The sequence below is a fragment of the Cryptomeria japonica genome, chromosome 5, assembly GCF_030272615.1.
Source record: "Cryptomeria japonica chromosome 5, Sugi_1.0, whole genome shotgun sequence".
Lineage (NCBI taxonomy): Eukaryota > Viridiplantae > Streptophyta > Pinopsida > Cupressales > Cupressaceae > Cryptomeria > Cryptomeria japonica.
The window spans coordinates 592,138,139-592,210,227 of record NC_081409.1 but is presented as its reverse complement, the minus strand read 5'-3'; the positions used below and the strand labels follow the sequence as shown (position 1 = coordinate 592,210,227).

Here is a 72,089-nt window from a genome sequence, read left to right as displayed (position 1 = left end):
ATGTATTATAAGATCCGGATCTAATCCTGGAATATTTGCATATGACAATCTTTTGATTTGCCTCCTTTTGAAGAGTTCCAAATTTTTTTTCTTTTCTAGTTATGATAGAAAAGTTGTTAGATATAGATCAGTTGTGCCAGTGTTAACTGCCTCTGTCGGTTCTATCAGGATAGATGACCTCTCTTGATAAAATTCAGGTAAGGTGTCAAATATCCCATCTTCTGGTGCCTCGAGGAGGTTTTCATCATTAGATGTGTCCTTTCTTTTTACTTTTTTGCGGTCTAATATTGTCAATAAATGGTTATCAGTATTAGACCTGATATTGTTTTCTTTATTTTCACTTTTGCGACTAGGAGATTTGGCACCCACTTGACTCAAAGATACATCAACGAAATTCCTGGTGGAAGTTGTTGTGGGTTCGATTGTATTAAGATATAAGGATATGGCATGGTCATTAGGAAAAGTATCAATGGTAGTATGTCTTTCATTTTCCCAATCCATAAGTTCAAGATGGATCCTCCTGTGGAATTGTTTCAAAGGTATTAGGGGTCATGATAAGATGTCGGAGCTTTCAATATGCATTTCAATGTCTAGAACGATACTCTCGTCAGAATGACCTTGCTTAAGTAGCTCCTGATTGTCCCTGATTAAGTCCAAGTCAACCGAATGTGATTCTGATTCAAGCAGGCTAGTTCCTATTGTTTGTCTTGGATACGCATGAACTACATCAACACCTACATCTGCTTCTTCCCTTTCACTTTCAAGTTGCTCTTGTTTGTTTTTCCATGATAATGAACATTCTCCATTCCCTCTATCTCTCAACTGCATTTGTTTTTTCGTGCTTGACAGAATTGAGGTAAATGATTGTTCCTTGGATTGTGTGCTTGAAGATGATGTCTCTCTGTTATGAGGAACAATGACCTCTTGAGCTGGTTTCAGATTATTATAGCATTGTAATGGATTTGAGTCTATTGACATTGTGATTTCTTGCCCATTGTATGGAAACATCAGGCACTGATGATATGTTGATGGAATAGCCTGTATGTCATGTATCTATGGTCTTCCCAAGAGTATGTTGTATGATAAACCCAATTCTAGGACTTGGCATGTTGTGTCTTTCTACAAAGGTCCCACTCTGATGGGTAATATCATAATTCCTTTAGAGGAATGTTCTTCTTCATCATATGCTTTGAATGTGATCTTTTTCTTGGGATCAACTGCATCTGCAGAATAACCTAGAGCATGGACAAGACTCAATGAGCAAATGTTTAAGCAGCTCCCCCATCTATTAGGACACGTTTAATGAGAGTTCTATGAATGAGAACTTCAATTTGTAGGGGAGCATTATGGGGATGTTGTAAGGAATCAATGCTTAGATATGAAGGAGATGGGCTTTGAATAGGATCCTCTGAAATAGGTTTGATGGCCATTATGGATATCCCTTGGAGAACTTCATCCTTGGGTGTATTGTTTGGTGAGGATGTTATGGAAGGTTCTTGCAAGATTTCAAGAGGTGTAGGAATAGATGCCTTTAGAGAGTCAATTTGCCTATGGGGGAATGAGCCATTGTTAAACATAGGTGCGTGGTTTTGATCTTCCTCAACAAAATCCTTTAGGGATCTCTTTAAGAGTTGCATAAAAGAGCCACCTTTCTTTGGAGATGCATTTGATTCCTTGTGAGGTTTTGACATAGTTGGCTTTTGATTTTGGACTTGTTTGATTTCTCTGATATGTTGACCTGTTATGTCTTCTTCTTGTATTTTGCTTTGGTATTCCATGTGTCTATGATCTTCAGCTATTTCGAATGTTTTTATTTATGTTTCTTTGATCTTTCGTCTCTGCACTCTAGTTAAAATGGTCATACACATGTTTTGAATATTGTGCAAGGATCTTATTGTCTTAAAGGTGTTTCAATAAATGACCAACTGTCAATGTAGGTATGATAGAGTGATACAACATGAAAAGATCATTCAAGTATTTGTAGATTTGTAAGTTTTTCAATCTTAGTTTGGAGTGCAACGATGATGATTTTGACAAAACCAAGTCCAATAGGAACGATATATCCTACGATGTGGGACAAGGTTATCTGTATCAAACGGTGCAGTTTCGTGATAGAGGATGATAGATCCTAATGAGAAACTATGTTTTGAGTGATCATTTTATCAAAGAAGGTGTGATGTTGCACTTTGAGATATTAGATCTTAAACTTTTTGGAGATGAATACTTGAGAACCTTTAGCGTGTCTAGTCTTGAATTTGTTTTGATAGAAGATAAATTGATTGAGTGACCTGAGAAGATGACCTAGTTGCTATGTTTGACTGTTTGAGAAATGGGTTGCTTTCGTTTTTTGATTTCGGTGCAGTTTACCAGAAACGCTGACAAAATGACTAGGAACGTTGCTATACTGACCAGAAACGCTAACAAAATGACTAGAAACGCTACTATACTGACCAAAAACGTTGAGGAACATACTAGAAATGTTGCTATACTAACAAGAAACGTTGCTATACTGACCAGAAACGTTGACAAACTAACCAAAAACGTTGCTATATTAACCAGAAACGTTGCTATACTGACCAGAAACGCTGCTATACTAACCAAAAATGATGACAAACTGACTGAGAATGCTGCTATACTGACTAGAAATGCTACTATACTGACCAAAAATGCTGACAAAATGACCAGGAACACTGAGGAACATACCAAAAATGCTATTATGTAGTGCAGTGACTCTAAAGTTCAAAACAATGATGTTTAGACTTAGCAAATTGGGTGTTTGAACTTAGGAGATTGTTAATTTGACCTAACTTTTTGATTTTCAGACTCATATAACTGAAATTTAGACCTAGCAAGTGCAAACTAGGAGATCTAGTGTTGAAACATGATCAATTTGACATTCAACCCAAAAGAGTTATTGTTTAGACCAAGAGAGCTGACATTTAGACCAGAAGAGATGATGTTTAGACCAAGAGAGCTGACGTTTAGACCAGAAGAGCTAACGTTTAGACCAAGAGAGCTAACATTTAGACCAAGAGAGCTGACGTTGAGACCAGAAGAGCTGATGTTTAGACCAAGAGAGCTGACGTTTAGACCAAGAGTGTCGACATTTAGACCAAGAAATCTGAAGCTTAAACTAGAGATGTTAGAACTTAGACAATGGTTATTTTGACCCCAAGAGTTAATGTGTAAAATGAGAAAATTGATGTTTATACCTAGCAAGCTCAACCTTGGAGAGTTCATGTTGAAATATGGGAAAGCTGACATTCATACCAAGAGAGCTGACGTTTAGACCAGAAGAGCTAACATTTAGACCAAGAGAGCTGACGTTTGGACCGAAAGTGCGACTGTTTGGACCGTAAGAGCTACTATTTGGACTAAAAGTGCGATTGTTTGGACTAAAAGAGCCACTGTTTGGACTAAAAGAGCTACTGTTTGGACCGTATGTGTGACTATTTGGAGTGAAAGTGCAACTGTTTGGACTGTAAGTGCGACTGTTTGAACTGAAAGTGCGACTGTTTGGACCGTATGTGCGATTGTTTGGACTGAAAGAGCTAATCTATTGTGAAACTTGTAAATTTGACAATTTGAAGTTTGAGTTTGCAATTCTTGTTGTATTTCAATGGATGATATCTTGACTTTGACTTACAAACACAGAATTCTGATTGTATTTTTGTCCCAAATGACACATAAAGTGTATGTTCAAGAAGCTTTAAAGAAAGCCCAAGTTTTCACGGGTTTTGAACAATTGAAAACACATCATTCAATCTATCCTAAGGAGATTGACTTCATTATTAGTTCTTAGCCCACACTTGCTACCTTGTCAGCTCACACAGCCTTGTCACCCCCTAAAGGGCGCCCGTGTTTTTGCCTTTGCGAGAGCTAGTGGAGTCTCGTTATGAGCCTAGCAATAAGGTATCAAAAGGGGAGTTCGCACATACGCTCAAGAGGGACATATGGTGAGTATCTTAAGGAGAGATTCTTCCCCCTCCATGCACTAAGAATTTAATAATGTTCAAAGTTAAATCAGGTAGCTTCTAATTTTAATTAGAACTAGTAAGGGATCTGTTCAGCGCGTCGAGGTATAAACTCAATTAAGAAGTCTCCCAGCCTTGAAAACCAAGGTTTGATATACCCGAAGGTACGGAGGAGATCTATTCCTGAGCACTGTTGTTGACTTGATTTTTATCAAATCACGTTTATTTTATAGTGGGTTGGAGTAATTGGCATTAGTCGTTACCCTCTCACCAGCCTTAATGGCTTTGACCTTATAGGCTCCTCGGGAGGGCAGGTCCGCTAAAGTTATGCACTATTGAAAGAAAAAGATGAGTCTAGCTTTCTGATCACCTAAGAAAGGTGAGAGCATACTCGCCTATCATCAAAACACATAAGACATGTTTGTTCATTTCCATTGTAATTAGTCTATGTGCCTAACTTAACAAAAATAAGTTCAAAATCTCACGGTTGCAAACAAAGTTTGTAGTTTATATTGCATTCTTTGACGGCGAAATGGTTTATGACTCCGGTCTTTCACAGCGAAATAAGTACCTACAAAACCAATAACCTACAAATTAGGTTCAGGAAAATGACAGTCCAGAAGCAGAAATAAGGAATGCAACATACAATATTTGCCAAATCAATAAAAAAAATTGAAAACACCATCAAATGGACCAAGAACACTATCATATGTGCTAAGAACGTTGCCAAATGAACCAAAAACGTTATTTTGCACACCAAAAATGCTATTATGCACACCAAAAACGTTGTTAAACAGACTGAAAATGTTGTCAAATATACCAGAAACGCTACAAAACATACCAAAAATGCTAAGGTATAGACTAAAAATGCTAAAACAGAGAAAAACATAAAAACAGAGTTGAGGAATCTCCCATAAATGCCATTTTAGGTGTCAGAACGCTACAATAGAGACCAAGAACGCAATTTGGGAGCCCAAGAGAGCTAATCAATTTGTCAATAAAATTTCCTGCAATCAAACTTGTTAAAGATCAAAGTGACTAGGCCCTACAGTGGGCGCCAATTATGTCGTGCGTGTGAAGTATGATACCTGCAACTGCAACACAAACACTCAATAGATCATTACAAGCATGGTTAGCAATTTGAAATCAAATGAAAGATAAACCATGACAAAGCGACCTATCGCCTCCTAAGAGATGCGAGTGTGGATTTGCTCTCAAATCTGGATAAGCAATCCTAGTGACTTGATTACACCTAAACGAAGGATTTGAAATGATGATGATATGCAAACTAGATGATATTGATTATGATAGATTGATCCAAGAGTCTAATTAAGCTAATGATATGCATGATTAAGCTATGATGATGATACAATTAAGCTAGAAAAGAGATTGATTAAGCTACATGATTCAACAATTATGCTAGAAAATGATCAAATTAAACTAGATCTAAGATACAATTGCCTATAATAACAATGCTCAAATGATATTCTAGAACGGATATGCCTATAGTAACAAAGCCTAAATTGATATGAGATGAGATCCTTTGTGCTCCAAAATGGGGGATATTTATAGGATATCCAAGGCCAAGGGTGAGGTGGCAGGAATCAACGGTCAAGATTAAGTCTGATGATATCAAGGGTGAAATTGGAGGAGGTTGGAGAAGAGGTTGGAGGGAGGGACACTTGTCATCTCTATGGTGACAAGTGTAAAGGAGTCTTGCTCTTAAGAGGGCAAGTGTCCAAGGGAGGAGACATGTGGCATAAGTGCCATGTGTCTCAAGGGGAGGATATCCAACCCATAGGCGATTAGGATAAGGAGGTTAGGATGTGCAAGATAGGATAGGGTTAGTTAAACCCAGGGTTCGATGGAATGGTTAGATTAGGTGGTTAGAAGTTAGGAGGCATGTGGGTAATTTGAATTTAAAAATTCAAATAACAGGAAAAGGCTAATTAACTTTCAATAACTCATAAATTGATTTGTTTTAATTAATTAGGGGATTAGAAGAAATGAATTAGATGGGGAAAGATTAATTATTATAGATTAATTAATCAAAGGAGACTATTGAAATGAACCTATTAAATAAATCCTTAGATTTATTAATAAGTAGATGAATGGGAGAATTTAATAAAATTGCTAATGAATTCAATTAAATTGGGAAGGGGGATTAATTAAATAATTGCTTATTTAATTAATTATCTTCAGACCATTTTTAGGTGTATACAGTATGGAATGATTAGTAGATGCTCATGAAGACTAAAGAGACTTGGAGAGGCTAAGACATCTCTTGTTTATGGGATTGTGTATTGAGATGGATACTCTTTGGTGAGGATTTCAACAGAAATATTGAGGAACTTACACTCGGTTATGGATGTGAATCCATTATGGACTTGAAGAGAAGGTTGCCCTTTATTATAAGCTTTTAATGCTTGGTGTTGTGTGCATAGGACAATATTGAATCCCACTCTTGGTCTACTCGACAAGTCAATGATCTGAGAGGTATTACTAATTTTAATATTAAATGGATTCTTATTTGATATATTATCTTCTCATATGAGTTAAGTCTTAAGTATAAAAATTCTCAAGACTTGTTAAGAAGAAGATGCGTGGTTTTATGGATTTTTGTTGTGCTTCTTATTCTTGGTCTTGAAATGTGGATCTAGTTCTGAAGACTTATTTGGAGAGTTATAGGAAATAGTATGTGGCTTTGGGCATATTCTCTATGTTGTGCGAATGATTGATTTGTTTGATCTACCTTCAACATTTGAGGTTTACATCTGTTGCTATCATGTTTTCATTATAATTTGAATGTTAGATGTTGATATCGTTTCCAATTTGGAATGGTGAAGGAGATCTTACTTTACATAGCTTGATACATGTTAGTATGGAACAAGGATATGGTTTGATTTATAGTTCTCTATTTGGTCTTGTTCTTCTTGAATTAGTGAAGAACTTGGTATAGCTATAAAGACCAGTGGTTGAAGAGGTACTGCAACATATTTTTTGTAGGATTTTCATATTAGTGTATGTTACCTTAACACTATGTGATAGTGGAAATAGTTGCATCCTCTATGTGAAGTACTATAGATAGACTTAATACACTTTGATCTATTTTTTAGATTTGGCATTGCTCATGCAGTGAGAGTTCCTAGATATATGTTTAGTTATCCTATTTGATATCTTGGTTTGTTAATTACTAATATAATGATGCATTTTCTTTCTTCATTTGATTTAGATCTATGAGTTATGCAATCGTGTGGGTTCATCACCTATTTGGCTACAATAAGATGACTCAAATGTGGGTTGTATATATTCATGTGATTGATTTAATGTTGATGTAGACTTTGTTAGTTGGCATTGCTTGTGGTCATTTGTACATTGGCATGTTGCATTGAGATAGGAGGATGGATATGCAAAGACTTAATTGTAAACTAAAGTTGATATGTTGATGACATGAGGTTTTATCTATGTTGATATACCCTAGTTCAAGGTATGGTTACCTTGGATGAATTGCACTTTGTTGTGGTTGTTATTCTAGGTGATATGAGTAAGGTACTCAGAGCCTTAGTAATCAATTGAATGTGATGCTTATGTTCAAGTAAAGATTGGTGCAAGTCTCAATGACAGTTGATATGGTTCACCTTGGCATATTCCTTTTTTCTTCCATGTGTGGCATGTTGGAGGATGTGAGGAGTTGTGTGTAATGGTTTTTATCATGGTCACTTTTGTAGGTATCTTGTTGGAGTGTGAAAGCATGGTGAAGATTCAAATGGCACGTGGATGGCTAAGTGATGGTTTTCCCTTGTTTATGATTCCTATGGGTGTATCTACAATGTATAATGTCAAATGGAAGAATATTAGGATTAAGGTGTTGTCAACCTTGTAAATCCTATGTAATTAATTACTCCTAATTTTGTTTGTAAATTATTCATAAGGGGTAGGAGTTTCACCATTGACATTAAAAATATTTTATTGGATCAATAAGTATTTACTTACTAGCAAGAATAAGTTGATTATTTATGACAATGGTTACTGTTCACATTTATCATGAGGTTGACCATAGGTAAATATGAGGTGCCTAGAATCTATCATTAATGTATGACAGGTTTATGAACATTTATGATTCTTGGTGTCTTACAACTGTAAGAGAAAATGCTAGCATTAGATGGTGCATATTATGATAGTTTATGACAACATGTAAGAGGTGTAAGTGCAATAATATTGTTATTTTTGAACGTGTAAGAGGGAATCCCAATGGTGGGTCATATGGATTTTTATCATAGTTTTTTGAAACCTTTATTTGACCCATAGTAATGTTCTATAGTGGTATTGTGGGCCTCCTTAACTCTATATATGGAGGGCTTGACATGGAGACATTATGGGAGTTCGCTTTTATACATAGGTGTTGTTGGATTGAAGGTTGAAAAGAAGAATGAAGGAAGGATTATACACTAACTTTGTTTCATGAAGATAATACAAGCATAGGCCTCTTTTCTTGGTGGAGTTTTTTTTCCAAAAGGGTTTCTCCACACAAATTTATGTTGTAAGGTGTTTTTCTTGTGTTGCTGATATATACTCCCTTATTGTTGTTGTTTTATGATGAAGTAATGTTCATTTATAAAGAAGATGAATATTTCCATGGTTTTTTGTATTGTCAACATAATTTTCAGACTTGCATACAATCACATATTTTCATTGGGTATAGTCTAAGCATTGAATCTCATCAATACTTTTGTTATATTGGAGATTTCCAACAATTTTTAGCAAGTTCTCAACAAAGAAAAGCAACTCTCTTTCCAACATATATATAGATAAGAAAGTAATTGCACTTTGAACATTTGAATAACATACAACCACTCAAAACACAAAGCTTCTTTATAAAACCAGAGAAATATCAAGAAAGATTACAACTTGACATAAGAAAACCTGTAATAAAAAAAGAAACAAAATAGATACAAAGTTAACTAATATCCCTTTAGTTCTTCAATAAAGTAAGAGCTCAAAGTCTCCCCCTATACAATAGTTGTGTTGGAAAGATGACCATCGCCACTACAAACCAATAGATGACTATCATATTACTTTGCACATTGAATTTGGAAAAATGTCCATATAAATATCCTTTACTGTGAGTGTGATATGTCTCCTGTGCAAAAGCATGTACTATTTTATGGCATTCAATCCAATTACATCTTAGAAACTTTTTAATTCCTTAATCCTTCATCTATTTCCTTAGCACCTGAACTTAACCCCTTCTCAACTATTATCAGCAATTGGAGAACAGATCTTTTAGTACAAAGAGATTTTGTTGTGCAGAAAAATGACCATTAATATGAATGTAGTTTCAAACTGCCATGTCATCCTTTGTTGGATAGCCATTACTAATGCCATATACCAACAATCAGTCATAGATGAAAAGCATGAGGTAGAATTCCCTTGGAATTTTCAACAATCCGTTCGTGCAATTTTGTCCGAGCTTTTATGTTTTTGATTAGGGGAAAAATAGGTTTTGAGGGGACCCAAAACCCCATACAACAGGTTTTGGAGGGACCCTAAACCCAAAAGATTTTACTGGGATCTAGAACCCAACAAAGCAAGCTACCAAAAGAAATACACAATAAAAAACCGCAGCCAAAATCCAGCAAAGATGACTAACACCAGCAACATCCAGCATAGTCACGCCACACCAAACAAAGCTACAGCTCCAAACTATAAGCACGAAAGAGTAATTATCGAGGGTATAACAAGCACCCTCAGCCAACTTTCAGGGTTTTGAAAGGTACCCCTAACCTTCATTAACAACACCAGATTACAACAGATATTCATACAATTTGAATCTAGCCAGTAGGGGTTTTGAGAGGCTCCCTCAACCTTCAAACTAGGTTTTAAAATGGAACCCAAAACCAACAATCAAGGGTTTTGCTAGGCACCCTCAACCTTAAATGAAGAGCTTAGAACACCAAACACAAGATTTTTCCCAAACCAAAGACAACAGAAAGACAAACTGGGCCCTTTAAAACTAATAGCAATCGGCCTGCCTGTGGGATAAACCAGGAACCCACAACTAGAAAAAGGGGGAACAAAGACCCAAAAAAACAGAAGGAAGAAGGCCAAACCAAGAAACAACAAAAAGGAAACAGTCCAGGAGACAAGATGGGAGTCTGGGAAAAAGAACTTCCAGACCCACCCAAGGAGACACCTTTGAGAGAAGAAACAAGCAGCCATAGCCAGCAGCAAGAGGAGCACCAAAAGTCTAAAATCCCCAACATTCCATCTCTCCACCTCAATAGGAAAGAACTCCACCTCTATACCAGCACTCTCCAGTAGCAAGCAGAAACCAGTCCTTTCCCCTCCACCAAATGTCCACCTCCATAGAAAATATGGTCACCTCTAACAGACAAGGAGGGGAAAAGAACAAGAGCCAAGAAACCCCTCTCAAAGGTTCCCACCAAAGACACCTCTCCACCTCAATAGGAGAGTAGCCCAACAAAGAAGAACCAACACAAGAAGCTCCTTCAAAAAACCAGAGCACCAAAGGCCAGAACTGCAAAAAATCCTCAGCACAGAGGAAAGGAGAGAACACAAAACAACAAAAGAACCTCTCCACAAGAGATCCGTCGGGGTCCCAGATCTTCCCAGACACCCAAAATGCCTCCATCGCTGCCGCAGCCTCCACTCCTTCCTCTACACCAAACTCCTCCACCCACCATTCCAACAAAGAAGAGCCACGAAGAGCCCCATCAAACAGAGTTTGCGGCATGGAGGTGAAAGGAGGAGAGGGAGGAAATCATCCTCATCCGCAGCACCGTCTTCCCCATCTTCTGCAACTCCTTCACACGAAACCCCTCCCGCTCCCGCTCTCCATTCCCAATGTTGAAATTTTGTTTAACATTTTGACATCTGAGCTTTTATGTTAACAGTTCGTTTAATTTGCTTTTATATCTACAAATTACATTTTCTTGAAAGCTTCTAAATGTTTTTAATGAATCAATTTGATGCATATCCAACGATCATTGCATTCTATGGGGCGACTTCCCTTTGAGGCATTCTGTCAACAATTTGTTTAATCTGAACTACTAGTGAAGTGTATGACATGCAAACTTGCCACAATGAACAAAAATCATAAATGTCCCTGTAAAATCTTACACCAGATCACACAGATCTTCAAGATTAATTGTTTCCATGAATTTGCAAATTAAACTACTCAACTACACCCAAAGGTCTGGTCTGAGAAGGACTAGGTAATTCATCTTGGATTTTCAAAGTTGATATGGAGGTTTGAAATGAAGTCACATGATTAATAAGCATCAAAAAGTTTAAAATAGGCAACAATTTTTTAACCAACAAAACTATGCCAATGATGTGCATGTGATTTTTTGGGAAATTTGTTGCCACTTCATGAGTTGTAAAGCACAATAAGGTTAAAGCAACACCATCTTCCTTGGGGGTTTGAAGGAACTTCCAAGAGGTTTTGTTCCCTTCTCATTGTCACTATCTCTTGTTTTCATTTGAAAATTTTCAAGTGCAATTATAGTGTACTTGTTATTTCCTATATCATAGTTAATCACATCTTAAGTTTTAAGCATTTGCATTTTAATATTTTCGATATTATCAAAATATTGGCAAACCCCTCAAATAACCACCCAAAAACATTTTCCCTCGTATGGAAGAAATTGTTTATTGGTGATATCTTTTTTACTACTTATGTTCATTTCAATCTTTTTCATTGTCATATTCATTATTTTAAAATTTCTTTCATTATGTACATACATGAATCTTTTTTAGACTTGACTATACTTCCCATCGCATGTCTCGACTAAACAACAATGCAATGCGAAGATGTCGCATGACGCATTGGTGTTCGAGACAAAGGCTTCAAAAAAGAGATTGCATGTCTCTTGTGATAATTATTTTGCAATTCTATTGAAATAAGTTTGTAATTCATCTTTTGATATGAGATATTTTCACTACTTCATTGTAGTTGAACATTCTATATTGTAAATTTGTAATTTCCTGTTTAATCACAAATCCTATGTAAAAAGGATAATTGAAACATTTTTAGTAGTATTAAAGTTGTTTCATCCTAATGTAATAGGTGTAATTGCTTTCAAACAAACTTGATTTTTTTTTATTTACACAAGGAAAAGTGTTTTGCTAGGTGGACAAGAATGACCAAAGAAGCCTACAATTAACCAAGTTAGCACTTACATATACTAAGGCTAAGTAAAATGGTCACAGACAAAATGGTTTATCCCAATTTTCAAGAATAGTTCCTTCAAAGATAGAAAAAAATCTTAATGATTTCTTGAAGAAATTTATAAATACTAACAAAGCTAATGCATATCTGACCTTCTTAACAATATGATGGAGTAGTAAATAAACGACGCCACTATTTAAAACAAGCATTTGAATAAGCCACTAAGCCTTTGCATGAATTTTCAAGAACTTTGTAAAGATGGATGAATTTCACTCAAACGTCTAATGATTGGACAATAAACATCTAAAAAATAAATTGAGATGAAAACAATGAAGATATTTCACATCACAAAGATCAACAAAATCACGTAATTCTTCAAAGTTTTATGACAAATTCATAGGATTCTCCTCGTCAACAACACCACCAACCATTGGGGAACTTATTTGTTCAACATTCTCACCCATTTCTAAGAGTCTCGTTGAATAATTTATCAATTAACTCAAAGGATATGTTAGGTCTACATATTTTTATGATTAACCTCTATGATCAAAATAGCTAAATAGACAAGCCCAACAATGAGATAAATGTCATCTCTCCTACCCTTTGAGCTCTATAAGATTCGCAAGGGTATTCTTACAGGATCCCATCATGTATGAAAATATTATTTAAAATGTTATATAATCAAGATAAGTGATCACTGTCCTTTGAGAAGAAACCATGAATCAAAATCAAGAAACTATCAACTAAGGTTATTTAACTCTTTTAAAAACATCTACCAATCTAGACCTTTAAAGACAAAAAGTAGACCCAATTATATTGTCTCCAATCGCCATTGTGTTAGCTCGCCATAAAATTTAGCCAAATCCTAAAATATGCATATTGTGAAGTGTCCATGTAAATAAAAGTATAGTTATTTGAGATAAGACATTTATATATGTTTTCCATATATCCTTGTGTAAATCATTGACAAAAAGAAAAATAAATTATGGTCAAAGGATATTTCATTTATAAAATGTGTGTGATTAAAAAAGATTGCGATAAGTGACTATATCCTATGCAACAAATTAAAATAAATAAATTCATCAAGATAATTTCTTATACCACTTGATTGAATAGGCTTGATTTTGCAAAGTTCAAGCTCTTGAATGCATTTCAACTTATCATAATGTAAGTCATGCTCAGGAGTATCATAATATAAATCAGGCTTCACAATCCACATTTGCACAATAAAAATGAAAATAAGTCTTAAATTGATTTATTGAAGGGAGAAGACATGACGGCTACTTGCTAGGATAATATGGTGGATTCTCAAACCAAAATTGGTATACAACACTTATAAATTTGTATTGCATAAAGTGTCATTTTAGTTCATGAGATGGGTTAGTGCTACTATAAATACTCCTCACAGGGAACTCATCAACCCTCATTATAAAAAATTTAAACAACAATGACGGAAACAAATTGCCAAAAAAATACTTTAAGAGCCTAGTAATTCATTGTTAACCAAAAACCCTTCCCTAAAGAAGAACATCTCTCAACATGAAGGATGTGAGTTTTGAAATGAACCCCTCCTTAAAAGTATCTTTGACCAAGTCTTCAACATCTTTCCTACCACTTGTCCCCAATGTTTTTCTTTCCTTTTTTAAACTATCCAATAGGATTGTCAATTTATTCACATCTCCCTATCAAAGTGTCAACATTATGGGATGTACTGGGAGGAGATATAGTAAATCTTGAGGTCAATCCTCTCAATCAAGTGATTCCATTTTTGCCCCTCTTGTCATCTTATTCAAATTAATGTTAATCCTACAAGAATTGATAATTAATCATTCTACAACATTTTGGCGGTTGCTTTGTTGAATTATGTTGAATGTATGCCCAATGAGTCTGCCTCAAATGCAAGAGTATCACTCACCCTTTTGACAATTAGTTGTCCTATTAATCTATGAGAAACGGCATTTTCCTAGGGCTTATCCCGCTCCAACGTAATTCTCCACTTTGTTCGTGTTTCATGATTTGGACAAAACATTCCTAGCTTATATAAAATCTTTTTCCCTGTCGTGCTTTGGAACACATCACCCGCGACACTATTTTTTCTTATTGTATCAAAGGCAAATGTAGAAGCAATACCCCATCCTAGAAGTAGTCGATAACCACTCTCTTATATCAATCTCCTAGTTTGATTTGGTGTCATATTATCAATATTTACTCACAACTTGAAGCACTTTCTAACATATCTAAATCATTCCCCATTACCTTTGCAATTTAAAAACAAACATTTTAAATTACTTTCCTAATAAAGTTATTGGGCATGGACTTTTCAAAGGCATTATTTCTCACATCATTAACAATATCACCACCATCAAAAGACCCTAGTGGATTCAATAACTCTAGGAGTTGTGGCTTATTCTATAGCAATTAGGTGATGATATCACATCCCCAATAGGATCACTTGGTGGCACAAACTCATCATTATATCCCTCTATATCATCATTAAAAGAAAATGGGACATCCCTCTTAAGATGAGTATGTGCATCCAATATCTATTGTTTCTTCACAAACAAATGACAATATGCCAATACAAACACATACTACCATGCCATAAAGCGAAATCAGACAGTTTATTTCCCAAGATTAAAAGAGGAAAGTGATTGCAATTTTAGATCTTGCCAAATGCATACATTCAAATTTAACATTATAGATTCAAAAAATAAAAAGAAATAAGATAGAAGATAAAACACACAAATTTATGTGGGGAAAACCCTTTCGGATAAAAAACCCCACTCCCCTAAAACAGAGATCCATATTGGATTATTCAGCAACAGATAAAGGTCACAATACAATTACAAGCTCTAGGCCTTTACATGGAGAGTTACATCCTACTCCATCTTGGAGAAAATCCAGCAACATAACCCTTGCAAAAATTAACTCCTCTATCCTACAGCGCCTCTAGCAACACTTGTATTTATAGAGATTACAAGGCAAACAATAGTAGCTTCTCAAATGCATCCACATCCAATATATCTTCAACATGTAATTAGAAACTCTTTTTTCCTAAATCTTGCATAAATATTAATTTCCAAACTTAAATCTCTAAGTGGATGCCAACTTCCTACCAAATAGTGAACAAGCCATAGATATCTCGCAATTGCCTTGACACATGTCACCATTGTGCAACTCCACGAATTTTTCACAAACTTCTTTCTCCAAAAGAGCACCCAAGTGACAAGTGGCACTATCGCGTGCTCTCCTCATTGTACTTGTAGGAATAACTTCCCCAACAGGGCTCACAAAGTAATATGACTTCCTATTAAAGTTAACGCTTATGATATTATTAAATATGAACCATATTAATTGAATAACATCTAAATAATAAATGCTAGGACTCAAAGGTTGAGACACCTTAATCCCAACAATCATAAGCTAACAAGGGGATATGTGAAATTTGGGAGTTCCCCTATCATGGTAAATTATTAAGGTTGCACAGAATAGCCTTCAATCAAGAAAGGTTAACCTTAAGTTGTAATGTTGCCTTCTATGCTAATGAGGGGCCATCACACTTGGAGTAGCAACTTCCATAAATTTTAGCTTTCATGATATGACCCCTTGTAGTTTAGGTCATCGTCTTTCTCCTTTGCTCAACCAATTCTACCATTTTTTTGCATCTCTTCTCATATCCTTTTCCACCATGTCCCCATAGTTCCTAATAAGATCCCCATCTTCTACATATTTATGCTCATAGCTAGCTTTTCCAACCTATTTTAATAAGATTATGGATGATATTGCATCACCATTTCTGTTCCATATCGTACTTGTTAATGAGATCGTCCTATCACATCCATACTTTACCCAAGGTGCTAAAATCAAATAATTTGGCTCGAGCAAGGAAACCTTTTCATTTTTGAATCCTTAAATGTTCATGGCTTTACAAATTTGCCACCCACGATCAAGTTACATTACAAAAGAAAAGGACTATGTGTTAGTAAATCAAGGAGTTGAATCGTCATACAACTTCTATAATTTAGCATAATATTGCATTGCAATATAGACATGGATCCCCATGTTCCAATTATAATAGAACAATCTGTTCAACATTGACGCTGCCATATTGTTCACATGCATCAAAATATATATTTCACCCGTTCAAGTAAAGTTATCGTATGAGCAAGCAGGACTCTATATGGTGAAAAATAGATAACCCCAGGAAATAAGTATTGGCCTTTAGTAAAGAGAATTTACAAATGTTTTCGCATGCCACTTCAAATTATGTAATTTATAAAAGAGGCAGACCTAACGTGAAGATTAGTGCAAAAAATCTACGGGCATAGTTGGCCTTAATGCACAACCCCTATCCAAAATATTCATGTGGCAGAATGTTAAGTTTACGTTGTTTGCTTAGTATGAACTTTATGTTAAGTGTTGCACCTCGCCATTCCTTGAGGTACCCTGGCTATGGAATGTGAGTTGTCCTTGTCGTACCCTGGCTATGGAATGTGAGTTGTCCTTGTCGTACCCTGACTATGGAATATGAGGAATTGTGTGGGAAGTGTGGAACATTATGAGTCACGTGGGCAAGAGATATCTAGTGATATCAAAGGAGCCCTAGTCATTCCTTGAATTTATTTTCTGGAATATTTAAAATAAAAATATAAAAACTGTATCATATGCAAAGGAAAAAAAAGGACATGGAAAGCAAGTGTTTACAGCTATTGAATCTGTTTCTAATGTGCTGCAAATTCCTTCTCTAGACTTCAATTTTCCTTCCAAGTCTTTCTCCTATGTTTCAATGTATTTTGGTCTGTCATCTAAATGGTACCTAAATCTATTAGCTTCTTCATTCTTTGTAACAGTTCTTTACTTGGGGTGGATGAGTCTCATACTATCACCCACACCTTTTAGGCCACCTAAAGGCAGGCTTATAGCAACAAGAAGACTCTTAAATGCCCCATCACATTAAGAATCAGCACCCCACTCAGCAGCGGTTCAGAGGAAACCAACCAACTGACGCAAAGTGCTCTTTCTTTAATAAGCGAAAGCGCTCCCAAAAAAGATGCCTGGCAGTGTTGAAGGAAGGGCCCTACTCTTAATCCAGATGCATTCGGTGAGCACTTTAAGTTAACCGATAGTGATGCTTGTAGATAGGCTACCGTAGCCTCTGCTTGCCTTGGGGGCTAGCCCCCCTCTTGCTAAAATAGTTCTAGAATCGAGCTGCCCTACAATTCTATGGGGTGATTGGAGCAGGGATAGGTGATAGGTTTGAATGAGCCAGGGTGGGAGGGACTTGCTAGGGTTGGGTGGGAATGAAGTACCAAAATGACAGATTACCTGAGAGCATAAGATTTACATGACAATGCATGGAAGAGTCCTTTGATTACTTCACCTACCACCCTCTTTACTTCTTAAGGTTTGCCTTTTTTATATGTTGGGCGACGAGACATCAAGAACATCTAGGCATTCCCAGGATGCTCAAGAGACGTCCCACTCTAATTTAGAGGGTCCCAGAAGCTCTTGATGTCCCCCCAACAGGTCTGAAGGCATTCTGGAGCTTCAACAACGGAATTCCAAATGACATACGACATAAAAGGTAGGTTTCATCTGCATCGCCAAGACAATAAGAAAGAACAGTGATACTTAACTTTCTATTTTGTTGACCAAGAAAAAAATTTGAATACATTTTCTCTCTTTTGGCAATTCAATGCACTAACTTTGTCCATTCTCTATATGCTCTAGGTATAGTTCTTCAAAAGGACAGCTAAGTCTGTTAAGAATTTATGACTAAAAACTGTTCTTTGGTAACTCCCATCTGGAACCAGACTAACTCCTGAGCAAAGACAATCACTAGACACTGCCCTAAGAAGACGCTCTTCCAAAAGTGGCATTAGCAATCAAGAAAATTGAATATCCTACAAGTGTCTTGTTCAACTATAAAGAAACCTAATCACAATCATGAACTAACCTACTTCTGTAATGAAGAGCCTGAATCGCAATTTCTGCTCTAGGGGGTATTGAGTTCTGTAAAGACGCAACATCAAAGGAAAGATGCCATTGAACTAAAATGGAACATATTGATCATCAGAACATATCTATGTCACCAATGATCAAATGCAGTCGCAGAAGATATTTATGATCAAACCAAAGAACCATTATGTAAGTTGTAGGAAGAGATGTCTTTCAACACCGATTTTCCTACCATGAAACCAGTAATGAAACAACTTCAAAGCATTATTTACATTAAATGATCATACCCTTAGAGGGCGAGAAAATAAGTAAACAAAAGACGTGTATCCCAAAGTTGATGAGATATTTTGTGACAAAATCTGCAATGCATAGCCTGATGCTAAAGTTTTATGGTTTCAACTTTTAACCAAGGTCAGATGTATACATTTGAAAGGAGATGTTAGCAACCTGTATCTTCGAATCAGAAGATAAATACATCATTCTAATATACCATATCTTCCACTTGAAAAATATACATAGTCCATGATTTTATACAAGTTGATTGATACAATAGAGCTGCTCAATCCAATCAAAGGTCAACTTCAGATTCTAAAGCTGCTCAGGATTATCATTTGCAATCCAATCCCAATGATTCAGCATAGACACTTGCGCTAAAATAGCACCTCCACAAACATTAGTCATTGTGAAGAAAAACAAAACCAAATTAATATTTCTAGATATCTTACAAACTTCATGTCGGCATTAGTACTGGAATAAACAACATTATGCATTTTCCATGGGATGAAAAAAAAAAAGTTGGACAAAACTTGCTTACTTGGTTATACAACTAATTTTGTAACCATCTTGAAATGTTCTATTGACTGCTCTTTATGGAAAACCAAAGCCTTCTGCAATGTCTCCTTCGGTAATAGCATGGAGACGATCGTACATCATCTTGAAACAAGAGTAGGGTGGAATAACAAGCTGATAAAAGCAAGTATGTGCAGTGGGAAGCCAACTCAAGTCAGTATAGGCTCTGTGAATATGAAATTTTGAAGACAGACCAGAAAACCCCTCAGCAGGAAGATGGGCCAAGGATGTTGAGAAGAAAAGAAGCTTTCTTCGTTCCTCCATTTTCATATCCTCAACCACCTGTATAATTTAGAACAATTTTGCATTGGAAGAAAGAAAAAATCAAAAACAAAGAAAAATAATTGAGATGCCTACAACACAAATTTTGGCAAGTGATGCAGAAACCCCAGAAATAACCACTATATGGATCATCCAGAGCAGATGTTAGAAAAACTGCATTCAAAACAAACCCTGCTGATAGAATCAGCTATTAATTTTTTGTTTCCATTGTGTAACAAGAATTCTGCACCATCAGAGAATAACTGTCCTCAATGCTTCCTGTGGGATTTTTCAATTAAATAATTAAATAACTACTATTATATTTTCAATTTCCTCTTCTGTCCCACTACAGACGATTTATAATCAATATGCAAATGTGACATTCATAATTATCAGGCAACCCTCAAAGGAATCTCTAAATGTGACAATTAAATCAAAGAGAACTACTCCAAATACCCAGATTCAATAAATACGCTAATAAATTGTCACCCCAAGATTTGAGGTTGTACACAGAAAAAAACTGACATGAGTTTACTGATAGGCAGAGAGCCACAATTCCAGGGAACAATTATGGTTAGTACATGGCCACCCCACAAAAAGCGCACAGAAAAAAAATTCATAAAACCAGGGAAATATTGATATAAGCAACACTGTATGCCACAATTTACAGTAAATAAATCACAATTTACATATTAGAAGAACAGGGTAAAAAATACAGTTCTATATCTATGATTTCTAGTTAATAAGATTAACAACTGACAAAAAGATTATTAGTCATGACACAATGAGAATAATTAAACATGTCAAGGCATCATTGAGCAAGCCAGTAATCTAGCTTATTATAATGAGCAGATCGTAATTTTATTGGAGAGGGGAACCATTGCAGTGCCTACCAATGCCTGCATGTATATTCATAGATCATTAATTATTGAAGGCCCAAAATGTATGGATAATGCAATGAAACATAATTAAGGTCCAAATGACATATCATGGCATTTTCACCATTTGCAAAAACAAAATAAAATTACAACCAATGGCCCAAAGCAAAAGGGTTCTAATCAAAGTTTACTTTTTTTTGCCTATCTTTAATTGTCTCAAGGTTAAACTAATTGTAGATGTGAAAAGTGCATGCCTTAACACTTCCCCTCCTGTTTTACCCCAGTTTTGATTATTATCTTAAAATGATCATATATTCATAGATCATTAATTCTTGAAGGCCCAAAATGTATGGATAATGCAATGAAACATAATTAAGGTCCAAATGACATTTCATGGCATTTTCACCATTTGCAAAAAAAAAAAAAAATTACAACCAATGGCACAAAGCAAAAGGGTTCTAATCAAAGTTTACTTTTTTTTTGCCTATCTTTAATTGTCTCAAGGTTAAACTAATTGTAGATGTGAAAAGTGCATGCCTTAACACTTCCCCTCCTGTTTTACCCCAATTTTGATTATTATCTCAAAATGATCCTTCTAGAGTAACCCAATTCAGGCACATGTTTATGTTATTAATGGGATCATTCTAGAATTGGCTAATGTGCACACATGTTTATGTTAAAGTGTCTTGTTGTGACGTTTTCACACACCGTCCCATTGCAAATGGGGACCCCCTACGTTTTAGGCCCTTCTGGTCTTTTGGCTTTGTTTTTTTTGGTCTTTTCGCAGCGGTCTCCTCAATCTCTCTGCTTTGCAAGTGATTGGGGGTCTTTTTGATCAAGTCTGCTTTTCGTTTGAGCGAATTTGGTTAAGTCTAGGCCTCGTTTTGTCAATTTTAGGGTTTCTCCCTTCGGTCCTCAATTTTAGGGATTTCTTTTAGGGTTTTGGAAAAACTAAACGTAGAAATGGAGTCAGGATGCTTCAAGGAACCTCCCAGTAAAATTCAAGTGAATTCTGAGCACTTACTATTTTTAGTAAGTTTCACTTCCAGATTGGTCCAATTTTGCCAAAAATCAAACTTACTATTTTCGTAATTTCTATTTTTAGTTTCTATTTTTTGTAAGTGTTTTCCTGGCCTATTTTGTCCAAACCCTAACATTTTGAAACACTTACTATTTGGGAAAATCTATTTTGACAGGTTCATCCCTGAAAACGCTAAAGACTGAATGTTCCTGAAGATCATTTCTAAATCCGGAAGAGTCAAAAGGCAGACAAGTTGGATCAAAAAAAGATGGTTAAGTATGGAATTCCTATTCCAGAAATGGAAAGCTCGAAAAATCATCTCTGTCTAGAAATTCACATCAATCCACAAATGTCATCCTGATCCGGAAATGGCCTAAAATTTGACTGTCTGAGAATTTAAAAGGTCTTCAAAAACCTAGAATTTGCATTATAATTCCTAGAGATCTGAAACCACTCTCAAACATCTTGCCAATATATATGAAATATAACTTAAAGTATATGTCTTTTTCCTTTCTTATACTTAAATGTTATATTTCATATATATATGTTTTGATGAAGAGAATGAGACTGACTTGCTAGAAATCATCAAATTCCTCCACAAGCATGGAAATCTGCCCAGGCAAGGATGAAAGCACCAAAGTGGAGTAGTCAAGGAAGGATGAAAAAAACTGTGAATTCCTCCACCTATGCAAAAATCCGCCCTAGACTAGAGGAGGGCGCTAAAATGAACTATTCATGGAAAGATTGAAAAAGGAGAAATTCCTCCTTCCTTGAGAAATAGCGCCCAAAGGTGATGAAAGACGCCAAAGGTAAAAGGTCTTGGAAAACATGAAATTCCCTCCTCAAGCCAAAATTCCGCCCATGTACATGAAAGGGCGCCAAAATGCCTAGGCTTTGGAAAATGTGCAAAGGATGAATTCCTTCATCAAGCCAGTTCAGCGCCCAAGTCCAAAGGCAGGAAAGGAAGGTTTAAATGATGATGAAATTTCTCCTCCAAGATGATTCCACGCCTAAGTTGGAAAACTGAAAATTTGTCTAAGGCATGAAAATCCAAGGGGTCAACGATGAATGAAATGCAGAAATCCCCTCAAGGAAATTTTTGGAAATTCCCATTTCTAGACACTGAATCTTATCAAAATCCGGAAATTTTTTTAGATTTGGAATCATGAGAGATTTCTCTCTCTAATGGACCCAGGTCCTAATTTTAGGGAGATCCCTAAAAAATAGGAGATGGTCAAAAGGCATGGAAAATTCCCTCCAAGGTAGGAAAAGTCAAGTCGAGTGGATAAATCAATTGAATCTTGAAGAATCTTCTAATTTCCCTCCAAATTTTGAAAAAATGGGAAGTTGACTTAGTGGCGGCCCGGTCTATGCATGTTGAATGCATGAAGAATATTTTTGCATGCAGCCGCCATATTAATGATTTTATGACAGATTCCTACCGCATGTAGTCCTCGCATGGAGAATGATAGGCATTTATGTCTACGTGGGGAATATTCATGGTATTTTGGGCAAACTTGATGTAATGGAGTGCATTTAATGCACGAATGGATGCCATTTTGGGATTGTTTGAATTCATTGTATATGGGCTTAGTGGGCATTAATAGTTGATTCCCACCTTGTTGCATCTTGAGTGGGGAATCTTTTAGGGAAAACCCTAATTAGGGTTTTGCATGTAATCATGGCCTGAGGCCTATATAAGGGGTGACCCCCCTCATTTGTAAAAAGGGGAGACTTGCATGAAATTGTTGCGATAAGTTTTGAGATAATAACAGTGAAACATTGTTCTTTGATGGTGTCCACTTAAGATATTTTTTCAAAGCTTGCATGGTTTCACCTTCCTCACTTAGAGTAGAATTTTATCTTCTTGGTTGTTAGATAAGGTGCTTTCATTGAAGAATGTGATGGTGTTTGATAAATTTCCTTGGTTCATACTTTTTGCATCTTGCTAATTGTAAGTTGCAGTGTAAAGTTAGCATGAACCCCCAAATTTGTGCTAAGTTCGATTGTGAATAGTCATTTGGATTGCGTCGTGTTGGGTATTCAGATGCACTGTTCTCAATGTGAAAATCTTCCAACATCCTCAGAAGATTGCACCGGTTCCTGCGGAGTTGTAGTTAAACTTGGCGAAGCAAAGCTTGGTTTATCTAGAATTTGTCCACCAAAGCACTATTCATTGATATCATTGCCCTTGGAGTAGATTTAGATTCTTCTAACCCTTTCCCCTTTATTTTCAGTTAGTTCCAGTCATAAAATTGCCATATCCGATGATGAAGTTCCAGCCACAGTGAAGAAGTGAAAGAACGATCCAAACATAAGGCCCCTTGGATTACCAGCAATCACATCCACCAATTGAGTCACGTCCATGTATGAAGGAACCTTGGAGTTAGCCGTTTGATCTCATTGCAATCTTAGCATACGGTTTAACTTTGTTCAAGAGAGAGTAAGGTGACCGTTGGTAACTTTATTCTGTGTTAGGTGTAGTCATAAAAAAAACGTCAACGGGTCCTAAAAGGCCTTACCTCTTCATGGCATGTATTTAAAAGAGTAAACCCTAGGTCATTTTAGAAATCAACATATCATGTAACATTCCATACATTGTGACAACATATCGGTATATTTGTCTCTTAACATTTTGCAAGTTCGCAGCAACCTCCCTCAAGCTACATCAACACTCAGCATCCAACTCCATAGTATATTTTATACTCACTATTAACTCATTTATGGGTCTTGACCAAAGCATGAGGGGGAAGTTGGTGCACTTGCACAGTCTAGCTTAGCAAGCTACATGATGCTTATTAGCACCACCACTTTTCCTTACTTCAGATATTGACAGATGATTATTAATTGTAGTTAATAACATCAGGAACAACATATTTCTTAAAGTGGTACTGTAATTTGTATCCAAGAAGCAATTCTGTGATGGTGTGCTTAATTGCAAGAATATAATGTGTTCTAGGAACAAAGCAGTTTGTAATACCATCTATACACCACAATCAAGGTGCACTGACACAGAATATAACCAAAAAAATCCTATATATGTAGAGAAATAACACAATTCAACACTTGTCCTTGGCCTGTCTCACAGCTACCATTAATATGAATGAGCTTTAGATCCAAGGCTGCCCTATATTAAACTTAAATGAATTAATAAAAGTCACTATCGCTTGCAGGTGTAAAAGGATCCATCAACAAGGTTTCACCAATGCTTTCCATCATGTCAATATTTCTCATTACTACAAAAACAAGACGATATGTTGGCTGCTTTGCTTGCAAATCAAGGGATGTAAATTCAACAGCATCAAAGGAATTTCAAATCAGGCAAGTGTGTGGATGAACCAGGATGGTTCATGGAAATTTTAGCCCATGAAAATAACAATTGAAATACCAGGCGGCATTGTGATGGAATTGGTCAGAAGTGTTTCAGTATTTCAAGTTAACCTTTTTCAGTTGTTCTTGTGGATGACTTAAACATTAATATATGCAGAGAATGTACCTTACAGAAAGCAGGGGGCACACAAATTTTTGTCAGCTTTTGTTGTGTTAACTTTCTAGAAATACTGTAGCACACAGAAGGTACACAAACTGTTTTGACAAGAGGCACACATATGACTATTTAAATTTGCATCAGATGGGCATGCTGAGAAAAGTTTCGGTCAAGACAAGAACAGAGCAACTTCTGGTGGCATCCTCCCAGCCTCTGACTGACAAAAATAATTTTGAACAGGACATCTTTTGAAGACAACAGAGCTCAACCACAGTAACAACCTAAGTCACCAGGTTCGAATTCAAAATCGAAGTTCGACAGCTTTGAAATTCGAATGAAGTTCGATGAGGAAAAAATTCGAAATGTATAAAATTCGTCATTAAATTCTCTTTATATAAATTTAAGTTTTTAAAAATATAAATAATATATCTTCAAAATATCAGAATAAATAATATTTAATTTAAATATTTTCATTTAAATTTGTCAAATTTTATATATGAATAATATTTGAATTAAATATTTTAAAATATTTAATTTTTAATATATTAAATGTTAAATCTGACAACTTTTATACTAAACGTTAATATATTAACAACATTATTAGTTAACGTTTATATTAAGTTTTAATATTATTTAACATTTTATCAGGCAACACCATTACATCCGGCAACAACTTATATTAGACGTTTAATATTATTAAATTTTAATAAAGGTTCACATTTATCGGACAACTTTATGAAGTTTCTTTAATTTTAACATTTACCTATATCCTCTTTCTCCCAATGCGGCCGTCTAAAAACCCTACCGGCGGCAAGCATTGCGTTGACCATTGACCCGCAGCCCTCGTACCTCCTGACGGCAATAGCGAACTGGTTATCTGCCGACAGCAAAAAAACACCTGTGCCTGTTTCCTGCGAATTTTAAACGAATTTTGGCGAATTTCATACATTTTTTATACGTTTGCCGAATTTCGAACCTGAACACGAAAATTTGGCGAACGTGGTGACTTAGCTCACAACTATTTCAACAGAAAAAAAAAATCACTTTTTTGACCAATCGAACTTCAATGAATTTCAACGATTTTTATTGTATGTTTTAAAGTTCGGCGAATTTCGAACTTCAAGGATGAAATTCGGCCGAACCTGGTGACTTAGGTAACAACAATACAAATCGGTGAAAGGACCTTGCTTGCAGCAATTAGATAATTTAATTAAGATTCTAGGGTTGAACTGTGTTGAGGAAGAACTTGTCCTCAGAGATGTAGGTGCTTTAAGAAACTTCATCTCAGAGCCGTGAAAAAATTAAAAAATTCTACCTTCTCTTCCAGTTGTCAATAATATTTTTATTCTCCTGTAAATTCTACTTATGTCCTATGCCATTAGTAACATTCTAATCAAACCAAAGAGCAGCTTGACTTTGTGTATATAGACAAAATCAGAAACCTTTGCCAGCATACTACCAGTGTGATATACTATGGGAGTTGTAAAACAGGGTATCAAAACCTATCAAATTAATCAAATAATAGCAGATTTAGTCAGAATTGTTGTTAACCTGCAATCATATATGCAGTATTTACTAAATAAGGAGGATTCTAAATAGGGTAAGGAGATCCATTAAGTAAATGGAAAGCAGATTTCTGTCAGATGTTGATAGACATGCATTAAAAATGTGAAAGCATAGATGGCACAATATACCTCAAGGATATATCATCTCGTGAAATGTGATGGTAGCTAAACATGTTCATAATAGGCTTGTTGAAAAAACCTTGGAGATCTTCAAGCAAGTCCAATAAGCAGGTGTGCAGCCAAACTCATCATCCTTTTCTAGTATATGTGAAGCATGTGCCAAATGTTAAAACAGTAACTTTATAAATTTAAAATAGAGTAAGCAAAGCCATCAGTAGATTTGAAAGCAGACCTTCTGTGTCTTAGTTGTGGTTGCTCTGTTATTTGATGTATGGGGGATTGTGAACGTACACAGGAGGCACATGAATTGTTTGACAAAGCTTGCACCATACTCTCATGAATATGCACAAAATAGGTTTGTTGAAACTGCATTAATTACTTTTAAACAATTGGAGTTGGCAAGTGTGACAACTTACCAGCAAACTCCCTGATAATGTCTAAGGTTTGGTGCTCCAAATTGATTGACAGCAGATTTTTCAGATGCTGTCACTGCAGATGACCTGATTGACAAGTATGCAAATGTCAAGGCATCAAATGGCACACAAATTAGAGCACATTTGATATGTTGCCCCAAGCTGTCCATTAGCATGATACTTCTTAGATATATGCATAATCTCATAGACTGTTTGTGTATGTGTTTAAAAACTAAAATTATAACAGATATATAGATACCATAGCATGTCTTGTGAGGTACTCTAGTGCTCCTGAACCCTTTTATTAGTTTTTGGCATGCAATTTATAGCAGATAGCTACAATGTTCAATCTCCACTCTGCCTTACAAAGTGATTCTAAACAAAAGCTTTAAAAATGGACTAACCAATTAGTTCATCTATAGTACTTTCTTCTGCACAAGAAAATTCAAGAACTCAACAAACATGACAACTGGTGTCACTAGAGAAAACTCACATTATGGTTGTGGATGCAACTCTTACCATCCATTCTTAAAGGTTATAATTATGCAAGATTCATTCATGGGACATTCCTATCCTAGAGATTGTGCATACTAGACATCCATTGCAGGTTTTGCCTCTAAAAGTCAACCATCATCATTAAATTAGAAAAATGTTCTCTTTTAGCCCTTGGTTATCAAATATTTTACAAGTCTATTTTAAATGCAAAAGGCTTGACATCGAGGTCTCTAATAATAATTTTATGGTTAGGAGTTTGATTATTATACTTTTATTGTATGAACAATGTGAATAATATGCAAAAAAGGACCATTGATGATGCTGGACATCTCATATGCAGTCCTGAAGGTTGGAGCTCCTCAATATGTTGGGCTCTCTAACCTCTCTCCGGATGGGTACGTACTTCTGACATACTTCAGGATGGTCTGCATTATCATATACAATTTGGCCATTTCTTGGTACTATCGCATAGTGATCCATCTGTGGCAACAAACATAATAGTTTTCTCTGCTTTAATGCACATCTCTGAACTATGTGGTCATCTAAAATTCTCTTGCATCATTTCCTACAGCCAAGTGCTCTGCTATGGTAAAATATGACAATAAGCTAAAAATAGATTTACTGAAGTTATTTAGGAAAAACATGTTTGCCTTGGAACATCTGCTGAAATAAATTGATATTTGCATCCACGTCCCTATAATATCATTTGGAATAGTAAAGGTGTCTACTGAAATAAACCTGGGAACTATGTAGGCTTTATGCACTTCTTGCAAAGATATGCTACATTCACTTGTGGGCATCCCTATTTTTTACCTTGGCCCAACATCCTTATCAAAATATTATTTACTCAAACACCTTTATAATTAATCTTGTCTTTAACATTTAAAATCATGCACATTCCCTTTCTTAAACATGCAAAACATGCACAAGCTTAAGCTTTCAAAGTAACTTCTCTTACTCTGACCATTTCTCTCGTTAAGAGTTGTGCCCTTATCTTATCCTAGAAGCTTCATAATTGACTATTACATGCCGCCACTTTATGCCCATATTCATTCCTATCTGTTTAATGTCAAGTTCAACAATCTCCATTTAATATCAGTGTCAACAAGTTTATGGTATTATCGAAGAAACGCAAATGCTAATTGATAGCAACTTGCAGCTGAAATTAGCCACACTTCTTTGAATGCCGGGAATCTCAAAAGCTTTTCAAATATAGTGTAAGTAAATCTGCATCTGATATTTATCCAAGTTCAATTTCAAATCAATTCTTATTTTTTGCTTAGGTCATCTTTACGTATATGTGAGAGTTGAGAAATACAACCCCACATGAGCTTGAAGATCTTCTGCAAGCTGAATACTCTGTTACAAGGAGAAGCAAGGAAGCAAAATAATCTGAAAAACAAGAACACATGAAAATATGCTCAAAAGATGAGAGCTCAATATTCACCAAAAATGTATTGTGATAATAATACAATGAAATGCAAATTAACCTCTAATACGTCAAGAAACCCTAAAAAGGGAAACCCTAGGCTTGCACATAATAATTAATAAAAGAATTAATTATTATGCACCTAATGTTAGCTTAAGTGTAAAAAGATAATAGGGAGCTTAAAGAATTAAACAAATATTGTTTAATTAATCAAGTAAAGACCCAATTACTCTAACACCCTCCCTTAAGCTAGACTTAGGGAGAAGCTAAAACCTAGAACAGCTACTAAAAGCAGGAAAGATGGGTCCCGACAACAAGGCCTGATCAGGTACCCAAATACAATGAAATCTCTATGAAACGGAGAAAAAGGATAAAACCCAATGGGAAAAAACTCCTCTCCGAAAAGAGATAAAAGAACATGCTAAAAGAAGAAGAAGGAAGGAAGGCCTCATAAAGAGCCCCCAAGGACAACTTCCTTCACCCCAAGCATAGAGCGCAACTGAAGATAGCACGGCGATGCAAAACGTTTCGTGAAGATGTCTGCAACTTGCTCTGCAGTGGGAATGTACTCCAAAATGAGAGAACCATCCTGAATCAACTGGCGGATAAAATGCATGTGAAGCTCAATGTGCTTCGTCCGCTGATGCTCTACCGAGTTGCGGGAAATATGAATAGCACTCTGATTGTCACACCAAAGAACAGTGGGACTATCAGGAGGAAAACCAAACTCAGTCATCAACTGTCAAAGCCATAAGATCTCCTGACTGGCGAGCACAGCAACTCAGTACTCAGCCTCTGTAGATGATAATGCATGAGCAGTCTGCTTCTTGCAAGACCATGTGATAGGACCAGAGCCAAGACATAAAACAAAGCCAGAAGTAGACTTCCGATCAGTGACATTACCAGCCCAATCTGCGTCAGTGTAGCCAACAATGTGAGGGCCCCCTAATGTGTAGTGAATGCCATGAGAACTAGAGTCTTGAATGTACCGCAAAATACGTTTGGCAGCTTGCCAATGACTCTCATGAGGATCATGGGAGAATTGAGAGACAAGGCCAACCGCAAAGGAAATATCAGGACGAGTGTGAGTCGAGTACAACAAACTGCCAACCAATTGCCTATAAAGTGTAGAATCTACTTAAGGAGTGGGACAAGCAGTAATCAAAACAACCCCTGACTGAAAAGGAGTGGGAGCAGGCTTGCAATCAAGCATGTAAAGAGCATACTTCTACTGGTAAATGTAGATCCCATCAGAAGACTGAATCACCTGAAGACCAAGGAAATAGTGCAGAAGACCGAGATTTGTCATCTCAAACTAGTCCATCAAGGCTCGCTGAATATGCTGAATCATAGAGGATGAGCTACCTATGATGAGGAGATCATCAACATATAGGACAAGAATCAGGATGTCACCCTCAAGAAGCTGAATATACACAGTGTGATCAGAATAACTGCGGGTGAAACCAATGGAGAGCAAGAAAGAATCCATCTTCCCATACCAAGCCCGAGGGGCCTGTTTGAGACCATACAATGAACGCCGAAGTCTACAAACCAAAGAATTGTCCTGCACAAATCCCTGAGGCTACTCCATATAGATTTCCTCCTGTAGGTCCCCATGCAAGAAGGCACTCTTCACATCCATCTGAAAAACAGGCCATCCCCGAGAAGCTGCCAGAAATAGTACAAAGCGAATGGAGTTCATCTTGGCGACAGGGGCAAATGTCTCGAAGTAATCAATACCCTCAACCTGTGAAAAACCCTTCGCAACAAGACGTGCTTTGTACTTATCAATGGAACCATCAGCAGCATACTTAGTGCGATACAAACAGCAACACCTAACCATCTTTCTGCCCTTAGGAAGAGGACAGAGATCCCAAGTATGATTCCTCATCAAAGAAGAATACTCCTCCTCTATAGCACAATCCCACTCAGGGTGTCCTGTAGCCTCTGAAAACTTCTGAGGATCATATGAAATAGCATGACTCAAAAGACTAGAACCCACAGTATGAGAACGGGTGCGACGAGTATCTGAAGGATCACCGGCCATAGAACCTGCCGCCTCAACAATAAAGCGAGCCCACTTGGGCATCTGAGGTGGAACAGGTGGAGGGGGGGATGGTGGATCATCAGCACCATCATCAGAATCATCCTCAAAAAGATCCTGAAGAGATGCAGTGGTCGGAGTAGACACTGGAGTCGAGGTATCCACTGTGGGAAGGCGCTCATCAAACTGAACATCCCGTCGAAACAGGACCTCTCTAGAATCAGGATCAAACAACCTGTACGCCTTAACATCCTCACAGTAGCCAACAAAAATGAGTGGTCGGCTCTTCTGCTTCATGGCTTTCTGTTGGGCATCAGGAATGAAAGCTCATGCCTCACTACCAAACACTCGGAAAAAAGAAACATCAGGCTTGTCATGAGACCAAGCCTCCACAGGAGTCATATGTCGAATCGCCTTGTGAGGCATCCGATTCTGAATATAGTTGGCACAATTGACTGCCTCAACCCAAAAAGACGAATCCATGGACCTGGACTAAATCATACAATTCGCCATCTCCCGTAAAGTTTTGTTCTTACGCTCAGCGACACCATTCTGTTGAGGGGTGTAGGGAACAGTAAACTAATGTTGCAAACCATGCTCAGTGCAAAAATCTCTGAAAGCCTGATTCACATACTCCCCCCCATTATCTGTACGTATCCGCCGAATAGAACAGCCAGACTGCTTCTCTACAAATGTCTTGAAGATTCGAAATGAATCAAAGACATCAAACTTGTACTTAAGAAAGTACACCCATGTGTGTCTGGAGAAGTCATCAATAAAAGTGAGTACATACTTGGCCCCAGAAAAAGGAGTGGAAAATGACATGAGATCACTATGAATCAACTTCAAGGGTGCCAAAGCACGAGAGGCTCTTCCCTTCGGAAAGGGATCTTTGTGATGCTTGCCAAGCACACAACCATGACAAACACCATCAGTGCAGGAAATCTGTGAGAGCCCAAGAACAAGTGCCTGTGTGCTCATCTGCTAAAGATATTTGTAATTGACATGGCCCATGCGCTCATGCCAAAGCTTATTCACGGAATCTGCATGTGCTATAAGAGAGGAACCTGCACCCTCAGAGGGCTCAAATCCATCAAATCTGTATAGACAAGATGCAGTATCAACACTCCCAGTAGCGACAACTAAATCAGAGTCATGGAGGTCCCGAATAACCACATCATGTGGTGAGAACTCAACTGTCTTACCAGAGCCAAAGTGGCAAATCTGATAAATGGACAAGAGGTTCGTCGAGATGTCAGGGACAACCAGAACATCCTGTAGAGTACCCCGATCCAATGAGACAGAACCTGAACCCAAGACTGAAAGTTGAACCGAGTAACCCACTGCAATCTGTGAAGTACCACAAGAGGCAAGAGAAGTAACCAACTGCTGAGTGTGAGTCATATGGTGAGAAGCACCATAATCTAGTATCCATGTGGACCCATAAGTCGAAGATCGAGCAGTGAGAGCATGACCTTTCCCTGTGGAAGGAGAAGACGCCTGAGGTGAGGAGATGTGATGCTGCTGCATGGCTTCCTCTAAAGCCTCTAATCGTTTCCAACACCTGGAAACTAGATGTCCTTCCTTGCCACAAAAACTACAAGTGTCTCCTGATTTCTTCTTAGTCTTGGAGGAAGACTCACCAAACTGTGAAGATTTCCCTTGTTTTGGAGGAAATGGAGGTTTAGAATCAGACTTAGAAAGTGGCTTGGAGGAAGACTCACTGCCTGCAGAATTCTTCTTGGGCTTCAGTTTCTGCTTTTGCTTCTCCTTAGAGGACTGAGCAACCAATGCTTTGTTCTTGAAGCCTGAGAGCTTATCCAGTTGAGAAAGATGAGACTGCTAACGAGACAAACGCTCACAAAAGACATCAAAGGTAGGCATGTTGAAACGAGCACCCAAGCCATCCATGGTGGAGTAGAAAGCAGAGGCAAAAAACTGAAAATGACCCCGAAGCTTTGAAAGAATCAAGTGAATACACTCTGTGTCTATCTTGATCTTGCCACATCCCTAAAGAACAAATCTGGTAGTCTTGAACTTGTTCAAAAAATCCTCAATGGTGGGAAAGGAATCAAGTGACAAGGAAACCAAATATGCCTCAATCTGTAATGCCTGAATCTCATTAACCCTCCCGAAGAGAGACTCAAACTTCAACCACATAGCCCGAGGAGTGAGCAACTCATCAAGGTGAAACAGAAGACTGTCAGAGACATGCAAGGAGAACAAACCCATGGCCTCATCCATCTTGTTCTTGTGCTGAAGAAGCTCATAAGGACACTGCAATACAGGCTGAACCTCATCCAAACAAAACCACAACCCTCGTGCTCGGAGAAGCCTCGTGATGCGGGGCTTCCAGGTGTGATAGTTGTGTGAAGTCAACAACTCAACTGAAGGATCTGCCATGAAAACAAAACTCTGCACCTGCACCTGCTTGTTGGTTTTTTTTATTATGTGATCTTTCAGAATAGACAGAAGATGCAAAAGGGTTTGTTTGTTTTGAGAGTTTGGGTGTTCTTGATTTCTGATATAAATGACAGAAAGCGAGAAAAAACACCCCCCCACAATAGATAAACCCAAACCCTAGTACATACTGATGAGAAGGAAGTAGTGCATAAGCAAAAAAAACTTCAAACTGATATCTCATGTACCTGATGAAAATTCTGAGAAAAAAGATCACAAATCTGAATAGAGCACGCTGAGAGCTTTCCAACACCTATTCATTTTCAAAAAACGGAGTCCGTTTGCCCATTCTACGACCTCGGAAGTGCAAAAAAGAGTCTCGACTTTGACTGGAAATAAGTATAGTCAAACAGCAGATTCGGAAAAAAAATCCAACACCACGAGGTCCGACTCGGAACCAGCTTTCTAGGGCCTATTCGTTTTCCAAAAAACGACTATGGATGCTCAAGATATGACCAAAAAATGAACCCCCCCTCAAAAAGGCAAGAGGGTGACGGTCTGGTGGAGGAGCCAAGTGGAGGTGGCGCACGAGCGACACTCCGATGGCGCTTCGGCGGCGCTCCGGGGAGGAGAGGCGAAGTGGCAGGCGCTGGAGGAGGACGTTGAGCGGAGCTGCGGTGGCGGGCTGGGTCAGGTGGCGGTCGAGGTGGTTGGGCAACGGCAGTGGCAGGCTAGGCCGAGCGGCGGTCGAGGTGGCCGGAGGGCTTGCGGAAGCCGGCGGGAGGCGGGATGTCCAGCGGGGGCCGACAGGTCGGTGTCAACAACATGATGAAGGTGAATTAATTGACTAAGTGTTGAAGTTTGCACTTGAATGATGATGACCATCCATGGACTCAAAATCCATGTGGGTGGATGGCAGTAAATTTGTCCATGAGTGGAGAAAATCCATGACTTAATGAGGATGATTTCAACATTATGATGATTGATCAAGTGAGGGACTAAGTATGATGAAGGGGCGAAGTGATCAAGGCAACCAATGACTTGAAGAAAGCAAGTGAATTGTCCATGAGTGGAGAAAATCCACGATGGGTAAAAATCCATGCCCAAGCAGAATCCATACCCTCCAAAAATCCACGACCATGAGGGAGAAGTCAAACGCACGCATAACAAGGTGGATAATTAATTAAATTTTGCAAAAAATAACCCCCTTTATTTAAATGAAACAGTTCAATTTACAAGAGTTGAATTTAAAAAGGCATGAAAATGAATGGTCGGCCTGATAGGAAGTTGAAACGCTAAGAGTCGTCAGCCGATTATAAAGAGGGTATTGATAATTCCATTTGATCATCAACTCAAGCAATTCGATTTTCCTCCATCAAACAGCGATTTTCATCAAGACAATCAGCGACTTTGATCAGCATAAAGAAGAATTTAAAGGTGAAATTCCAAGAAAGCAACACAGCATCAGCAGCGAGTTTGATCCCAGCAAGCCTGAAGTGCATCCATTACATCAGTGTGAAGGCAAATTCCATGCTGTAGCAGCGATTTTGATCAGCATCCAAGAAGAAGTTCCAGCAAATTTCATTTTAACACTCACATCCAAGCGAATTCCACTAGCATTGGAGGCAGATTTCTAAGCAACAGTGAAGTTAGAAACATCATTTGATTATCAGTCAAGGCTTATAGAGGTCTGAATTCTGAGATTTTGAAGTCATTTGAAAGAGGTCTGAATTTGTTAAGAATCAGGTCTGATTATAGGTAGGCGCAGGCTCAGATCAGAATTGTAAAGGGTTTTAGATTTTAGAATTCCTTCAATATCATTCATTTCTAAGCTCTTAATTGACAAATTATGTTCCTAATGACTGACATTTCATTAGTATGACCATTTTCAGAGTAAATATCAGTCTAATAGAAGGTTAGGGTTTGAGTTTGAAGCTGAAGTTAAGGCAATTCATTAGATTTTATGTTAATCTTCAATTTTCCAAGAGTGAATTGTTATCTTTGCTAATGTTTTTCAAGCTTTTATGCCTTAATATCCTTTCAAAACCTTAACTTAGACAACTCTTATAGGTGAAAGATGGCAGCCCCGAAGGAGTTTCAAGACAATCTCAAAAGGAGTAATCAAAAGGAGTACTACCGGAGTTGAGGATTGTGTCACTATGGGCTAACATTGGAGATACCAACCTAGGCAAGTTCGACATGAAGAAATTCTAAGAACCTCTCTATAAGAGCAAACCATTTGGAGTATCAAATAAAATGATCATGAATGGGATTGTGCAACCAGATGGCTTTGCTCCAGGTATCCCATGCAACAAGATGATAGTGAAATGTGCCAAGCACTACAATGTTAATACAAGACAGATAGTGGCACCTGATGGCAAGGCCCTAGCATATCTATCAAAGGTAGCCATCAGTGAAGCATTCAACATACCTAATCACAACAACATGATATACAAGAATAAGGAAGGAGCATAGATGATTTATGATGACGACCCGGAGAAATGCTTAGGCATCATCAACAAATATTGGATATCAAAGGCTAGGTCCCATCCCTCCAAGATGCCTAATAAACTCCACCAAGTGGACTTCAAGGAGTATGCCGACCTGATCACGTTGCTCAGCCAAATCATGGGAAGTCCTCGAGCATCTAATTTTGAGACTTGGATGTTTTACTATGTGGCAGCAGTGACAACAGATGAAGAGATGGTCAATTGGGCAAAGATCATAAGTAATAATATTGATCAGCAGTTGAGGAGGCTAGAGCACACCAAGCAATTCTATATAAGTTCCTATATGGTCTACTTACTTGCAAGGGCTTATGGATATAAAGGATTAACATACAAAGGTCCAGTTGAAAGCGGAGAAGGAGAAATAAGGGTGTGTGAGTGCTATCCACAACTACACTTCCAAAACAAGGCACACTTCAGGAGAGTGAATGATGCCTTCTCCATGCACATAGTCAGGACATTGCAAGGTGGCATCCAACAGAAATTAGTAAAGAACTATGGAGCCCAGTTCATCCAATATCCCAAGTTCACATACATAAGAGTTCAAGGATGCTCATCACCACCATATAAGCTTCCAAGGTATCCTACAGATAAGATGGTATTGTTGGAACTCGAGGCAGTTGGTCACTCATGATAAGATTCAAAAGAATAGGCATAAAGCTGGAATTTTCTTTCCGATCTCAATTGGGTATGCCTGTCAATACAAGCTGTTGAGAAGTCAGAAAAGACATGAAGTTCTACTTCCTTGTTATCTATATTTCCACGAACCAACCTTGATCCATATGATAACATAAGGAGGATCAATGGAAGCAAGTACAAACATAGGCCACACCTTGAGGACTACTCGGCCACACCTTGAGGACTACAAGATGAATGCCAAGGATGACTTTGAGGTCAGAAGGAAGATGTTCTCCAGGCTACCTATTGAGATCATAAAGATGTGTAGAGTGTTCCTATACCTGATTAAGTGTGGGACGATGGAAGGCGCCTCCAGCATGCCTATGAGCAAGAAAGAGAAAAAGATATACAAGTCGATTGGAATGACATGGATATCACAGAATTAGAAGAGCTAATGAGACCTGTCATGGCAAACCAAAAAGGTGGGCAAATGCTCAAACCAACAAATTGAAGAATCAAAATGCACAATTAACATATGATATGAAGGGAGATTGGGATTCATCTGATGAAGAGACGGAGAGCATAAGCATGAGTGATAATGCAGCCCAGACATCTCAACCTAAGGGTTCCAAGAGGAAAGAGAGACAAATAAGGATCAAGACAAAAGAGGCAGAGGATGAGTTCAAGTAATCCTTCCACCAACACCTCATCCATACAAGAGGTTACAATGGACCGAGTATCCATCAATGCAAGTCAATCACTCAAGAGAGGCGGAGATCAAGGCATGAACGAGTCCTTGGAATCTACTATACAAGATAATCGAGGTAAAATAGCAGATAAAGAAACACAACCCCAAACACAGGATCCTCCAACAACGCAAGAGCAAGTTGTGGACAACACAATCACAGCGGATGCATACGTTGAGATCATGGATGAAGATGACAAGACGGAAAGAAACTCTCCACCTCGAGAAGATCATCCATCCAAGGTATTGGAAGTAGAGGAAGAGCAATCCAATATCCCAGCATGGCTTAGAGAAAGAGTGACTAGGGAAGTGATAGTAGTAGAAGAAGCCACAACAGATGACTTAGAGAGCTTCTTAGAGAGAATTGGTAAGATGCATGAGAAGAAGAAAGCCAGTAAGCTCTCCAAGATCACAAGAGATAATACAAGGTCCCGGACTAGACAAATAGCTATTCCAAGAGTGGACAAGCCAGAAGATGAGATCATTGTTGGTGACTATGACTTAACCACTATTGAGCTAGGTCCTACTACTACTGAGCAAGAAGTGGAAGAGCTGAATGATTCAGTGAAGACAATCCAGAATAGATTGAAGATTGAACAAGAAGAAAAGAGGAGGTTGGACAAAGAATTGAATGTACTAAGGAACTATGTATAGCAGCTTATGAATCCGATAAGACAAGCTAATCCTTTGTGTATTCCTCCATCATTGCTTCGAGCCAAGTCAATTGAGGACTTGAAAGAAATGAGGACTACCTCTCACGTGAAGAGTTGAATTGATAATGCCTTCACCAAGGCAAATGAGTTTGTGGGAGAGTTAGTACACACATATTTGAGAGAGTTTCAGCTATCCTCAATTGGATCTAGGCACTCGCTGCTTCCTATGATGTATTTAGCCATACTAAGGAGTTAAACATTCCACGGATGCGGGTATTGATGGATATCCCCAAACAAACCTTGGTAAATGTTGGAGAGGTGGAAGACGAACAGACATGTGACTTCTACAGATGGTATTGTACACTTAGGATGAGGAGGGACATGTTTGAAAGTATCAGTAGTGATTGCACCCAAGTTGAGGAGATAATCAAGGTAATAAATGATAGAATCATATAAGTAGCTGAAACAATACTTGGAAAAGAGATGAAGGAAGAGGTAGACGTGGTTGTTGACAAATTGATAGAAAGAGTAAGGTGTGTCTTCTTCAGGACAGCCGGGTCACTTTCAGTACAGCAACTAGAGGATATTCAGTCATTCATGACACTTGTGAGCAACATCTGAGACTTGGGACCTGAGTGGGAGAAGATTTTCATTTCATCCTTAGCCTAGTTAGCCTACATGGAGAGTCTATTAAAGATCATGCCAAGCATCCCAATTGATGAACTTGACAGCATCATGTGAAGATTCATTGAATTTGCTTCTAAGGAAAGAGATGAGGGGAACAAACTTCTAGATAATAGTTTGTTATGATCCTATGTGGCATCAAATTTTCTCATTGGTGGACCTCACATCGTACTTTGTGCTAAGAAAGTTGTTCCTTTTTCATTGGCCGTTACTCAATGAAATCCAATTATTAGGTATTTTGTTGTAACAAACCCTAATTAGGGTTTAGGTGGCAAAATCATAGCTCTTGATTTTAGATTAATCTTGGCCATTCATCTATATTGAGAGCTCTATATAAGCTCAATCCATTTCATTTGTAACATATAAGAGAATTTGGAGAATTGTTGCTATATTGCTGCCAAATTAATATAAGACATTGAAGCTTGGTGATTTTATATGCTATCTTGGAGTATTTGCATGGTCGTCTACCATCTCAAGTAAAAAAAAAATCTATATTTGCTTAAATATTTTAGTTAAATGGAAGTCTTTGTGCATGATTTATTGCGAAACTCCTACATTCATACCATTTGCAATTTGTTGATTATAAGTTGTAGTCCATGGTTAGTCTAAACTCTCAAAAATAAGCTTAACTTCAATTGCTACTCACTCATTGATATGCATGCCTTTGATGGTATTGATGATTGTTGGTGGTGATTTGAACATTATTCGCTTTCCTTAGAAGATCACACCAGCTTTACCTAGTTGTTCATTTGCATGGCAAAACAAAGTATGGTTGAGTTTAACTAAAATCGTCCAATCTTTGCATTTTAGTATTAGATTAAGATTCTACTCAAACCCTATCCTTTTTTCACCTTTTTTTTATAAATTCATTAGTAGTAGTAAGCAAAACACGTAATTGAAAATCATTCGAAATCAAACTCATAGGGCATTTCCTTGCTTTTGAGTGATTATCTCCTAAGAACAACTACGTAAGTCCCTTTGGATTACCAGCAATCACATCAACCATTGAGACTATCTACACATCAAGACCTGATAGTATAAACCTTGGAGTCATCTCAAGTGATCACTTAGTCCAGCATTTGAGAAAATTTTGTTCAAGAGAGGATAGAGTATTCAATACTTTATTCTGTGTTTGAGGTGTCACAAAACACACATCAACACAAGGCATATGGTTAATAATATCATATTATTACCTCTTGGGCTGCTGTACACTTCCTTGCTTACAGAGAACCCTAAAGACTCTTCATTGGTGGCTACATTTTTAGGCTCTACGAGCATGCAAAACAAATCTATTAGCAATGTCCCTAGTGGTTAGGGTTGGCATGTGGAGCTGTTGTTGCTGATACACCAGGTCCTTTGGGTCAACATCGTATGGACCTTCTCCCTTGGTGAAGGGCCATCATGCGGAAAAGAATGAAAGAGTGATGCTTGTTGCAAAGGTCACAGCTGGTTCTAATTGAACAGTTGTGCTTTCCTCTTCTTAATTTTTCTGACAATCAAACATCACTCCAAAGGTGATTTTCAGGGCAAGAGGTTCTTCAAGAGAACTAGTATTGTGGCTTCGGTTTGGTTTGTTGTTTCCAAAATTATTGGTCATCTCTTCAATCTCCATGAATGAATTTAAAATTATTGGAAACCCCTATTATTTGAGGACGTAACTTTGTATCCATGTGCTCAAGGATTTTTCATTATTGTGCATGGGTAGACAAAAGATCACCAGGTCCTTTTTGAAGTTGAACCTTTGTTCTAGGCCTCAACACTACTTTGCAAGAAGTTGTGGTATTCTAAGTTCTCCTTTGTAGAATCGTTTGTGATTGTCTTCTGTGAGTTAGTTTGCCTAACCGCCCTCTACAATTTTGGTAGCAGTTCAATTTGGCAATCATTAGGAACACCTTGAGGAAGCTTATTTCAATTGCCCCTAAAGAGAACAAGCACCCTTTCTACTTATGCCTGTTTGCTAGTGGTTATGGATCTATCAAGGTCTACTAATTGAAATTAATATTCTAGTCGGAGAAAGCATTTGAAAACAACTTGTCGCTTACAAAAGATCAGCTCACTGTTGTCGATCTTGCTTTTCCTAAGGGCATTTGGTGAAAGATTATTCTAGAAAAAGGGGAAAAAACTGTCTTATTGCTACATGGTGGAAAGGTGCCGAATGGAAGAAACATCAAATGGTGTTTGGTTGTAGCCTATGCCTAATCCTCGACTTCTCCACCCAAAGTTTCTACGTAAAGAGATCTACCTTCACTATACCCTTCTCAATTACCTACTTGTCTGAATCAGGCTAAGCCTTCTACTTCTCAGACTTTTTTCTGAAAAATGGTCTGATCGTCTCCCCACTTGGCTGAGGTTTCTATAGTTTTGTCATACTCCAACTTGTCCCACCCTCAAGACAGCTTAAGTCTTGCTCCTGTGGATGATTATTGAGTCTCAGCTGACTCAACTGTACCAGAACATTGGAGTATTAGGGCACACATTCATGACTCATTGTTGGAGGTACTTTCCCACTGTCAACTTCTCCTAATTTGTTGGGTTAGGATGATGAGGATAATAATGTCAGTTGGACCCCAGTTAATAACAGAAAGGCTGCTCCTAAGAAAAGATTTCTAGGCTATATATGGTTCTTTAGTCTCGTGAGAAGCTTAAATGAGATTTATGGATATAATGTCCCCTATTAATAGGCTGTCAATTACCAAAGAGTTAATAACAGAAAGGCTGCTCCTAAGAAAAAAGTTCTAGGTTATATATGGTTCTTTAGTCTCGTAAGAAGCTTAAGTGAGATCGATGGATATAATGTCCCCTATTAATAGGCTGTCAATTACCAAAGGGCAACATACATTACTCCTTACTAAGTTACATTAATTACACATTAAATAACTAGGGTTGCTCATAGTATAACTTGATATTGTCCATATTCAAGTCCTAACCTTAATCCCTTTTAATTCCTAACACTGGTTGGGGAATCTGGTTGTCTAGGGCACGATGACACCATCTCCATAATGCAGCCCAGATTTCCGGAACATCAATCCATTCACCCTTGGGGCTCATCTATTTCTGAGATGGTTTTACTCTGCCTCTCCCTAACAGCACCACACCCTTCCTTAGGAAAAGAATCAGAACTGGTTAAGAACTTGGGTCTATAAATATTAGATATGCATATATAATTAACATATATTTATTATTACTCCATATAATGGATAATTATATTTATTTATCATTCATCTTATTTATATTACCTAAATTAGCAACTTATAGTTATGAAATATTAGGCATACCACAATTGTGTTCAGAAATGGACTGCTGCATAAAATGCCAAATGCCAATGTTAATGTAGACTTTCCTTAATAATGTCTGATTCCAGATTGGTCCTTGATCGAATTTCTCTTCCAGCTTTAATCGATGCCTTCCAGAAAAAGATCAATTGCCTTCTTATATTTGCAAATGATTGCACCTCTTCATGTTTGATGAGACACAACTCCTACTAATCATCCTTCTTAACAAGTCCGGTTTATACATAAATGACACTGATTAGCATAACCGTTGTCTTTATGACCAGCCCCTGTTATCAACAATGCTTAACATCAATCTTGTAACAATGATTGATTGTATTACAGATTACTGGTGTGATTGCCGCCACTTATCATTATCAATATTCTTGATTATTGATTAATAGCTGCAATTTCTACAGGACGTCGTCTTCCATGATTAAGATCAATGTTTGGCATTAATCGCTGCTTGTCCAATATTTGTCAAGATGGTTGAATAATCTTATTGAGAGTATGTCTTGCTTGGATGACGTAACAGATCTACTTGTAATCATATTATGTTTGTATATTATATCATCCTTGGTAAAGAGAATCTCTACCCATCATCAATATTGTTCACAATTGGTAATAACATAATCGTTGTTCATTAACGATATCATTGTTTCCCTTCATTGTATATGCCTTGATCAATCACCAATCTGTATCATATAATGCTTGATGTTTCAGAGATAATTGTTAGATCTTCATGGGCTATCAATACTTAATTATCAATCTTCTCTAGTTCTGGTTGATACTTAACATGATACTGAGTTATGGCAGAACAGACACTGGTAATGTTGTCATTGAATATCAAGTGTTATTATGTTGATGCTTTATGATCGATTGGTTCTTATAATGTCAGTATATCTTTGTGGTGATTGCCTTAATAGTTTATATTTAAAACAAGACTTTGCTGGAGCAAGTAGACAACCTTGAAATTGTTTAAGAAATTATTAAGTAAATAATAATAACATGTTTACAAAGAAAGCAAGCGGATTTTTGTGGTACCAAAAAGCTCCTGTGTAGGACATCATAGATCTAGTTATGGACTCAAGGTGGATGAATCAAAATTTCATGCAATTAAGGAATGGCCAGTAATAACACTTACTCAGCAGAGAGGATTCTTAGGTTTATGCATTATTTATTATCAACATCATATCAAGGGGTTTTCTTATCTTCACTGCTCTGCTTCAAGATTTGACCGACAAAAGAAAATTTGAGAAGACAAATTAGTTAGCCAAGCCTTCATGAACCTAAAAAAGATGATACGCACATGTTCCATTTTTACTATTCCAGATTTCTCTTCGCTATGTTGTTGAGGATGATGCATCTAACTTGAGCATCGGAGGAGTTTTGATGCAACAGGGTAGATCCATTGCTTTTGAGAGAGGGAAGCTCAAGGACAACAATTTGATATCTATTTGTAAAGGGAGGTGCTAGCAGTATTGCTCACATTGGCTAGGTTCAAGCAATATCTGGTTGGTGGAAAATTTTGTCATCTCCACAAGCGCCAAACTAAGTGGGTAATAAAATTGCATAATTTCAATATTAGAGTGATGCAAAGGTGAGTGAGGGTAAGGAGATGCCTTCTACAGACTTACCAGAATTCAATCTATTTCAGTAGCTCTTCTTACTAGCACCAGGCAATTGAGGTGAAGTATTCTACAGAAGATTAATTAGCAACATTGTTTGTGCGTCAACATGCAGCTAGGTAACACAAGTAAACTCCGCTAATTATGAATGGGCAACATTTTTCATCGGTCCTCATGCAGCTAGGGGCAAAGAAAATGGGTATTAGTCTGAAACGAACTCATCCATCACTGTGAGGTGATTCTGACTAACAAATCAAAACTTAAGATGAAGGCAGTGACTGAAATCCATTCTCCTTCAAATGCAGATCCCATTGTATTCTTCAAAACATTTGAAAAAGCACAAATGACATTAAACGGAAATGGCTGAATACCGATGTAACTATGGGGTAGCTTGTGAGCAGTGCCAAAGAAACAAGCTGTAACTATGTGGCAGATTTATAGATTACATGGCTGTCATGGGTACACATTATAGAAAATTGGTAATATGGTAACCATCACATGTCAATTGGCATATTCTCATCATTCAAAGCTTGGTATCGTAAAATCAAACTATATTGGATTGGGGTATTTTTGAAAGCATATCACCAGTGATTCCAAACTTTCATTCTAGCATGAAATCTATAGGTTAGATAGTCTTAAAACTTAGTATGAGGATAAAATCACAGGCAAACATTAAGAAGGTGGCAGGGGCATAAGAGAACCCATTTCCCATTGCATAAGAGAACCCATTTCCCATTGTCCATTCAGTATTCCTCAGCAAGTTAGACCGGTTGTCTATAAGCTGTGATTACCTACCAACCCCAAGGTACTCATTGCCTTCAGTGCATCAAAGCCAGTATATTAATATTTGACAATCCACAATTATAACAACCCCTTGATGAAGAAGGAATACTGATTCTAGTGCCTGAGTGCATCTTGGATACCAGAGATAGAAGGCTAAGGAAGCAAATCCTTACAACATATATACTGCAATGAAAAGAGCTTTCTATAGGGGATCCTTCCTAAACGGGATCTGCACACTTCTCTGTTTACATTGATTGGAGACCAACCAATTCAGGTAATAACAAATGCAAATTTACAACCCACCCGACATGTTTCACATTAAAATACTGCTTCTGAACAAAGCATAAGATCATTAAAAAAAATAAAGCACAAAATTGTTATTAATGCTGGTATCTACATGAATACCAACATACATCTAATTTGCATAAAACGAAGATGGAATTTGTTTGAATTAGTTGCCTTCCATGCAAAATTGCATGCTACTTTCCTATCTAGAGGGTTTAATTTATATGGAAATAATTTAAGAAGACTTAATAAAATAAACTAAGCAAAAGAAACCATGCAAAGGCTAAAGATACTCTAAGATATAGTTTTATTTGAAATTACTCTATCATAAGGGGTGTGTTTAAGCATGGGAAGTGACTTTCTTCCCCATGTAAGAAGACATTGTGAAAAGACAACATCGATTGTTCATAAAAATTGGTGTGAATGCAGAACTTTGAAGATTTTTTACCATTACAAATTAAGGGTGACTCACCTATGGGTTTTGGTTACTCTCTATCTATTGGCAGTATAAGATGGCTTAATCTTGTTTGACATCCAAGAATTCAGTTTAACATGTGAAATCTCAAATTGGTAGTACTTTGATGCACTGGAATCACATTAAAAACAAGACTAAACCAACTCTATTCTACTACTACCAATATACAAAGCAATCAAAGATCAAATTAGGCAATGAAATAAAGATATTAGCAAAGGAATGAATTAGGTCAAAGGAGTATAATAGCAATTTGTGGAGCTGCCCAGGGTTAAGAAAAGTATAATTACCTGCAATTATTAAGCAACATTCCAGATGCAGAGATTAACTTTAAAAGTAGGTGTCCCTTGCAAAGTGGAGGGATGTGCCTCCTCCTCATTAGAAGATATAAAAGGGGAGGGATTTCATTGGAGAAGGCAATGGATAAGCAATTAAAAGAATTCGGATCATCAATAGAAGAATAAATTCAGATTATAAAAACAAGTATATACAGCAGAAAATACTTTGTTCCAGCCATTTGAGAATAAACTTGTTAATTCATCAAAAGGTGTCAAAATCAGGAATATCGCCAATAGGGACATTATAGTCTTAAGCCCTTGCATGGCTTTATTTTCTTTATATGCTTAATTCTAGTTTTAACATTGCTTTTACATAAGCTGACCTTGGTTTCTTAACTTAAATAAGATAAGAGCATATACATTTATACATGAAATGCAACCAACTTAATTAAAACAAACACTATCTCCTTATAATGCAAACCAAATGTACACAACAGCATGCATGTAAATATTATCACTAATATCCTATATTTGTCTGCATGGATAACAATCCCATACTTTATTCGTGTTCTTAATGTCAAATTTTGTTCAAAGGCAATATTTTCCTATGAAACATGTTCAGCTTATTTTGCTATTCTCTTTTTTCAATGCACGAGCTTTCCATTTTATAGCTTTAAAAAAAAATTGGAATAACAACATATTTGCAAAAAATTACTCGTGTCAAAACCTTGAAATCTACTTTGAAAATTCCAATTATTCTTAAACCACCAAAAGTATATCTTATCCCTAATGTCTCAAGTAAGGTTATGATAATTAAAAAGTAACCCAAACATACAGCTACCTAGAATATGGAGTACCTGGAAAGCTCAAGAGATATGAAAGCAATCTTATATCTCAACTCACTTCCTCGCCACTTCTTTTTTGTTTTTTCACTACTTTTAATTTTGACCAATGTTCACACTTCCTGAAACATTTAGTTTTATGTTTTGAATTATATTTTTTCTTTTTTAAAGTAAAAATGATTATTTATATATGACATTTTGATATTGTTCGGATTATTAGTTACAACTAGCTATTGTTATTAGTTCAGCTTTCATTTAAGGTCAGCGATTATTTGCAAACCACTCACAGGCACCACCACCACTAATTGTAGCTGTTGGTTAGACCTCTCATTGTAATAACCATGTCCTTATTCATGTATCCCTATACCTTGATTTGAAAATGGCTTCATCTTTGTCATCCTTGTAGCTGTGACTATATCTAAAAGAATTAGATCACATCCTCCTCAAATACTGCAACATGAATAGAATTAAAAGGACTGTAATGTCCCCTAATTGGTTATACTTTTAAATTAACCCAAATTTACCCAAATCTAAAATAAGTAAATTAAGTTTATGGGAGTACCTTCGTATAATGTTTTCGTGCAATAAAAAATCAGAGAACGTATATGAAAAAATACTTATAAACTGAAACATATACTAATGAAATACAGTATCATTAGTATATACAGTATCATTTCATGCCAATTTAACTCTGATATACAGTGATGCAAATTTAACACTGCTTTCAGACTGTATATCAGTGTTAAATTTGCAAATTTAACACTGATATACATTCTGTTGTATATCAATGTAATTTGCAAATTTAACAGTGATATACAATCTGCTGTATATCACTGTTAAATTTGATATACAGTCTGCTGTATATCACTGTTAAATTTGCAAATTTAACAGTGCAGCTATTATGCAGTCTGATGCAAATTCAAAATAATAAATTTAAGTTTTTAATTCATCAAAAAAAGTTTGCAAACTATATTATTTTTTATTTTTCTTATTTTTTCTCATAAAATAAGAAGGCATATATTTGTGGCATTTTGCAAAAAACTCAAATAATCTAATTCCAAAACCAATTTGTGCAAAAAAACATAAAACTGGTAATAGTTTTTGAATTTTTATTTTGTTTTGCAGATTGCAGAATGTCAGGGGCAGGGGGGGAACATGGCTTGTACCCCTTGTGGAAGTATGTTGACCGTGTTCCAGGGCCAAAAGGAACAGGGGGAACAGCCACTATTAAATGTAGACTTTGTCCATTGGGACGGAAAGGTACGTACACGAGGGTGAAGGCTCATTTCCTTCGCCAGCCAAGAAATGGTGTTGAAGGTTGTACAAATGAGTTAGAACGATATGAGGCTGTGAGGGAGCAAGAAAGGGATGATGGGAAAGTTTACAATATGAGCTCCTCTCATGCTTCAACCACAGGGGCAACTAGAGAGCCAAAGTTAGATGTGTCTTCTAGTGTCGTAGGAGCACAACAGTCTGAGTCTCACAAGAGACCACATACTAGCATCTCAAACCCCATTGGAAGGCTATTTGATGTGCAAGGTCGAGAATCAATTGATGCAGCAATTGCACGCTTCTTTTATGCAAATGGAATACTATTCAATGCTGCTCGCTCAACTTTCTATGTAGAGATGGTCCAAGCTATCAATAATGGACCCAGCTGGGTATATACTGTTGAAATAATAGCTAGTTCGGATTAAATTAAATTTCAATGTTGCCAAATGGCAATTAAAATTGTAAACTTGTGCGATTTATTCTCCCTTATTGTAATTGGGCTAGGACCCAAACATAACGTGTACAATTTAATGTGACCCCCCAAAATAGGCGGTAAAAGGCAAATTAAGCAATAACATCATTATGAGGCAGGACCTATTGAGCGGTCTAAACAATATTATTATTAAATACATAAGCAAGCCAACTTGCAACTTGACACCTCAAGTCAAGTATATAAACAAGTCATTTGCATGGCATTAAACACAACACAATCATGCGAATTACTTCATGTGATCTCTCTTCATGCAAATTCTGAGTGAAGACATTTGATGTGAAATACTTATCATGCAAACTATCATCTACATTCATGCGAACTACTGCTGCCTTGTGAATTACATCTCCCATCATGCAAATTCTGTCAGCAGATTCTGATCATTGGCTGTGAAGTAAAAGTGGAAAGGCAGAGGGCAGACTCAGGCAAATCCGACATTGTGATCAGTAAACCAGCCTATGTGTGAAGCCCTTCTAGCAGAAGGTTAATCTCAATCTGCACTTCAATCATGACTGTGGACAGTCATTAATCAGATAAGTATATCTGATAAAATCACATGTAATCTGCACCTAATATTAAAAGCGTTGATCTGACCATTAATGCTGGGTTTTTCCTCCAAGAGGGAGGTTTTCTCAAGGTAAACTGTGTGTTACCTGTGTTATGTGTTCTTGCATCTCTTTATTTCTGAGTTTTGCTATTTCTGATTACTAAAATTAACATGGTATCAGAGCTTCAGGTTAATTATAAAGTAATCAGATTATCAGTTATCTTTCACTTTCAGTTTGTTGTTTTAGTTTTGCAAGATGGTTACAGGACTGAAGGTAGAGGACAGACTCGATGGTGCTCTCAACTTTGCTTCTTGAAAAGCTCGTGTTCTTCTTGCTCTTGAAGAGGTTGAATTGTTACAGTTTGTGGAAGACAAGGATCTGCCTGAACCCTCAGCTCCAGATGAGTTAAAGCAGTTCAAGAAGAATGCTCTTAAGGCAAAGAAGTTTCTAATTGATTATGTGAAGGATCATCTTGTTCCAGTCATCTCCAAGTTACCTTCAGCCAAGGAGATGTTCAAACACCTAGAAGGAATGCTCAAAATCAATAACATCAGTCGGGCTCTTACTCTGAGGCAGCAACTTCTTCAAATCAAGATGAGCAAGGGAGATTCAGTCATGTCCTTCTTCATGAAAATTTCAGAATTGAAGGACCAACTCAGCTCCATTGGAAGTGAAGTAGTGGACAAGGATATTGTCATGATTGCATTAAATGGTCTCCCTGATTCTTGGGATCCATTCATCCAAAGCATAAGCGGAAGAGCTGAATTTCCCTCTTTTGATCGCCTTCAGTCTGATTGCATTCAAGAGGAATCTCGCCTAGCTGCAAGAGGAATGCTCAAGGGCACTCATGGAGTTGACCATCATGTGCTTGCATCTCAACATGTCCAAAGAAAGGGTGATCATTGGAAGAAGAACAACTTCAAAAAAGATAGAGACTTCAGACCTCCTGCAACTTAGGATTCAAGGAAGAGGCCAAGGGATCTTTCACATATCTGTTGCTTCAGATGCGATAAGTTTGGACACTATGCTAAAGAATGTCAGAATCTGCCCAAGCAAGGAGAAGCGAACCTGAATGAAGCTGCAGATTCGAAGGATAACGAAGATTTCCTCTTCATTTCTGCCTTATCTAGCAATGTGCCAACTGACAGCAACACTTGGTTGATAGACAGTGGTGCATCCAGGCATATCATGGGATACCGAGAGCACCTCTCAGACTTAATGGAGAAAGAGTCCAATCTTTATGTGGTAATTGGTGATGATGCTCAGTATTCGGTAAGAGACTTTAGCAATACTTTTTTAAATTTGGAATCTGGTATCTCCTTGCATCTTAGTGATAATTTATTTGTTCCTCGAATTAAAATAAATTTAATCTCCATTTCTGCCCTAGAAGATAAAGGTTATCAAATAGCATTTTCTGAGGGTAAAGTACTTGCTTGGCATAAAAAATCTAGTTTTAAATCTACTCGTGTTATTGGAAATAGATATGATAGTTTGCATAAGCTTTCAGCTAATCCTGTTCGAGCACTCATCCATGAAGCTCCCGAATCTAGCAAGCTATGGCATAGAAGGCTTGGCCACCTTCACTTTCAGGGACTTCCCTCACTTGAAAAGATGGTTAAAGGTATGCCTAAACTTAGTTATTTTCATGATGATACTTGCAAAGGTTGTGCATTAGGTACTAACACTAAAATCCCATTTCATAAAAGTGAAAGTAGAGCTAAGGAAAAAATAACAGTTGTTCATTCTGATCTATGTGGACTCGTGTTTATTCCCTCATCTAGCGGATTTCTATACTATGTTACATTTATAGATAATTTTTCTAGAAAGACTTGGATTTACTTTCTAAAATCTAAAGAGTCTGATGAAGTGCTAAGTACGTTTAAAAAATTTAAAGCCCTAGCTGAAAATATGTCTGGTAAAAGGATTAAAGTGTTAAGATCTGGAAATGGAGGTGAATACACATCAAGTAGTTTCAATGACTTTTGTGTAGAGACAGAAATTAAGAGGGATTTTTGCGTTCCCTACAATCCTCAGCAAAATGGTGTGGCTAAACGAAAGAATAGAACCATTGTTGAAGTAGCTAAAGCAATGATTCATGATCAAGATCTGCAAACTTCCTTGTGGGCCGAAGCATCCAAGACTGCAGTATACATTCAGAACAGATGCCCTCACCGTGTCCTGAAGAACATGACTCCTGAAGAGGCCTTCACTGGAGTCAAACCAGCTATCAGTCACCTATGGATTTTTGAAAGTCCTGTCTATGTTCATGTGCCAAAGGAAAAGAGAACTAACCCAGAGCCATCCGAGAAGAAAGGTATCCTTGTTGGATACAATGAATCCTCCAAAGCATTTCGTATCTACATTCCAGGACAAAGGTATATTGAGGTCAGTAGAGATGTTAAGTTTGAAGAAAAGATTGCTTTTAAGAAATCTAAAGGTTCCCTTGTCAATGATGATAGAGAAGTTAATGATAATCAAAAAATGGATATTGATACTAAACCTGAGATTCAGAATCAGTCTATTGAGCCTCTCAAACCTATTGAGCATGGTGATCCTCCTGAGCCTCTGGATCCAACTGATGGACCTAGAGATATTGCAATTAGCAAGAAAATGCCACTTTGGGTTAGGAACACAATTCAAGAAGCAGAAAAGTTTGCAGCTCCTAATGGCACTTTCAGAGAAAGTAGGAGACCTCAGAAGTTCTCCAACTATGTTGCAATGATGTACAACAACATTGAGATTGAACCATCCAGCATAGAAAGAAGCTACGAACTAGCAAGCATGGAAATTAGCTATGGACGAAGAGTATCAATCCATCATCAAGAATGATGTCTGGGATATTGTACCTAGACCTAAAGGGAAGTCTGTTGTTTCTTCTAAATGGTTGTTTAAAATTAAACATGTTGTTGATGGTAGTATAGAGAAATATAAAGCTAGATTTGTAGCTCGTGGTTTTTCTCAAAAGGAAGGCATAGATTATGAAGAAACATTTGTTCCTGTTGCTAGATATACTTCTATTAGAACTATTATAGCCATTGCTGCAGCTAAGGGTTGGAAGTTACACTAGATGAATGTAAAAACTGCCTTCCTTAATGGTGTCATTGAGGAAGAAGTCTATATTGAGCAACCAGAAGGATATGAGACTCATAATACAGAATCTCATGTATGCAGATTAAAGAAAGCTCTTTACAGCCTTAAAAAAGCTCCTCGAGCTTGGTATGAAAGAATTGATAAGTACTTGGTTAGTTTAGGGTTTTGTAAGAATGATGCTGATCCTAACCTTTACTTTAAAGTATTTAATGGTGAAATGCTAATTCTGGTTTTATATGTGGATAATTTATTTCTAACTGGCGAATATAGTCTCATCATTAGGTGTAAGAAAGAATTAACTATTGAATTTGAAATGAAGGATCTAGGTCGAATGCACTACTTTCTAGGGTTAAAAGTGTGGCAAAGACCTAATGAAATCATTCTAGGTCAATATATTGTTGATATTTTGAAGAGATTTGGAATGTTGGATTGCAAACCTATGTCTACTCCTATGGAAACTAACTTGAAGAAATTGAGTTTATCTGCAGCTAACTCTAATTTTGCAGATCCTTCTGAGTACGGGCAGTTGATTGGATCATTGATGTATCTGGTTAACACTAGACCAGACATTTGTTATGCAGTGAGTGCTCTCAGCCAGTTTATGAACAAGCCAAAGCATGTTCACCTTGTTGCAGCCAAACATATTCTGAGATACTTGCGTGGAACTGTTGGTTATGGGCTAAAGTATCGAATCAACACTACAGTTACTTTGGATGTCTACTCAAATTCTAATTGGGCAATAAGTGTTACCAATAGGAAGAGCACTTCAAGTATCTGTTTCAGTTTGGGTTCTATTGTGATTTCCTGGGCCAGCAGGAAACAGTCCTCAATAGCCTTGAGTACTGCAAAAGCTGAGTATATTGCATCGAGTGTTGCATCGAGAGAAGCAGTGTGGCTTCGAAAGCTTCTTGTTGGGTTGTTTGGACAACCTTGGGAACCCACAGTTATTCATTGTGATAATCAAAGTTGTATTAAAATGTCTGCTAATCCTGTGTTTCATGACAGATCAAAACATGTGATAACTCACTATCACTATGTTCGTGATATGGTACAAAGAGGTGCCTTACAACTGAAATATGTCAGCGTTGATGAGCAGGTTGCAGACATTCTCACCAAGCCCCTTCCTCGTGTGAAATTTGAATACTTCAAAGATAGGCTTGGAATTGTAGAGAATCCAGCTATGACTGAGATGGAGTCTCAGTCTCAGTGATGCATTAAGTTGCATCTTCCACCCTCTACGGGCAATGCATGGTGGAGTCACCCTTTGCAGGCAATGCAAGGTGACAGTGTATCCTTCTCTGGGAGAATGTTGAGGTGAAAGACCTCTTCCACCCTCTGCGAGCAATGCAAGGTGGATCCATCCTCTGCGGGCAATGCAAGATGGAATTTTTTGTTGTTTTCTTGCAGGTTACATTCATCCTCTGTGGGCAATGTAAGATGAATCTCATAAAGAAGTCCATGATGCATGATTACACTATTTGCTAGAATCCTCCCTAGCTAAGAGGGAGTGTTGAAATAATAGCTAGTTCGGATTAAATTAAATTTCAATGTTGCCAAATGGCAATTAAAATTGTAAACAACTTGTGCAATTTATTCTCCCTTATTGTAATTGGGCTAGGACCCAAACATAACATCATTATGAGGCAGGACCTATTGAGCGGTCTAAACAATATCATTATAAAATACATAAGCAAGCCAACTTGCAACTTGACGCCTCAAGTCAAGTATATAAACAAGTCATTTGCATGGCATTAAACACAACACAATCACGCGAATTACTTCATGTGATCTCTCTTCATGCAAATTCTGAGTGAAGACATTTGATGTGAAATACTTATCATGCGAACTGTCATCTACATTCATGCGAACTACTGCTGCCTTGTGAATTACATCTCCCGTCATGCAAATTCTGTCAGCAGATTTTGATCATTGGCTGTGAAGTAAAGGTAGAAAGGCAGAGGGCAGACTCAAGCAAATCCGACATTCTGATCAGTAAACCAGCCTGTGTGTGAAGCCTGTCTAGCAGAAGGTTAATCTCAATCTGCACTTCAATCATGACTGTGGACAGTCATTAATCAGATAAGTATATCTGATAAACTCACATGTAATCTGCAGCTAATATTAAAAGTGTTGATCTGATCATTAATGCTGGGTTTTTCCTCCAAGATGAAGGTTTTCCCAGGGCAAACTGTGTGTTATCTGTGTTATGTGTTCTTGCATCTCTTTATTTCTGAGTTTTGCTATTTCTGATTACTAAAATTAACATAAATCACCGGGGTCTGAAAAGCTTGGCACAACTCTAATTGACAAGGAAAAAATCCGATTAGAGCAACAAACTGCACCAATGAAGAGTGTGGTCAACAGAAGGTTGCAGTATAGTGATGGATGGGTGGACAAATGCTAGAAATCGTCCACTACTTAATGTCATGGTGACATGTAGCAAAGGGCCTTATTTTTTGAAGGCAATAGACTGTTCAGGGCAAGAAAAAAATGCAGATTTTCCTCATAACCAGCTATGTGACAGCATTGAGGAGGTGGGGGCATCACATGTAGTCCAAGTTATTACCGATGCTGCCCCTGTTTGTAAAGCAGCAGGTATGATGGTGCAAAACAAGTACAAGCATATATTTTGGACACCATGTTGTGTGCATTCGTTGAACAATGCACTCAAAGATATTGGCAAGTTCCAGTGGGTTTCAGACCTCATAGAATAGAGCAAAAAAAAAAAGATGTTCATATGTAACCATCACCACACACAAGCCATTTATCGTACGTTTGCCAAGGGGGAACTTCTCAAACCAGCCGATACACGGTTTGCTTCCTATTTTATTCTTTTTGACCGCCTTTGTCAACAAAAGGAGCTTTGTGTTCCACAATTGTTAGTGATGCATGGGTATCTTGGAGGCAATCTGCATCAGATACTGCAGTTGAGGTGAGAGGTTTGGTCCTTGATGACCGTTTTTGGGCTGATATGAAATTTGTTGTGGATTTTATTAAGCCCATATGTGAGGTGATTAAATTTACAAACTCAGACAAGCCATGTTCGGGGGAAGTTTATGAAGAAATAGATTCCATGTGTGAAAGAGTCACAAAAATAACCGATGCAAAAGATCCTTCTTTATATCCTTTGATAGAGGAAAAGTTACATGGAAGATGGAACAAACTCAACACACCCCTTCATTGTGTTGCCCATGCCTTAAATCCTAAATGGCATAATACAGAAGAGACCAAAAAGAGGGCTCCACATGAGGATAGAGAGGTAATGAAAGGATTTTGGGCTGCAGTAAAAAAGATTTATGGTCAACGTGAGGATGCCTCAATCATAAGGACTCAATGGAATAAGTTTTCGCGTGGGCAAGGTGATTTCTCTTCAGTGTGGTGTGACCATCTTACACATCACCCCATCAAAATGGGGATCCCTCTCTTTTTTGGGTCTTGCTTTCTCTTTGCTTAGCTTTTCTCTGCTTGTTAAGTGTTTTGAGTGAGTTAGTGATGGCCTAGGTTAGAAAAATGGGTTTTCTTTTAAGAGCTTGCCTTATAATTCTCCCTAGGGTTCCTTTTAGGGCCAAGTTTGGCCTAAGCATGGGGAATTCATTCTTCTATGCCTAGAATCCTGATGTGAATGTTAACAAGACCTTGTCTTAGAAAGTCGGAGAATGTATATTTTGTAGAGGAAGTCTTGAGAGTTTGGGATCATGTACCTTCCAAAGGTACCTAAGCGAATTTGCCATGGGTTGTGTTTTGATCCCAATTTTGAGCAAGGAAAACCCTTAGGATGCCTTCCTAGCATAGACCAAGGTCAAAAGAAAAGAAAATGAAGGATGAATTGAGTGAAAATATGAATTTCGCTCCTGACCCTCTCAAAGGGTTCAGAGCGAAATCCTTCAAGGGACCTCTTATCTCACTCAAACAATAGAATGAATCCTATTTGAAGGCGAATTGACTTGATCTTGATAAAGTAAGGGTGGAAAAGACAAGTCCAAGGCAAGTTGAGTGTGAATAGAGTCTAGAAAAGCAAATTTTGCTCCTGACCCTCTCAAAGGGTCCAGAGCAAAATCCTTATAAGGACTCCCTATGCACCCAAAAGATCTTGTTTTAAGCTAAATTGAAGGCGAATTGACTTGATGGTGATAGAAGGAGGTTTGAATAGTTAAGTTCAAGGCAAAAAAATGATGAATGGAAGATGAATAGCATTAAAGGAAGAATTTCGCTCTTGACCCTTCCAAAGGGTCCAAAGCGAATTTCATCTAAGCTCCTGACCCTTCCAGAGGATTCCCTATGCACCCAAAAGATCTTGTTTTAAGCTAAATTGAGGGTGAATTGAGTTGATGGTGATAAAAGGAGGTTTGAAAAGTTAAGTTCAAGGCAAAGAAATGATGAATGGAAGATGAATAGCATTAAAGGAAGAATTTCGCTCCTGACCCTTCCAAAGGGTCCAGAGCGAATTTCATCTAAGCTCCTGACCCTTCCAGAGGGTCCAGAGCGAATTTTCCTAAGACCCTCCCTTTTGCTTCAATTTGGACTAATTTTATGCCTTGGAGCCTTAACTAGGACGTTTTCATGCCTTGGAAGCAATTGAAGGGTGAGAAAGTGAAGGATTTGAGTCTAAAGGAGCAAATTCGCTCCTCACCCTTCCAAAGGGTCCAAAGCAAATTTCATGTAAGCTCCTGACCCTTCCAAAGGGTCCAGAGCGAAATCCTTAGAATAGCCCAATTTCCCACCAAAAGCATTGAGTGGACATCACTTCGAGGGCAGACAAGCTTGATTGAGATGGAGGGAGGACCCAAAAACCAAGCCTAGGAGCAAAGTTGAAGGAAATGATGAGAGGTTGAGTGCAAATAGCTATTCGCTTCTAACTCTCTCAAAGGGTCCAAGGCGAAATTTCCTCAATAGCGCCTGTCCTTCCAAGGGTACAAAAGCGAACTCCTTTGAGAGACTTCATACTTCGCCTAAAACATTGAAAGAATATCATTTTAAACAAAATTGAGGGCAAGTTAACATGAGCATGATGAGAGAAGGATTGGAAAAACAAATCTTAGGCTAAATGAAGGAAATGGAAAATGAATTGAGCCTAGGAAATGTTCGCTCATGTACCTCTTAAGGGTACAGGAGCGACTTGCATTGGAGGCATGTACATTCCAAGGATACACAAACAAGTTTGCTTGTAGTTGCCTTTGAGCACCAATATTTGTGCAAGGAGACCTCCAAGATGCCTTCCTAGCAAGTCTCAAGGATAGAACAACATGGATGAAGGTGATGTTAAAGTGTTTAATGCTTGTCCAAGCCTCATACCCCTAGTTCGCTCTTGTCCCTTTTAAAGGTACAAGAGCGAATTTCCTCAAAGCACTTCATTCCTCACTCAAATCACTAATCAAACCTTATTTTGAGCAATTGAGGAAGCAAATTCACCTAAATTAAACACTTGCTAGGTTCGAAATTTCAAATATGCACATTTGGCGCCAAAACAATTTTCAAATTTTAGAACAAAGTCGGCCAGCTTGGAGAAGGTGTAATATTTTTTTTTTGTATAACAAAGTCGGCTTTTCAAGGGAGAGGTGAAGGCGCCTATAAAGGAGAGTTGATCCCTGATCACTCATCATTCATTCAAGCGAATTCTTCTTCCTTAGAGCGAATTTTTAAAAAGCAGACTTAGAAGGCGAAACTTCATCAGCAGATTTCATTGCAAACCCTAAGAAGGAAGCTTATAATCTTCATGAGCCGAATTTTAGCAGCTGATTTGTACGCGAATTTCAGCGCTTCATAAGGCAGGTCAAGACAAATTTAACAATCTTCAAACCTAGATCTAATTCTCCAAAGTGCGAATTCAAGAAGCAATGAATAAAATTCGGATTTAAGAGGGTAAATTAAGAGAATGTCGATTCTTCTAAGAGGGCTCTAACATGTTTGAGATGCAGGTCTAAGACAGCTATCTTGTGAAAGCATCGCTGGGAAGGGACGTGAATTCAGCAGCCACACACTATTTATCCATCTTTCCAGGTTGCTATCTTTAAAATCAGGGTTAAGGTATGTGCAATTTAGTTTATTTGAAGTAGTTTTAATGAAGATCTGCTTTAGTTTAATATCAATTATTTTTGTGAAGTTAGGTCTTCGTGATTTAGCTTGATTCATATGTGATGTCAATTTGAAAATTTGTAATTTTAAAGGCTTATCATTTTCATTTTCAAATTGAAGTTCATAGTATAGGCATAGCTGCTATTTTTAGGTCTTGATTTAATCATCTTTGTGACCTATCGCTTTAAAACCCTAACTTAAGGTATCTATACAAGTGATAAATGGCAAACCCCAAGGCAAGCGGATCCTCTACTCGGCAAGCCCTCATTAAGGAAGATCAAAGGAGTGAAGACTTGGAGACGAGGATCACGTCCAAGTGGAGCAATATTGGAGACACCAACTTAGGAAACTTCAATGTGAAGAAGTTTCGAGAAGCACCCTACATCGGCAAGCCATCACCCATAGCCAAGAAGATAATTGAGAGTAGAATCATCAAGACAGCAGGTTTCCCTCCCGCAGTTAGGTGTCATGAGCTAATGATCGAATGTGCCAGGCATTATGATTCACATTCAAGGACAATTGTAGCCAAGGATGGGACTGTCCTCGCCTATCTCTCAGAGGGAGCTATAAGTGAAGCTTTTCATCTTCCAGAGCAGAGAGATATGATCTACAAGAGCCTAGAAGGAGCCAAGTCTATCTATGAAGATGATCCTGATACCTGACTAAATTTCGTCAATAAGAATTGGTTGCTCAAGAGTAGGCCTCGCCTGAATAAAATACCTAATACCCCTCACAGAATTGATTTCCAAGAAGAATTCAGAGACTTGATAACTATGCTTAATCGAGTTGTAGGTGCCTCTCAAGCCTTCTTTTTCGACAAGTGGATGTTCTTCTTTATACAGGTGATCGTTCAAGGGAAAGGGATGTTCAATTGGGCCAGGATTATCGATAACAACCTAGATGTGCAATTGAGGAGCTTAGTCCCTACTAAGTCATTCCACATGAGCTCATATGTTATATATTCTCTAGCCAAATGTTATGAGTATGCGAGACTACCACACGAAGGCGTTGTTGGGAGAGGGCCCCGAGAGATAAGAGTATGTGATTCTTATGCCCAATTGCATCATCCACCTAAGAATTACTACAAGCTAGTCAACGATACTTTCACAATGCATATCACCAAGACACTACAAGGAGGAATTCACCAACGACTGTCTCCAGAAGCACAAGAGGTCGTGAAGAAACATGGTGTGTGGTTCATTCAATTTCCTAAATTCACCTACATCAGAATTCATGGATGTCCCTCACCTCCTTATATGTTGCCAAGGTATCCAACGAATAGGATAATACTACTTGAGATAACTCGACAGTTGGCAACGTGTGCTAAGGCATTAAGGCACAAGCATGGGAATGGTATCCCTATACCCATTTCGCTTGGAAATTCAATTGAAGCTTGTCCTAATTCTCAAGCAACAGAAGATACAGAAAAGGAGCTATCTCTCTACTCATTCACATATTTTGCTTCGAGAGATAATTTTGATCCTAGCGGTCATATGGAAGAAACAGCCGGGAAGAAACACAAGCATGTGTCCCAAGTAGAGGACTTTTGGATAAATGCTCAAGATGATTTGGAAATAAAGAAGAGGATGCACTCTCGATTGCCCTTGGATCTTGTCAAGAGATGCAAAGCTTATAGAGTAGCAGATCAAGCACAAGACAGTGGCAGATATCTTCAATCTTCCTATGAGAAAGAAGAAAAAGAAGTGAAGATCGATTGGGATGAGCAAGAGGTCGCGTAGTTGAGGGCATTGATGGATCCAGTTTTGAGTTGCACTCGCAGATGGGTGGATGTCCAGCATCAAAAGTTGAAGGAACCAAACAAAGCTATGACATTCAGCTTGGAAACGAGAACGGAAGAAAATGAGGCGAGTGCAAGTGAGAGCACTTCTCATTCTAAGGGGTCAAAGAGAAAGGAGGAACCTAAAAAGAGAGAATCATCCAAGAAGAAACAAAAGGTGAATTCTGATCATCCCTCTAGTGTTTCTTCTAGACATGAAAAGGAGATAAGTCAAGATGTGGATCAAAGAGAGAAGGTATATGAGATAGATGAGTCCATGGAATCTATAGCATAGAATGATAAACAAGGCAAAGCAAGGATACTTCAACAATCATCAAGTCAGTCTCTTCCTCTCCAAGTTTGTGATAATAATCAGCAAGAAGAAAGAAATGATGATGAAGCGACATCTCCTTTTAGAGGCGAGCGGCCATTGCCTGAGGAAATGCAAGTAAAAGAAGGAAAATCTTCCATTCTAGATTGGCTCAAAGAAAGCCTTACAAGGGAAATTGTAGTTGAAGAAGAGGAGCAAGTATTCGATTTGGAAAGTCTTCTAAGTAAGTCTCAAGAGGGGATTGAAAAGAAGAAAGCTTCAAAGATATCTAAGGTGATCAGAGATTATACATGCTCCAGAAAGATACAAATAGCTACACCAACAGTAGACAAGTATGATGATGAGATCATGGCGGAAGAATATATTTGGAGACTTTTGATGTTGGTCCACTTACCTCCGAGCAAGCCATGGAAGATGCGACTGATTCAGTGAGGGCAATCAATGATAAACTAAAAGAAGAGATAGAAAAGAATAAAAGGTTGGAAAAAGAGATTAATGCTTGGAGGGATTAATCAGCTTAATGAGCCATTAGGGCGACAGGATCCAATAGTCTCGCCCTTGCAGGCACTCCCTCTTAAGTCGATAAATCAGGTAGAAAAGATGAAGAACTCAACCCAACTCATGGATACATGGATTGATAGATCCTACATGGTAGCCAAGGAATTTGTCGGAAGAATGATGAAAACAATCCACAGGGCCATTCAAGTCCTTGAGCATAATCTAGTAGTAACTGTCGATACATTCACTCACACTAAAGATATTACCATCACAGTATTGCAAGTGGTAAGGATGACATCAAGACAGGTTTTAGCGCAAGAAAGAATAGTTGATGGTGGAACTCATAATCTCCTGCAATGGTCAACTTTGCTCCAAATAAAGGAAGGTTCTATTCAAGGACATCAATAGTAGGTGCAACCAAGTTGAGGGCACTATCCATCATATTCAGGATAAGGTGTTTGATGTACTGTGTGCAATCCTTAATAGAAGGATAGAGATTGAAACAGATGTGGATATCCAAGAGTTGGAGGATAGGATCAAGATCATCTTTTGTAGAGAAGACAGCATGATCACAGAAGAGCAGCGAGATCAGATGTATACTACTATGTTCCTGATTGAGAGAACAAAAGAGTTGGAGCATGGATGGGAGATGACTCTTCTTGCGGCCTTTGATGAGGTTCTTCACTTGGAAGAGCGAATGAAGAACTTGCCTGAGAATCCCATTGCAGAGATTGAAGGGATTACATCCAGATTCATTGAATATGCCAAAAAGGAATAAGGAAAAGGGAACAAAATTCTAGATGAATGATGTTGCAGTTCAATCCCTATTGGAGGATGCTTCCTCGTTATTCATGCCAATTTCTATTTGGCTATGTTATGATAATGCTTATCTAAATAGGGTTATTTTTGTAACAACCCCTAATTAGGGTTTAGGTGTCAAAATCTCAGCCCTTGATCTTCTTTAAATCTGGGCCATTCATTATATTTGAGAATGCTATATAAGCTCTGACTCATTTCATTTGTAAGGTTAAGAATAAGGTTATTAGCAGCAGGGAAGAAGAGTAGTTATTCATAGAGAGTATAAATTTGGTGAAGAGAGAAAGTTGAACAATTGTTTTACATTTTGCTATGAGATTAATGAAACATTGAAGTTATGGTGTTTTATTGCAATCTTTGTGGCTTCGTGCATGGTTGTTCATCTTCTTGAATCACTTTATTGAAGATAGTATTTAGATGTTAGAGTTAGATTGAGTAATAAATGTTGTGTTTGATCTTTTAGTAAGGCCCATAGTCCAAACCACTAGCCTCTTATTGATTGTAAGTGCGCCCTATGTGGTCAACTGGAGATATTGAAATTGTTTAAAGTTCAATCACTACATGAGTGTTGATATGCACCCTATTGATGGTATCTATGTTCATGAATGATTTGATAATCTTTGAATTCCCTTAGAAGATCGCACCGATTCCAGTAGAATTGTTATTCTATGGCAATACTGAAATTGGTAGAGTTTCACTAAGATTGCCCTCCATTTAGTCATTCATAGGCTTAGTTTAATATAGCCCTCTCTAATCCCTTATCTTTTGTCCTTTTTTGAAACATTGGTTAGTATTAGGAAAATTCAATTCCTCATCGGTTAAGTAGTTGCGAGAACAAGCTTTCATAGAAAGTATGTAAGGCCCCTTGATGAAACAGCAAACACAACGAACACTAGTGCTTATCCACACGTAGAGAACCTACATACCAGAACCTTGGAGTTGCCTCGATTGATCCTTAGGCGAAATCTTCAGCATTTGGGGAAACTTTGTTCAAGAGAGGATAAGGTACCTTTGGGTATTTTATTGTGTTTGATCGTGTATAAAAGACACATCAACACAGTGGAAGCTTTATATGATATGCGGGCAAAGAAAGATCCTTTAGAGTGGTGGTGGAACCATGGAGGTGAAGTCCCAGAATTGCAATCATTTGCAATCAGATTGCTCTCACAAGTAACTAGCTCTTCATCTTGTGAGAGGAATTGGAGCACTTATGGTTTTATTCATTCACAAAAGAGGAACTGATTGGGGTCAAAGAAAGCAGAGAACTTGGTCTACATTCATAGCTCACTTCGTCTTCTCTCTCGTGTTGATCTTGGTTACATGGAGGGTCCTTCCGCAAAATGGGACCAAATTCCACCTGATGATGGAGGAGTTGCAGCCATGGGGGATGAAGTGATTGAGCCAGATGGCCTTAATGAATTTCCCCTAGTTCTACTGCCATCAAAGGAACCTGAGTTAGAGAGTGATGAGTATCTGGAGACCATCCTAGCTGAGGACCTTCATATGGATGATCCAAACATAGCAGAGTAGATGATAGATTTCTGATTTTTGTTTTTCGTTTGTGTATCAACATCAAACTATCAATGTTTTTGAATTTCAATTTGTAATGATGCTGCTAACTAATATGAAATATCAAATATGTAGTGTGAGTTTTGAACTTTTCAGACTTTTTGACACAATGGCATTTGACATGTGTATTTAAACTTGAAAGTTAATATTGATTTGTTAAACTTTTCCACTATTCTTGTTTTCAAAATTCTATGTTATGACTTATGCTATTTACTGAAAATTATAAAATTATATTAAAAAGGTAATTTGCCGTCTCCAAGTAGCCCCGTCAAATTTGTCGTACCAGTACCAGTACCCGTCTCCAAAGTACCCAAGTACCCCTGTCTCCTGGTAACCTTGGATCACTATCAAAAGGGCTATATTGAGGGAAATAACACTTCAATAGAAAAGATGATCATAACCCAACTGAGGACTAACATCATTTTCGATGTGAAAAAGGCAGATGCAAGAGACCAGAAAAAGAATGTGAGAAGAGATTATGTGCCTTCTCCAAAGCCAGGGCAGTTGAGTAAGAAAAACACTTTATTTTGGAATGTTAAGCTTATAGTGATGTTCAAGCCAAACGTGCAAATACTTCAGCAATGGTTCCTTTACAGCAGAAGGTTAAGAAATTAAGGAATTTCTAAATTCATCATCAAGATAGATAACAGAAATCAGCATTGTAGAAGGATAAAATTGTTGGATCAGCTGTCCCATAGACTGTCTTCGGCTTCATGGATTTGTTGGATCAGCTGTCCCATAGACTGTCTTCGGCTTCATGGATTTATAAAAGCCTTTTATTCTATTCCCAATGTTATTGGATTCACATACACAACTCTATAGTAACACATACAATATCATGTCTGCACCCAATAAAACTATATATTGAATTCCTTTTCTTTCTTTAGTTTTCTACATTTCAATTTTAATTTTAAATTTACATATTATTTTTAAATATATATTTTACTGTCACACCACTGTACCATGCTACCATGCTTCCACCTTTAAAAAGCATCATTTCCAATAACCGTACCAATATTGGAAATGCAGCCACACCTGAAACCTAGCAATCTTGGCAAGAGTAAATTAAGATCATTGATGGTGGATCAATGGAGGTTGATCATTGTAATGCAAAATCTTCACACAATTTTTCCAAAAGCATTTTACTTAATTTAATAGGTTTCTGAAAACCCTAAGTTCTTAATAAATTATGAGCATCCTAACAATATTTATTTATCTAACATGCTGCCCTCAAAAATATTAATAATTATAGCCAAGGCATAGCAATAGAACGCAACCAAAGAAAAATCAACAAGACAAGTTAAGCAATGCTTTAGATGACCAAATGTTACTACAATAACAACAGCTCTTACTGATCAGCGATGCTGATGATATAAAAACATTAAAATAAATTAGCAAAGGAACAACAACTACCACACTAATGATGTCCTTGATGAGCCAGTGATGGATTGTATTTGAGATTCTCAAGCCACCAATAAAAGAAATAGGAAAGGTTGCTTGGGCGTATAAGAGTGAGATTTGAACAGGTTATGTGCAGGTCCCATAACCCCAATGAGAAGGATACAGTACAAAAAACTGATATATGAGCATCAATAAAGTTATAAAAATAAACATTTGAAAATAAATTGCACTATGAATTCAAGTGCGCATTGTGTCTGACCAGCAATGGATCTATTTTGTGACTGCATGCAATATCACAAGGTTTGTGTTGTGTTCAAGTTCGGTAAGGAAAGAATTCGGAACAAGTTCGTTCAGAAAAGAAAAACTGTGATAAAATTCGAACAATATAATTTTATTGTTACTGTTATTTGATTTGAATATAAATATTAAGTAAATGTCAGGTGATTTAACTTTGTACTTCAGCAATCAAGTCCTGCTACTGCTTTCTTAACCCAACCAAACTCAACTCTTTTCTTAAGCTTTTTTGCACTAACACGAAAGGCTCCACTAGCAATGATCTCAGTTGCAAAGGAAAGGAAATGGAGATCATTCAAGGACCTGAGCAAATAGCTAAGTATATGCTGAGTACTCAAAAGTATAGTGAGTTGTGGACAGATGATTTTCTAATGATCTACAGATGCCAAAACTGCCGCAGCTCACTGATCTTGAAAACCCTTGACAACCACAGAAAAACCTAATATTTTGTCACAAAGTTCAAACTGTACATTTGTGTATGAACGAACATATTGATGATTTCGAACAGTTTTTTTGGTTTTTTAACTTTTTCTTCTTTTTTTTTAGTTTTGACAGATTTAAACTTTAAATGTGGCGGGCCATGTGACACAGACTACGAGTAGAGTATGACTTATTATCAAGGTTCCATATCTACATAAATAAGTTGGTTGACTGAAACCAGCCCAATCTTAACTAGTTCAGAACCTTTATATTTTTTAATACATAGTTTGTATTTTGAAATGCAATGATAATTTTCTAAACAAAAATCTATAACACATTTGTAGCATAACGTACAAAACAAGGATCCTGCTACAAAATCAGATTAAACCAGATTCACGGCATGGAAGTTTCTAACTTCTCTCTTTGTTCAATTAGCAAAAACTTTTTTAAAAAAAGTTACATATAATACCTGCCAAAACCAAGTCATGGTATCATCATCTTCATTGTACTCATGATACTCTGTGTGTGCCTTCCAATCATTCAAGCAAATGTCTCTGTCATATCCATACAGCATGAGATCCACGTCTTCAGGCTCTAATGCTCGCAGGAACTGTTGATATGTGGAATTAACAAGCAGATCCTGGAAGCCCTGTGCAAAGCAATTAACTTGCTCTGTCACAGATGTTACAAAACGCCGCTGAATAAGCAGATCCACATACTGATGTCTATTTATGCTGCTCACAGCCTTATCCTTTCCACCTGGACAAAGCTCCACTATCTTCCGGGAGCCTAGTTCTTCAACTTCGGTTACAAAGGTGAGCTCCAGAGCACCTGAATCAAATATCTCTGGATCCAACTCCAAAATTTTCTTGCAACTCATGTATAGCTCAGGATCTGCATCACGGATATCTTCCCAACAGACTGATTCTCCTGCCAGCTGCCTGAAGAATGCGCGAGCTAAAACAACATCAATTTGGACCCTGTGCATTAGAGCTAAAGCAATGACTCGACCACAAAACTTGAAATAGGTAAGATGCCCAGGGTTCACCCCAGATGCTGCAGAATGAGGATAAAAAGTTATCAGTAGACTGGTCCAAGTTGCCTTGATAATTTTTATATTGTTCACATTTCACCACACCAAAACAGTACTAGATTCTAAAACTATTTTACATACAATTAGTCAATTTCAACACAGTCACCAACTATGTGTATTCCTCTGCTAATTGCAATAAACTCTACTAGAGAAAAGAAAATTTATTCAAGATTTTCAAGTTAAGAACTATGTGACAGGCACTATCCAACCATATATTTATGCACCAACAATCAATGGAACATAGCAGTAAAATGCAAGTTAGCTCGATGACTCCTGAAAACAACACACATCTGGCACCCATCAAAAATTACAATCAAATTCTAAATGGGAAGCAAATATAGCAAATATTCACAGCATCACATAAGAATATAAGAAAAGGAAAGAAGATATTTTACAATTCTTGTCCAAAAAGCATATAAATCTCTCCACGGCCATAATCATAGTAAGATTACCTGGATTAGGAAAAAATCTTCGGCGATCATTTGGGCATGACAGAAAAAGTGCATTCTGAGGATTAAAGATTTCACGGCATATCAAACAAAACCATTCCCGCAAGACACCTGGACCAGTTGCTTCCTCAGTAAGAAACTCCACAGAAATCCCTCCCTGTAAAATCTCCGGTTCCACATATGCCAACGATTCAAACGAATCTGTGAGCAGCTGAGATCTGTGGACAACAACTTCCTGGCGTTCATCATGGTCATCCTGTGGTTCTGGGAGCATTGCCATCACAAGCCGCTTCTTAGACTCAAAATCAAGAAGAAACCCATAGTCAAGTAGCCAAAAGTGATCATCATTCCACCGTGATTGTCTTACAAGAATATTTAAAGCTGTATGGCGTGATTTTAGGATAGATAACATTTCCTCCATGGCCTCATCATAAAGTTTGGCAATAGCATGCAAGCCTTTTAAAACCACTAGAAATGGAGTCCAGCCAAATGGGTGATCCTCAACTGTTGATGTCCCAGGTGCAACAAGAACATCTTCAACAGCTTCAAGGCAACTGTCAATTTCAAGAAGCAGGGTCCTGAAAACTGCTTGAAGCCATCTGTGGGATCCAATCTCCTCCTTCAAGTTGACAGAATAGCTAGCAGTGATGACCAGTTTCTGAGATAGATCTTTTCGAATACCTTTTTTTTTCTCTCTCATATGAAAACCATATGATGGCATGTGACCTTCGCTTCCTTTGCAAGATTCCATGGCTTTACAGAGAGGTATTACAAAAGCTGTGAAATCCTGTCCTTCTTTGAGAGGTACCAAATTATTTACAGCAATATCTTGAAGAGCAAAGGCATTTTTAGTCCAGCGCAAACTTGATGACAGCCTATTTGACAGCTCATTCACAAAAGGAGAAAATTCTTGTACAATAGTTGACGCCCTTGCTTCATTAAAATAAGGGCTTCCATGGGCAGCACCAATTGTGTCAAGCAGAGCGGCTAGAGAGCTACGGCATATGGGGTATAAACCATTATTGGGAGCTTTATTGGCTAGCAACTTGCAAAAATCCAAAAGAATAGGAGCACAGTAGCAGTGAATGCGATTCGGCAAATACTCATCACTTGATGAAGTAAAAAGCTTAATACATTCTTCTGCACACTTAGAATTGCTCTCTAGGGGGGAGAGCAGTAACATTACCAAAGCTTGGGTCGCTCCTGCAAGCTGAAAGACCTGCATATGATCTGACGGAGGTACTGGCTTTGCAGCCATTTTCAAAAAATCTTTTACTCTGTCCCGGACCATATCCTGTAGCACATTTGGTTTATCATTTTTGCCACACAACAACCAAATAATGCTCACTAAATCATTAACAAGCCGCCATGAAAGTGGTAGTGCTGTGCTTCTCATGCGACCAACCAAATGAAGCATTGCATCTTTGGTGACATTATAGTCTGCCAAAGTCTGGTCCTGCTGCAGTTGCTTTCCACAGTATATAAGCCGCTGTTCATATGAGGGTAACCCAGTTCTCGACTGGATCATCCTGTGAATAGAATCAACTGTATCACTCAAGCTGGCATGAAGGACTATGGTTCGTCCATCTAGAATGGTCCTAACAAAGAACTGTAACTTTAATTCAGAGGAACTAACATCACTATCCATCTCTTTTACTGAAGAACCATTGTTTGTGGACTCATTTAAATCAAAACAACCTTGGGAACTTGAGCAACTTGAAGTTCCAGCATAGAGACCTTCTGTATGACCAGCATTAGAAACCTCTAGGGTCTCAGTTAAGCATTTGCTCAATGAATTTTCCATATCTTCATCATTCTCTTTCTCCTTGACAGGCATATCAATATACTTTCCATCATATTCAAATTCCCTTGTGTCTGCACATTGCTCTTTATGCTCTTCATTATCAACTAGTTGTGAGACATTCTCCAGGACATCTGATACTGTTTGCATTGAATCCTCTATCTTGTCAATTGATGTGGAGCTAGCAGATGTTGGATAATCAAAAGTATAATCAATGGATTGATTGCCCTGAGTAGAGCATTCCATGAGAATTTCTCCCTCTTCCTCATCAGTCAACAACTCCATAGTGTCATCTTTGGTTGTGGACGATGAAATTTTGTGCACATCAGTAGATGCTGTTCGCAGATATTCAACTTCAGAAAAATCAGCTTCCATCATCATAATTTCATTTCCTACATCAAGACTGTCCGAGTGAATTGCAACCTCTGCCTCACATGACCCCTGCAGAACAGAGTTATCAAAATTAGACTCCTCCACAACACAATTCATTACACATGCACAATTCACCTCCATTGTCCGACTCTCAATTTCACAATTTCCAAACTGATCACCAAGAACCATTGTCTGTCTCCTCTCTTGCCAACAATCATGTCCAACTTCCCACCTCGGTCTTACCCCTACCAAATCAGAAGAATCTACCTCCAGATCCTCAAGCTTCCGTTTACTTGACACAATTCGAGGCTGCAAAGATATGACTGACCGTGCTGACAGCATGAATCCACCCCCCCTGTCAACTACCCTATCTTCTATCCTATCCAATTGAGAAGCCTGAACAGACCGTTCCCCATTGAGCAAGGGAACGGTTTCCATGATTGCACCAGTTCTTATCTCACGAGAGTTTCCTTCACAATGCACTAATTGTCCTAGAAAGTGTTGTTCTGAACTTTGATTCCTAGCAGCCAAAAGAAAACAAAGCCCATGAGTTGATAGGCATGCAACCTGACTTCCATAACAAAATCTAAACCCTTACAGTTTAGTATTCAACTAAATTATCAAAATTTCTGAACTAAAATAAAAGTCTCCGTCATTTTCCAAGCTTTCAATAATCCAGCTAAATTATCACAATTTCCAAAACTGATTTCAAAACCTTTAATCCATTTATGCCATGTTCAAAGTCTACTTAGTGTCCCGCTTTCCTTAACACATCACATCGTATTTTTTATCTCCATTTTCAAGGTCGACTCATCTAAATTATCCCAGTTTCCCAAACAAAATAAAAAATCAAACCCCTAACCATTGCAAACTCTGTACAATTAAATTATTGCAATTTCAAAAACAAAATCAAACCCCCGACTTTTTCTTCAGTTTCAACGACTATCCAACAAAATCAGTGAAATTTCCAAAACAAATATCATACTTCTTAACGTTTTCTTCATTTTCAAGGCCTGTTAAAAATTCTCAATTACCAAAAGAACTTTAGATATTGAACCAATTTTACGAGGTCGAAGGCCCTTAGTCATTCAACAATTTAGTGTAAAACATAAGTCACGAATCCGCAAGCATTAGCAAACCTCTCGACCGATTGGAAAACCAGATTTTTATTCCGCCCCCAAGAAGTGCCAATTACAAAATGCATGGGAGCCCCAAAACCCTAATTACTATCGTAATTATGAAAGTCTATACATCGTTAAATCGTCAAAATCGAACTCAGCTAAATTACTTCATATGACAAAAGATGAAAAGGAAAGGGCAAATTCTCAGAGTACGTCGAGTCTACGTCGATACCTGAAAAACGTAGAAACCCTTGAGGTCGCAAAACCCTCTGAATTGAAACCGTGCTGCAATCTAACGGAAACAAAACCTCCCTCGATTACCAGAATTCTGCAACTGCCACCGCGAAAATCTGCCGTGAATTGACATGCCTCGATCAAGTTCCCATCTTCTCCCACCGACAAATTAATCCGTTGCCATCTCTATAAATTACCCGACCATGCCCTGGCAAAAATTTAAAGCAAATCAGAAAACCCTCCATCCATTGCGCTAATTATACTCCCAATTAATCTCTCCAAATGAAACATCACTTTGCGTTATAGAGGGAAAAACAACGCAGCAGAATTTGAAACCGCCATCAGAGAGTGTTCCAAAGGAATTTCTGCTCGTGTTTAAAGATGCCCGCGGTTTAACCAACGCAAAGCACCAATGCCAACAAAATCAGAAGCCCAAATTAAAAAAAATACGGCTGGGTAATTGCTGGTGTCTTTCTCCCGTATGCCACGTGGAGGTACCGAATTGTGACTTAGGTCATTGATTAAGCAATCTAAATGGATGATTAAAAAGTTGCTGGACTGATTACGTGTCGCTTCATAGCAGGATGGAACAACTGGCTACCTGGCACTGTGCATATGGTCGGCGCGTGGCGGTGCTGCAGCGGCTGGACGGAGGTGCCACGTCATCCTCGCTTTGCTTTGCTAAGGAGATTCCCACGTCATCATGGCTTTGCTTTGCATTGATAAGGACGTGTCATGGTGCCCACAATTTTAGAAGACATCACCAGCAGAAAATGTGCTAAATTTAATTAGGAAGAGGAGTTACAGATTTTTTTTATTTTATGATTTTTTCAGTAGTTGAAGTCGCAATACAAATGATGGTCCAAAAAATCTTTTTGATTTTATGGTTATAATTAAGATCATTTTATTTCATTAATGTGGAAAAAAAGGTCACTTTATAGGGGTCAATCATTTACAACTAATTTGTGTATTTGAGTTGGGCGAAGAATAATAAATGTTCAAAATGTTGAAATTAAATATAGGGTATTGAGTTTTAGATTCCATGAAAATTTTATTATAGAAAATTTCATTTTTCATGTTGTCAAAAAATGAAAAAAACATGCTATTTAGGGGAAAGGATCCAGTAGTTGTGCACCCTAACTTCGCGCTTCTCAAAATCCTACTTGGAAATTTCAAATCACTCCGATTTTTTTACAGCAGCTTACTTGGCAAGTCCCCTGCTTATAACTAAGGTTTCAGGGCCACATTAGCATACTTTTTACCAAGGTGTCCAAAACAGCCCCAAAAAAAAGTGAGACCAATAGGCGTGCAAAAGAGACCCCAATAGTTGTGCAGTTGACATGGCATCACTTGATTGGTTACTTTTTATAATATTAGTACATTTCTTAACAACCATTGGTACATTTCCTAACAACTGTTGGTACATTTCCTAACAAAAATTGATATTTTTTGTTTCAAACAATAGGTTTTATTTGTTCAATTTTTGGAACAAAAGGTATCAACAACCTTCACAACAATTGGAACATGCTCAACTATTGGGTCCTTTCCCCTAGTTGTCATTTATATACTATTTTATTCTACTTCTAAAATGTTAGATTAATCTTTGTGAATGTGGATCTAAACTTCTACAATGAACTCAACAAAAAATCTAAATTAGGAGAATTATTTTGACTTGGTGTAATTAATTTACTTATGTAATTAGTAATATGTACTTTAGTAAACTAGGAAACAAAAGTGTGTGTCATCTTCTTGATTGATGGGAGTATATGTCACCTCTATTACATTCAACTCCTTAATTAATAGTAGTTAAGTATTGTGCGCATGTAAAATTCATCTTATAAAAAACAAGTAATCAATTAGAAGCAAAAGGGAAATCACGAATCCCTCCTAACCAAAGAATTTAACAAATAAGACAATAGAATAACACAATAAAGCAAATAGGAGTTAAAATAATCAAATCAAATCAAAACTCCCTATCCCAAGATCGCATATTGCTTCCATTGCTCTTCTCCTCTTTGTGGTATGGCTATCGCATATTGCTTCCATTGCTCTTCTCCTCTTTGTGGTATGGCTATCGCATATTGCTTCCATTGCTCTTCTCCTCTTCGTGGTATGGCTCTGAGATATTGCTGGTAACCTGCAAGTGACACAAAGATTCAAAGTTCATGATTGTTGAAAATGGAGATTGGATGCTCAATTTATAGAAAATTGGAGAAGATTGATTGAAAGGTGGAACAAATTGATCAAGAGGTGTGAACTCAGGTGAGCTCAAATGAAAATTGATAGTTGAACTATTGATTGTAGGAGTGAAACTCAATGGATTGAATAGATTAATTGAGTCAACTGATTGAGAAAAAGCTGATTGAGGGAAGAAAAAGAATGATTGGAGGAATTAAAGAGGACAAAGAAAGCTTAATTTAGAAAAAGCTAACTGAAAGATGGAAATAGAAGTTGGAGAGATAAATGATTTAATTAATTGATTGATTGAATTATTTAATTTAGCATGTGTTTGCATTTAGATTTGGATTTTTAATTTAATCTTTGTATGATATTTTAATTCAAATAATTGAATTTATTAAATTCAATTTAGCA

The 72,089-nt window shown here is 37.5% G+C and overlaps 1 protein-coding gene across 3 annotated transcripts; it reads right to left on the bottom strand.

The window, feature by feature from the left end:
- Positions 1-18,369: 18,369 nt before the first annotated feature.
- On the bottom strand, positions 18,370-70,205 carry LOC131029538 (E3 ubiquitin-protein ligase UPL5). Of its 3 annotated transcripts, none has more exons than XR_009102789.2 (5): positions 69,496-70,205; positions 65,973-68,662; positions 64,897-65,483; positions 18,938-19,254; positions 18,370-18,773 (listed from the first exon to the last, which is right to left on the bottom strand). XR_009102789.2 is itself a non-coding variant. In XM_057960046.2 (4 exons), exons 2-4 carry the CDS (start codon positions 68,578-68,580, stop codon positions 18,991-18,993), a joined length of 3,459 nt encoding a protein of 1,152 aa, XP_057816029.2. In that variant the 5' UTR covers positions 68,581-68,662; positions 69,496-70,205; the 3' UTR covers positions 18,370-18,990. The 3 variants fall into 3 exon arrangements, 1 of the variants encoding a protein (XP_057816029.2); XR_009102790.2 differs by lacking the exon at positions 18,370-18,773 and adding an exon at positions 26,721-26,804 and having other exon boundaries at positions 19,117-19,254; XM_057960046.2 differs by having other exon boundaries at positions 18,370-19,254.
- Positions 70,206-72,089: the final 1,884 nt, after the last annotated feature.

What these genes read in the sequence shown, in the direction of transcription:
- LOC131029538 (XM_057960046.2), bottom strand. Translation starts at nt 68,580, where the DNA reads ATGGAAACCGTTCCCTTGCTCAATGGGGAACGGTCTGTTCAGGCTTCT. An exon ending in AAGATTTTTTCCTAATCCAG is followed by an intron (nt 65,484 to 65,972) that starts GTAATCTTACTA and finishes CTCATTCTGCAG; the next exon opens with CATCTGGGGTGAACCCTGGG. An exon ending in CCATGACTTGGTTTTGGCAG is followed by an intron (nt 19,255 to 64,896) that starts GTATTATATGTA and finishes TAAATTATACAG; the next exon opens with GTGGTTGAGGATATGAAAAT.